Source organism: Phyllostomus hastatus, unplaced genomic scaffold, assembly GCF_019186645.2.
Source record: "Phyllostomus hastatus isolate PE091 unplaced genomic scaffold, TTU_PhHast_1.1 phas_contig_36, whole genome shotgun sequence".
Classification (NCBI taxonomy): domain Eukaryota; kingdom Metazoa; phylum Chordata; class Mammalia; order Chiroptera; family Phyllostomidae; genus Phyllostomus; species Phyllostomus hastatus.
This window is the reverse complement of record NW_025333862.1, coordinates 5,273,865-5,344,329: the sequence shown is the minus strand read 5'-3', so window position 1 is coordinate 5,344,329 and position 70,465 is coordinate 5,273,865. Positions and strand designations below refer to the sequence as shown.

The 70,465-nt window shown below is 49.6% G+C and overlaps 2 protein-coding genes across 2 annotated transcripts; both read left to right on the top strand.

Annotated features, from left to right (window-relative positions):
- The first annotated feature begins 16,784 nt into the window (after window positions 1-16,784).
- BLACAT1 (BLACAT1 overlapping LEMD1 locus) lies at window positions 16,785-20,776 on the top strand. The gene is made up of 2 exons (XM_045841346.1): window positions 16,785-16,874; window positions 20,561-20,776. Exon 2 carries the CDS (start codon window positions 20,596-20,598, stop codon window positions 20,695-20,697), a length of 102 nt encoding a protein of 33 aa, XP_045697302.1. The 5' UTR covers window positions 16,785-16,874; window positions 20,561-20,595; the 3' UTR covers window positions 20,698-20,776.
- A 20,122-nt stretch (window positions 20,777-40,898) lies between these two features.
- LEMD1 (LEM domain containing 1) lies at window positions 40,899-64,000 on the top strand. Its single transcript, XM_045841397.1, has 5 exons — window positions 40,899-40,980; window positions 41,789-41,914; window positions 44,545-44,615; window positions 44,980-45,053; window positions 63,802-64,000. The coding sequence occupies exons 1-5, from the start codon at window positions 40,899-40,901 to the stop codon at window positions 63,998-64,000; spliced, it is 552 nt and encodes a 183-aa protein (XP_045697353.1).
- The last annotated feature ends 6,465 nt before the right edge of the window (window positions 64,001-70,465 follow it).

The following is a 70,465-nucleotide window of genomic DNA, read 5'->3' as shown; positions in this document are numbered from 1 at the left end:
AATCAGTGAAGTATGGGGCAGAGTCATAGGGAGGGGTGGGGCTAGAGTTTTGAAGAGAGAGAAGGCACGAAACAGCCCTTGAGAGGAAGGGAAGATGAATATACCATGGAAATGTAGAAAGTTTGCTGGGTAGATCTGAGTGCTCTTTGGAGATTTAAAGTCATAAGGTTAGAGTAAGACCAGTTAATACACACAATTGTGTGATTTTCTTCAGTAATGTTCAGCTGCTCGGATAGGTGGCTAGCTGTGTTTAAATAGGACTGGAGTTTTGCCAGGTAAGTACAACAAAGGAAAAGAGAGATGAAGCAGATGAGGACGTTTGTAAGAGAGATATCATAGTAATAAAATGTGAACATCAAGCTCGAGAAGGGGAGAAGTGGTCCTATGCAGGATGTGGAGGACAATAAAATGTGTTCAGTGTACTAGGTCCCTGTGAGATCACAGAATAGCTCGAATGGGGGTCCTGTACAAAGTTAATTGGAAAGAGAGAGGTATTGGTGACTGGGATTCTTGAAAGTGAGATTATTGGAGATATAGATATTGATATATCTATGGATAAGAACAAGACTTAGGGTACGATCACATGACTAGGTGGAGAAGATAGCAAAAAGGTAACATGGGTTCTAAAGATGGGTTCTAATCCCACTGATATCAGAGATGCTGCAGTTTTTGCAGAACGAAGGTGACGTGATTTAGAGGCCCTTCCGTAGACTCTAAGATGTGTGGGTCTTCACTCTTCATCCTTGCCCAGTAGGCAGGTCTGCTGGGGAAGCAGTGTCTTCAGGGGACAGCCAGGTGTCACAGAACATGTCAATGAAGGGAATGCTGGGGAAAGGGTTTAAGGATAGAGGGACATTGGCTAGTGGCAGAGTGAGTTCCAAAGGATACAATGCAAAGGTTTGGGATGGCAGGGAGAGGTGGGAGATGAAACTCAATTGGTAGCTGCTTTGGGGATTCCATCTATGGGATTATAGATGATGGGGGTGACTGGGATTTGTAATACAAAGCATGATGGGGCATGCCCTGACATTGTCATTGAGGAAGGTGCATGGCCAGTTAAAGCTACATACAGTCCAGAGTATTTAGCTGGCAAGTGTGAGGATTCTATTGAATAAAAGAATGAATGAAACAAATCCTGCTGTATCCTTGAAGTGTCCAGCGCTGTGCAAGGCACATGGCATAATCATTGGTTAAGACTGCATATATTCGATGCTCTGACAACTGTAATAGGGGCAGGCCATAACCCAGTGCACTTTGTACAACAGGTCTCAGAATGTGTGAGTGGGTGATGATAATCTCTAAGTACCTTTGATTGCTTAATATGGAAATAACTCTAGCTGGTGTGGCTCAGTGGATTGAGCAGTGGCCTGTGAACCAAAAGGCTGCTGGTTTGATTTACAGTCAGGGCAAATGTCTGGGCTGCAGGCCAGGTCCTGACCCTGGTTGAGGGCATGCGAAAGGCAACCAACTGAAGTTTCTCTCACCTGTTGATGCTTCTCTCCCTTTCTTTCTCCCTCCCCTCCTCTCTCTCTGAAACAAAATAAAATCTTAAAAAATATATGAAAACAGATTGTACTTTGTCCCTTCTGATGAAGGTCATTTCTGTGTTCAAGACTAACCAGAGACTGAACTGTAACTGTGTCCTGTCTTAATGAGAAGTAGGTGGACCACAGGCAAATTTGGGAGTCAGAAAGGTGACATGCGTGAGGCTGGAGTTGCTGCAGCCCCTGACCCAGACGAAAACCCCGCACCCTCCTCAGGCCCTTCCCCAGAAACTCAGAACAGAAAAAGCAACAGCCACATTCTTCCCTTGGACTGAAAAGTGGCCATTCCAGCCGTGGTCTTTGCCTTTCCTTCCTTTTCTCCCTCAGCTGTTGCTCCTTTAGAATAAATGATTTCTATTTCTTTTGGTTCCTATTTTTCTAGTGTTTCTGATCATTTTTGCCCTACCCTTTGGTTCATTGAGGCTGGGGCCACTATCTCTTTTTTGTACCCAGAATCTCCCAGAAAAATGCTTCCTTCCTGTCTCCATCCCTCCCCCAATGTTACTGGATGTGAGAGTCCAAAGCTTTTTTTTTTTTAAGAGGCTCTAAATTTCCCACTGATGTTATACCCCAGTGTCTGAGATGACCTGGCCTGGTCTCTTTGTGGCTGAGAGAGTATCTCTTTGTGCTGGCTGATGAATGGCTGCCCTGTCCTTTCTGGGACCTCAATACCTGGAGGGTAACAAGAGAAAGCCCACTCCCCTCCTTAGGCTCTGCACCTGCTGCTCTCAACTTTCCTTAGGGGCCACGGAGTGCCCAGGCAGGCAGCTTGCTTGCTAAACCTTAGAATAGTGACACTGAGGAAGCAGGTCCAGGAGTCCTTTCTGCCCTGTCTCCTCTGGACAGAATGGGGCCTGCTGAGGGGCTGCCCAAGCCCTCGGCCTTTCCTCCCCATCACCTCTGCTCCATCCCCATCCATCTCACGTTACTTCCAGGAGTTTGGTCTCTCAGCAGAGCAATGAGCCTGCTGGGCTGCCATTTCCCTCTGAGACAGAGGTTGGACTGTAGAATTTCTGGGTTGGAAAATATCTCACCTGCTTGGACATCTTCACCTTTGCCTGTAGACAGAGCAGTTGCAAACTTTCAGGCCAGAGTCACAGCTAAAGGAGACTCTATGATTCTCTTTAATAACACATCCTAATGTTTCAAACTGCAAAACTCAATTCAGTTCAACAAATGCATATGGAGTCCCCATTTTCTGGTTGTTGTTATGTTGCTTCACGTATTATCTTAATAAAATATTTCATTATTCATTTTGGGCAGGTAATGTGTGGATATGGTATATCACAACTACTAGAGGGTATAAACCATGAAAAGTGAGTTTCTCCTTTGACTCCAGTGCTCCCTCCATTCATGTCCCCTTCTCAGCAGTAACTGCTGTTACCAATGTCCTGTGTATGTTTCCACAGATATTCCACACTCATCATTTCACTTAATCTCCACGAAGGTCTTAGGTGGGTACTGTGAATCCCACTTGGAAGATGAGGGAACTCCGTCTCAGAAAGTCTGAATAGAGTGCACAGAGTGTATTGGTAACAGCGGCAATTTCAGCTGAGGCGTAACTCGGAAGCTAATGCAGTTTCTGCCTTTGAATCATTCATCTCCTTCCCTTCCACCACAGCCACTCACTCAGCAGGGTTGGCTTGAGAGCCTGGGTGTGCAGGGCCCTGTCCTAGGTGCTGAAGGCTCTCCTACAGGCAGGGGATCACTCGGTACTGGCCCTCATGGGGCTCACCAGTGAGCTGGGGAGGCCGGCACATACCTGAAGTCTAGTGGAGAGAAGGCAGGGGGCCACAAACTCTGCTCGGCCAAGGAATTTGTACGTGGCAGTAGGTAGGCCACTCCTCCCTGACTTTCAGTTTCCCCACCTGTCCAACGGAGATAAAGTTAACTCACAGGGTTGCTGTGTGAAACGTGGGATAATAAATGTGGAGCTGCTTGGAAAGCACAGATCCCAGCATGCGGAAAGGAGTCCAAGCTGGTCCCAGGGACAGCGTCCCTGTGTGAGGGCCAAGTGTCACTTGATGATGAAGTAACCAGAGTGATGCAAGCTGTTGGGAAGTGATAAGATGGAGCAGGAAGTTGAACTGCTCTATCTTATCTCCAAGGGCTCATCATCCGTGTTCTTTATTTTAGGGTTATCTTTAGCGGCACAGAGTTGGTCCAATCATAACAGGCCGTGACTAGACGTAAAGTGGGGTAGGGCGTGAGGTTAGACTAGACTGAGAGATAACGCACAAGTGAGCCTCTTCCAAAACATTAAACTGTAGGACCTCGAAAAGCCTGCCTTGGGTTGCAGGTGAAATATCACTCCGGGCAGTTCTCTTAGTTCCCCCAGGGAGCAAGGGCAGGGGCCTTCCCAGCCCCACCTTCCTCTGCACAGTGGTGTTCACTCGCCTTCTAAAGTCAGTTAGCAGCAGCTCAGATCCTTTCTACAAGTTCCTTCTGCTCAGAACTCTTCCCTTCCCTTCCCCAACCCAGCTATCTCTTACTCACTTTTAGGCCTTCACTTAGATCTCATTTCCTCAAAGAAGCTTTCTGGGCTTCCCAGAGTGGATTAAGAACCCCTGCTATTCACCATCACCTCTCCCCTGTGTCTACTGATTAGCTCATATCACACCAGTCAGGGCTCCTCTGGTCCACCAGACTGTCCACTCCAGGCGGTGGGCACCATGCCCGCCGGTTCATCTACGTATCTGGCACTTAAGACGAGCTGAATCATTTGTTGAATAAATGGCTGTAGTCCCCCCATCTCTGAACTCAAAATTTTCCTGTACCTTGATGTAGCACCTCTCACACAGTTGTAATTTTAATTTTATTTAACTTTAATTTATTTTTTCATGCCTGCTCATCCGAACCATGTCCCTTTGTATTCCTGGTGCCCAGCCCATGCCCTATGGTCCTGCATTTACTTACTTGCTGAATGAATGAATGCATTCTTGGCACGGAGCTGCTTTGAACCAGAAGGTACTTCCTTTGCAGGCAGTTAATGAGCTGTCTTGCAGGTGGGCGATAGAAAGGCCCAGGAAATGGGGAACAAGACTGGGCTGAAGCTGATGGGGCTGGAGAAAGCAAAGAACCTTAGTGCCATTTCCTCTTTGTCATTGCTACAATGTGGGGGGCAGAAGATCGCCTCAAGGGAGGGGCATTTGTAGGGGAATTTGTCTCTAAAGGGATCCTCTCCAATGGCTCTCAAAACCCTGTCTCATTGCGGTGGGCTCGGTGGCCTCGGTGGGCTAGGTGACTGACCCCAGTTGCCCTCGCCTTTTTCCTTGGGGGGGGGGGTGAAACGAGAGGTGGGGAGAGGGAGTCTGAGCTCTACATCCTCTGGGCTTCTTTCTCCCGTCTCTTCGTCCCCAAAACACCAGCCAGAATTGGGAGGGGCGAAGGGTCAGGCCGAGCTGGGCGGCGGGGGAGGGGCGGCGCGGCCAGCCTGCTGGTGTCCTCTGGCGTCTGGAGCCAAGGCCCCGGGCTCTTGGCCCCCGCGAAGCGAGGCAAGCCGGAGCTGTGCGGTGAATGCAAAGAGCCGGGCGGGCTCCCAGCCCGGCGCCGCCGACGGCGGCCACAGGCACAGCCCAATGAGAAGAGAGCAGATAATTTATTCTCTAATCCGGGCTCGGGTGCCTGGCGCGGGCGAGTGGCGGGGCGGGGGGTGGGTCTCCTCTTCTCCTCTCCCCCTCCCGCCCGCGCCCCCTCCCCGCCCCCCAGCTCCCGGCGCGCACACACACATTTCCTGACAATTAGCGTGCACACCTTGGTCGCGCGGCCTCCGGCGGCGCCGCAGCTTTTGTCTCCCGCCCGCCGGGCTGCGAGGCGCGGGCGCCTGGGCGCGAAGTTGCCGCTCCGACGCGCTGCTCCGGAATGCTGGCCGCCCGCCGCCGTCTCGGGGCGCGGAGGGCTGGGGGGTGTGGGCCGGGCACGCCGGCGCGGGGCTGGGGGGCTGCAAAAGAGAGGAGAAGAGAAAGAAAAGTAAGGCAGCGCTGGCCCCTCTTCCTTTGTTACAACCCTGAGTGTGTGCGGGCGCGAGCGCGCGCGGGAGTGTCTGTGTGCACATATGTACGCGCGCGTGTGCAAACGCGTGCATGTGCGCGCCCGTGTGTGCAAAAGCGTGCATGTTGTGAGGGTCGGGACCAGTGGGGGGCAGCGGGACCTCCAGGACCCTTTACCCGCAGGGGAGTCGTGTCCTGGGTCTTGCTCGGCCGGGAACTCTGGCGCGAGGACTGGTTGCCGTCCCGCTCTCTCCAGCTTCTCCAGGCACTGAGCTAGGAGTTTGTTCCCAGACAAGCACCGTGCGTTGGGGGGCGGGGTGGGGGGCACGCGGTGGCCCGGGCCCGGCTTGCGGCTTGTGGGAAGTGGAAGCGCCCGCTGAGGGTCTACCCGGACCGCAGGGGGCGCGCGAGGGGGTCTCGGGGCACAAAGCACTGCATGGAGGCCACCCGCGGCCCCCAACACCCTGTAAGAGCTCGCGATGGTCACTGCGATGCCGTGGAGGTGGCTTGTAGGGCTATGGTGGGAATGGCGGGGGGTGGGGTGGGGGGCGGTGACATGAAGTCTGTCTAAACGCCAAATCCCTGAAGTTCAGCGCATCGGTTGTCATTTCATACCTTAATGCATATTTATGCTGCGCCGAAATAGGCTTCGTAATTAACTCCCGGAGTCATCCGCAGAGGTTAAAGGGACCCCGAAGATTTGTGCATTGATTGGGTACCACCGCGGGGTGTGTGTGTGCGCGCGCGTGTGTGCGTGCGCCCCGTGCGAACCCATTGAGAAGAATAATTATTTTTCTCCACTGGAAGCTACTGCAGAGACTCAGACAAGGAGGGAAGAGAGAGAGGGAGCTTGGAGAGGGGGAGAGGGAGAGAGGGAGAGAGAAAGAGACAAAGGAAGTGAGTGCGAGAGAGGAGCCGGCTCAGCATCCGAACTGTGAGTACTGAGCGAAAACAAATAGGCAGAAAGTGCTACGAGTAAGGGCCCCCGGGCCGGGTTGAGGGCCGGGAGCGGCTGTGGAGGGCTCGCCTCTTCGCGGGGGTTCTGGCTGGGCGCTGAGGGGTTCCTGAGGCAAGGGCGGACTCCAGGATGCGGTTTAGGCGCTCACCTGAAAGCTGGCGCGGACCGCCGCAGGCTGCGTCAACCGTCGCCCCAGGTCGGCCAAAGGGAGCCCCCTACCCGGCCACATTGCCTTTGTTCCTTTTAAAGGTTTTTGCAGCTGGTGGGATTCAGGGGGGAGTGCGAGAAGGAGCAGCGAGGGCCCTGACTCAGGAGGTCGCCCGGTCTCCTGCTCCCGGCAGGAGAGACTAGCTTTGGGCGCCTCCGCCCTTCCCTTCACCCCCTGTTGAGGGTGGGATGGGGGAAGGGGCTGTACAGGAGGCAAGGATCAGGACTTTGTGACACCTGTGCATGTGTTCGGCACTGAGAAGGCAAAAGCAGAGGTGTCCCACCCCTGGGGCAGAGGTCCTCAGGGGACCCCACCATGGGAGGCTGGGAGAAACCGGTTCTCTGGGCAGCACCATCAACTCCTGGCCCTGGGCAGGCCTCCCACCTCAGTCCTCAAACCTAGGGCCCCTGCGCACCTAAGAGGGGCTGGAGCTGGAGGCCAGCCAGGGAGCAGACCCTAGCCAGGGTGGGGCCGGCAGGCAGCTCCCTTCTCCTGAGAAAGGGTCCTTGACCGAGTGACCGCAGAGAACAGGGCTGGCCACCAGCCCCTGCCTCTACCCAGCTGGTCAGGAGGGGGCGCCTGGGGGCCCCAGGGAGAGCCCCTCTCCTGACTACATTCCACAGCCTTCCTTTGGAGGCAAGAGAACCGCCATCCTCCTCTCAACCCTCATTAACAAATTCTTCCTCGGGTTTGATTTTACTTCTTTCTGGTGATTTTTCAATGTACCTTCATCCACCAGTGAACAACTTAGCCCAACTTAAGCCTTGAGAAAGGCTAACTTTGGAGGGAAATGTGCCTCCCTTGGGGGCAGTTCTGGTGCCCCGAAAGCATCCATCCTACAGGGGGACACAGCCGAGCTCAGGGCTGGGAACAGTGTGCATCTCTGCCACTCAATCCCAGCTACCCTTCGCCCCATCGGTCAGGAGAAAGAGGAAGATCTCTCTTGCACACAGCCCCACACCACAGAAAATATCTGGGTGAGGCCTCTTGTCTAAAGGTGTGAACAGGAAGGAGGGACCCTCAAAATAGAGAGGGCCAAGTTCAGCTTAACACCTCCCCCCCCCAAAAAAAAGGCAGTGTGAAGGCCTTGGGGGTGGGGGAGACCCGGGGTCTGGGCGATAGGACCGCTCTGAATGCAGTGGTGCCTGCGGGCCTGTCTTCCCATGGACTGCCTGCTTGGTGGCTGTGCCTGCCTGAGCGCCGTCTCCTGGTGCCCAGCACGGTGCCTGTCCCACTGTACATGCTCAGTGCCTGTCTGCCAAATGAGTGGTTGCTGCTGCAGACCCTCTCCCCACCCCCAACACCCACCTCTTCACCTGCCTCCCCTCTGAGACATATTCCAAGGAGCTTGGGAGAGCCCCCTGTGCCATTCTTTAGGGTTGGCCACCCTCACCCAGTGTAGGCTGAGGGAGGCACGGGGGAAAGGAGAGGGCTGGGGGCGGACACGGGCTGGGCAGGTCGTCGGAACATCTTGATACCCATGAATTGCTCAGGTTGAAACGCATGTAAGTTCGCCAATGACCCGTTATTGTATTTTCCTTTAACAGCTTGACTGCTCTGAGAGGCAAAACTGGCCAGGCCCTGTGCTTGGGGAGGCTGGATTCTGGTGACACAAGCGCTTCCCTGTGTCCTCCTCCCTCCTATAGCCCAGCCCTGGGAGCTCAGGAGAAACCAGATGCAGGGGCTGAAAGTGTCAGGGCTGCAGAGAACCCCCGACCTCCTGCCTTTGCTCTCCCTGTCCCCTGGCCTCTCTGCCTAGGCCGTCAGGGGCTGCCCCAGGTCTCCCTTCTCTTCCCATCCCTGAGAGCCCAGGGATGGGAAGCCAAGCTGGGAGCTCCCTCCATTTGCCTGCAAAGGCTCAGGACTGAGGTGAGACTCCTGAGACAACTAGACAAAGCCCTTGGGAAAAAGGAAATTCACACCTGAACTCTCTGTGCTTTCTTGCTTACTGGAGAGCACCCTCCCTGCTGGGGGCCTCTGAAGCCAGTGACTGAGAAGGAACCTGAGCTGACCATCCTTTGGAGTAGAAATGGAGCTGGGAGGCAGTGGAGGTTTGCACCCTAGGGAAGGCTACCTAGGGGTCCAGAAACAGGCCAGGCATCCTGGTTTTGGTAGCAAGCACACCGCTGGTCTGGTTCAGGTCTAGAGGACAACGCAGAGGAGATTGCCAGGTCCATCTGGAACTAGTCTCCTGGGTCAGTGCCGGGCCTGTTCTGGGCCAGCGACTGCACCCACAGACCTATCCCAATGACAGCTCCAAATCTGGGGGCTTGTCTGGGGCAGAGACAGCAGAATCAAATTCCTGGCACTCCTCTGAAGTTTCTGCAGTGCCCCGCTCCTGCCATGATGGGTGCAATCAGGTGCCAGGGTGTGTTCCCTACCCTCCACCCCTGAGAGTACAGACATGAGGGAGCTCCAGGCACACACCAAGCCTGAAATATGGGAGAACCTAGGTCTTTAGCTCTTGTTTCCAAGCTTCACCATTCATTCATTCATTCATTCATTCATTCAACAAATACATACCTATATCATTCAGCCAACATCCTTAGAATAATGTGGTATGTTAGGGTGCGTGGGGTGGTGAGAGACAATACCTCACCTTCTTAATTTAGTATCTTCCTAATGTCCTGTTTTCTGCCACCATGGGCAGAGAGGCGGGGCTGCTGGGCTCCAAGCCCCTCAAAGGGTATGTAAGTCTATGAAAAGCTTTGAGAGAAGTCAGCTACTATGTAGACTCATGAAATCTTGGAGGCGATGGGACCTTAGATTTGATCTAACTTGTATGTGCAAGAGTCCCTTCTACACCAGCATACCATTTATTGAGCAACTACTGTGTGCCTGGCAGTAGGTCTGAGAAGTAGTTATGCACCCTATGTTTGACTCTGGTGCCTGGGAGCACATTGCTTCAGGAGTGCTTCTAGGTCTTCAGTCCCTTCTCAGGCTGAACCCAGTCTGCTCCTGGCTTCTCCCTTCCACGGCTTTCTCTCCTGTGGAGGGCGAGTTGCCGGCTCGCCAGCCCTTCCCACTGCTCTTGCAAAGGAGTGCTCTCTAATCTGGCCTGTTTTCATCTGGAACCACCTCTAACTCCAGTGCCTAGATATAGGCTGAGGATTCGGGGTGGCTGTGCCCTTGGAGACAATGGTGGGACTGGGGGCTCCCTAACAAGGGGTTTGCTGTGGGCATTAGTGTGCAGGCTGGACCTGGGCTCTCCAGCAGGTGCGGCACGATGGGACTGGTCACTGGAGAGGGGACGGCACTGCAGGGCCCTTGGAGTGTGTGCCCTATAGTCAGACAGCTGGACCCCCAGGGGAATGGCAGGAGGTCAGGGAAACCTCAAGTCCAAGGCTAGTCCTCTGCCTCTTCCTGCTCTGCTTGTTTTCCTCAGCAACCCTCTTTCCTTATTGTCAGCATTCTTTTCAGCTCTCTCCTTTCTCTCTCAGGCGTCCCCTGCCCCCTGCTCTAGGAGCGAAAATGCCCGCCCAGCCTCTGGGAGCCTCAGTTTTCTCATCTGCCAGATACCGATAATCCTAACAGTATTTGTGGTACTGAAGGCCCTAGCGTATGCATGACACATAGTACCCACTTCATAACACCGCAGTCCCTTCCTCCCCTTCCCTTTTCTCCTGTCTAATTTCTCTCACATTTCCATCGACATCACTTGCCTCTTCCTTCACAGTTTCTCCCGCGGTTCCATCTCCTCCCCTCCTCTGTTTTGTCTCCCAGCTCCTTTTACTCCTGATTGTGCCCTGCCTCCCTCCCCCAGCTTCTGCCACAGGCAGGCAGCTGGGCCCAGGCTGTGCTGACAAGAGCCGAGTGGGGCAGGGAGGGCTGGTGGCTGTCTCTCGGCTTCTCATTAGAGGCCCAAGAATGTGTGGAGTCATGAGGGACAATGAGAGCCAGCAGCAGGAAGAATGGGGCCTCTGTCGGGGCAGGAGAAGTTTCCCAAATCCTCAGCTCGGCTGAATGGAGTACCTGGGGGGCAGGGAGGGGCGGAAACTGCGGAGGTGGAGAGGAGCCACAGGTGGTGCGCCGGGGAGCTGGGGCGCTGGCGGGGCTCTCGCAGACTGCCATGGGACCCCAGCAACTGTTGGCATTTCGGGGAAGAGCTCAGACCTCAGAGGTGGCCGGCTGTCTCTCCCCCGCCGTGGTTTTCCCTGAGGACCGGGGCCAGAGAAGCCAGGGAGTACGTGCCGCTCCTCGGGCTGCACCCCAGGTCTCACTCCCAGCAGAGCTGCGGGAGGCTTGGGGGCGGCTGCAGAGGAGACAGGAAAGGTGGGATAGCCCCAGCTTGAGGAGGGTGAATCCTCGGGTTCTCACCGAGTGGCAGCCTTTCACTAGAAAGCAGATTCTCGGGATTGGAGGAAGCAGGGTTTCCTCAGAAAAGGAGGTGAGGCCTGGCTGACCTGCCTCCCCTTCCTTCATTTTCCAAGGAGGTCTCATCAGGTCATTGCCTAAGGCCAGATAGCTGTTCTTCCCCCTCACTCCCGAGTCCTTCTGGACGCAGCAACTCCTTGGAGAGAGGCTGCTGCTTCCGGAGCTTACTGGGGGCTTGTCCGGTGGGCTGGGGCTGGAAGGCAGGCCAAGGGCTGAGCCTTTCATGTGCCCAGGGCAGGGAATCCGTGACCCCAGGGAAGGACTAGCCGAGGGTGAGTGGAGGGGCCAGGCCTGAGCTGGGCTATGGATCTCTGAGCTAGAAGGACAGGCGGGTGCAGGAGCGGAGGCTGCTGGGTGGTGAGAGGAGCTAGGGCTGGGAGGTAGGGAGGGGCACTGGGGCAAGAGAGGGGCCTCTGGGCAGCTGCTTCGGGTCTCCTGCCAAAAAGCAAACCATAAAAAAGCTGGAGGGGAGCAGCAGGGAAAGGAAGGAGAGAAAGGAGATGGGGAGGGAGGGGACGGGGGCAGAAACAGCCCCTCCAACTCCAATAGCCTGGCAGGGGGATGTGAGTAATACATGGCTGGTTCAGAGGGAGTGAGATCAAAAGCGAGCAGATACAAGAGGTTTGTGCTTCACCGACCAGACAGCCAGAGGCTCAATGAGACCTTTGTTACCCAGGCCCAAGTCAGGGTTGAAGGAATACCTGACCTCCCCACCCGCCCGCCTTGCCCGCCCCACACCCACCAGCCCCTGGGCTGGGGGAGGGGCGGGCCCGGTCCTCATAAGTGAGTCAAGTTGAGTTCTGCACGGCTCTGACCAGGCTGTGGGGTGTGGAAGGGGGAGGCCGGCCCCAGTTGCCGCATGGAGCCTGGAGTTTCTGGGGGTAAGTGGAGGACCAAGTGGCTGCCCGGAGGCAGGAGGTGGCTCTGCAGGACTTGTGAAGGAGAGGATGGGCGAGGGCGCCGGGTAAGCAGACCCTTGGACCCTGGTGTCGCTTGGGAGGGAATCGAGGACATTCTGCTTGGAGCCCACAGTTTTTGAAGGTCCTAAGTCTGGGATTTTGGGACCCATGGAAGAGGAAGGGGAAAACCAAAGGCTTCAGCCGGTGGAGGTTGGGGGTGATGACCTAAAGTTCAGGCGGGAAGTTGGAAGGTGTCCAGTTTGGCCCTTAATATACTGGGTAAGACTGGTGTGTGCGCACATGTGCCCACGCTCACTGTTGGGGAGTGTGGGCAGCCAGCCAGGTCCTGCAGAGAGCCCGCGAGCCTACCCTGGAGGCTGCAGTGGGGCTACGGTGGGGCTGCACCTGCGCCCTGGCACAGATGGGTCCTGATCTGTGCCTCAGGCCTCTTCACCACATCCTTGCGGGGCCCTGGGAGGTCAAGGCCAGGCTTGGGGACCTGAATTCCCTGGAGCTTTCCTGAACGTCCCTCCAAGGCTGCTGATGCGTGCCCACACTGACCACAGGAAAGAGGGGGAGAAGGCAGTCCTGTGTTTAGTGCACATGTTTTCCAGGACCCTGAGACCTTGGTTACCCTTTTTCTTTTTTTAATCTTCACCTGAGGATATGGTTTTTTAAATTTATTTTTAGAGAGAGAAGAAGGGAGAGAGACATATTGATCAGGTGTCGTCCTCCCCCCCCACACACACCCTGTACACGCCCTGACTGGGCATCGAACCCACAGCCTTTTGGTGTATAGGGACAAAGCTCCAACCAACTGAGTCACCTGGCCAAGGCAGACCTTGGTTTCCTTGGGCTTAGCTCTTCACCCTAGTCCTGGAGATGCCTGTGCCAGCCACCACATCCTGCCCATGAGGGAGGGAGAGCACCAAGCACCCCTCCCACAACATCACCCAGGGTAGCTCCAAGGCTAGCTGCCCTCAACTGGTGGGGATTTCGAGCACTGGCCCTTTTCCTGTCTCCATCTGGGTCTGAAGACTGAGCTCCTACTCCCCTCTAAGCCACAGGAGAATGGTAACAGTAACGTCCAGAACTAGTCTAGGAGGTGTGGGCCGTCCCCCAGCCTTGGGCGTGCTCCTGAAGCTCGTTCATCCCTCTAAGAAAAGGCAGGCGCTTCTTGTCCCTGCTCTCCCCCACCCAGACCCTCTTGCCCTCTCTGCTTCCTGTGGCTGAACTAGAAAGTGTTAAACTCCGTAAGGACAGAGCCTAATGCCGGCTGGTCCTGGGCTCTAGCAGTAAGTAGCATTGAAAAGATTCTGTAGGGATGGGGGTGAGGAGTAGTTAAGGACCCTGGGCAGGGGGATGGAGGCTAATTAAGGGAATTCAAGGAGATCCTTTATGGCCAGGAAACCACCCCTGATGCCTGGAGTGAGGCCCATTGTGTGGGGGCTTTTGTAGGGCAAGAACTGAAAACTCATTACTAGGATGGCTTTAATGCTTCTGGGGCCAGGTGGTGGGGGATGGTGAGAGAATGTAACCTGGGGGGCCCAGTACCACAGGGGAGGCAGTGTGGGTGGGTGGCGTTGGTGGGAAGGGGCGGGAAGGGGCGTGAGGGCATCCCAAGTACCTTCAGCTCCCCGCGCCCTTTTGCGATTCCTGCTGCTGGATCCCCTCAGCTCTGCTGTGGCCTATGGCTTTTCATTCCTATGTGATTGCTGTTCCAAACTCATGTAGGGCTAAAAGCCATGGGCTACAGTGAGGGGCCTGCTCCTCCTGCGCACCTGCACCTCTGTTCAGGCCCAGGCTGTGGGACAGCCACAAAGGGGCACCAGGTGGGGGGTGGCGGGGCATGCAGGGAGGATGGGGCTAGGCTGTGTGGCCTTGGCCAAGTCACTTCCCCTCTCTGGTCCTGCTCCTTCACTCTGAAATGAAGAGGCTGGACTGGTGATTCTAGGGGCAGATTCCCTGAGTCTGAAAAGAGACACTCCGGTGCTGAGGTCTCGAAGTCAATTCCTTTCCCCCTTGCCAAGTTACCGAGGCCTGGCCTGTGCTCACGGATTTGGGGGCTGCAGTCAGGAATGCTGGGCCACACAGCACTTGGGCCTTTGCTCAGTACCTCCGGGACAACCTGTTTCTCCACCTCACTCACTGCTTCGCTGCGGTCAGCTCAAATCCTCAGCCTTTTTCTGTATGGCTGAAACGGGAGGGCTCAGGCCGGCCACCTGGGGAACAGAGGTTCAGCAGAGTGAAGGGGGGAAGGCAGCCACTCCCCACAGGCTGCCAGTTGGAGTCTAGGGTCCCAGCTCTGGGTCTGCTACCCTGTTCGGGCATTTCCTCTCTCCCTCCTGGGTCTGGGAAAGACCTGCGCTCCCTGTCCCCTCCCGCCTGGCTCGCCATAGCTAGTCCTCTCCCACAATCTGCCTAACTCCATCCCAGCCCCCCTGGAAGACTCCCACAGATGGAACTCAGGCTGGCAGTCTGGTGGGAGCAGCACGTGGAGCCTCCTTGACCCGCCTCCCAGCCCCGAGTCTGTGTAAGACGAACCACTGAAGAATCAGCGTAGGCACTATATTTGGTGCTGAGAATCAGAAGGCAAGTTACTTCTAATGTCTCAGAGCCTTTAATTTCCCCAGCCATCATCTACCTAGTGCCTGCTGTGTACTAGGCACAATTACATGTCACCTGTTAGTACATGTCACCTGTACCAACTCATTTAATCCTGGAAACAACCCTTGAAAAAGGTACTATTATTATCCCACTGTACTTATGGAAAATCTGAGACACAGGGAGCTAAGAAACTGGCCCAAGTTCATATGCCTAGTAAGGGGCAGAGCTGGGGTTTGAGCTTGTGCTCTCACCTGCCGCATTGTGCTGGAGGTTCCCAACACCAGCAAACCAGTGCACGGCAAAGTGCTCTGTGAACTGGGAAGTGCTGTTCCCACCGCAGGGGTCTTTCTCCCCAGAACTCCACTGGATGCACGTCTACAGATTGACCCCCGGGGTCCAACTCTATTCACTCTTTGTCCATCACTGGTTTTCCTTTTGGAGTGGTGAGTGCAGGAATCAAAACAATAGAAGCTAAAAGAAAGCTCAAGCCAGCTGAGTTTTTGCTGGGCCTGAATCAAGCCACTTCCCCTCTTGCCCCAACGTAGATGGTGGATGGTGCATGGAACGAAGAGGATAATTTGCCAGGGTTTTTCTCTCGCTCTCTGGGTTCTCTGGCCCAGAGATCAGAGGTGGCTAGCACCTGCCCCCAACCCCCTCCTCGTTCATCTGCCCTGGCCAGACTTAGCCTGTCCTATTCCCTACCATGCTCTGAGGACACCCCAGCACTCGGTTTCCTCCCTTAGCTCCTGATCTCCTAGATTGGAGCAGTGCCGCATCCTGAAACTAGAATCCTGTTGCACAGTTTGTGGGGAAGGCCCCAGCAGTGGGCTGAACCTGGGAATGGGGACAGACGACTGTTCCAGAGATTAAAGCCCCAACAAGGCAAGGCTCGATAGGGGCTGCTGGGTAAATGTGTGTAGGATGAATTGAAGGAACTGTGAATTGGGAGAAAAGGGGGGTGGGGTAAAAGCAGTAAGTTGCCACAAGCAGGGACAGAGAGCAAGCCCACATTTCAGCAACTCGCCTGGGACAGTCCCACCTTGATGGGCCTGGGCCTGGGGAGCTTCTGGGGTTACTGAGATGCCGTTCTTTCTGTCCTTTGTCTCTTGGCCCCTGCCAGTGGGGCAGGCCCGGAGGAGATGGGCAATTTATTTCACATAATTGTTGGAGTGAATTGAATAGGCAAGCTGGCCTTATGCCCTCTCTCCCCAGACGACTCGCAGATCAGAGGGCTGCGTCTGCCCTGATCCCCGCTCGCAGACAGCTGAAACCTGGAATGTTCTGAGTCTCTTTCGGAGCCCGCAGAGACAGCCCGCAGAAGGCCTCCCTCGGGAGAGCGCATCCGTGTTTAACGGCACCGAGAGTCCAGTGGGTCTCTCGGGTTGCTCTTGTCCCATTTTTGGTGGAAATGCAGCTTGACTGCTGAAACGCCCCCTTCCTATTGAAAAAAACAAACCTGTCTGTTCCATCTTTAGAAGGGGGTGGTGCTAACAGTGGACCTCTGGGTGCCCTCGGGCACCGACAGTTTGGGTCAGGGGTTCTGAGCTGCCTTGCGGGTCATGGTGTCCCAGTCATGCTTGTGATGACTCTTAGGTGGGCCAGCCTCTGCCAAGCCGGCCTGGGGGACCCCGGGGGCTGGGCCATGAGGACATTTCAAGACTGTTGGTGTTCTGACCCCTCCAGCTCCCATGGCACCCAAGGCCCTCAGAGCCGCTGGTCAATGTGTGGCTGCCCTTGTACTGCCGACAGGTGGGGGTGCCTCCTCTCTCCCTGCATAGGTAGGCGAGCAAGAAACAAGGGGGCCGTGACTGGGCACGCCGTGGAAGGCAGAGAGGGCCTCGGCTGCAGATTCCAGTGTGCTCAGTCAGCCAGAGGCAGGAACTCCGTCTCAAGCAGGCCAAGAAACGGTTAATCTCCAAGAACTCCGACTTCTTCCAGACTGGAGGACTGTGCCCAGTTTTATCGCTGCCAACTCCGGGAAGAATTCCTGGGATCTGTAGTCTGTGCCACCTCCCACCCTTGGCCTGCCTGTTCATCCACACAGTTGTGGAGACTACAGTTCCCAGAACCCTTACAGAGGCCAGGCTGGGGGTGGAGGGTGGGGAAGAGGTGGGGTGTGAGGCTGGGTGGCGGAGGGAAGGGGAGGAGGTGGGGAGAGAAAACCCAGTTCACCCCCTTCCTTTCTAATTCTTCCTCCTGGTGTGTCTGCTCCAGCGCCCGAGTTAATCCCCCAAATCCGGTCTCCCGGGCCGCAGCTGCTTCCCTTCGCAGTGATGAATGGCTCGGGGAGGGAAGGTGAATGCACATTTTAATTACTGAGGCCGGTGCTGAGGGGGCTGGGGAGGGGCTGAGGGCTCAGCATTGTTTAGAGGCTGAGGGCGCCCCTTCTCATGGGTCACTTCTCTTTTGGCTTTTTACCTGGGATAGGGGGTGGGGTGGATTGAAGATGGGGGGTTGCCTTTCTGGGAACTACTGCTTTAGGAGGCGAGGGGTTGGGGGGCGGGTGGGACGGACAATATCTCTTTGTCAGAATTCCTAGCATGTCTCAACATTTGTAATTATCTTCCCACCCTTCCAACCCCCAGTGCCGCCTGCTTTGAGAGAGGACATTGCCAAAATTTGAGACACTGGCCAGGAGTTTGGGGTCTGCAAGCCCAAGAGCCCTGGCTCTCTCCTCCTCTTAGTGTCTAACCTGCTCTGAGTCTCCTCTTCCTCTTGCTTCTTCCACGTGTTCGAGCAATCTCTGGCCCACTGCCCCATTTTCACTGGAGGTTTTAGGGCTGGAGGACCCCAGGAGGGTGTCTGGCAAAGAGGGGAGATGTGGGGGTGAGGACCAAGGAAAGGGGTCAGCAGGGGGGCCGGGGAACCTCCTGGAGGTTTGGGATGATCTCTGGGTTGGGAGCTCTTCTGCTTGACTCCCTTCAAGCTGGCTGAACAGAGAGCCCCCCGTGCCCCACACCCGGGCCGTCTCGGACCTGAGCTGGGGAAAGGCCAGAGCGGAGGCTGGGGATGAAGTTAGGAAACAGCGGCCTGTGGTCAGAGGTTGCCAGTGTGGGGCAGCTGGGGTTTTTCCAGCATCCACCTCCCGTTCCTTCCTCCTCTGTTCTTCCATCTCTTACCCTCTGAAAACTGAGGTGCAGGGGAAACGGCAGAGCAGGAGGAAAAGTTTCCGTCGTGAGCACAGATGAGCTGGGAGTGCACCCAGGGCCATTTAACATTCAGACCCCTTTCCCTTCAAGTGAACACAGCCAGAGGAACGTTCATCAAGACCCAATTTCCCCAGGGAGCCCTCCAGCTCGTGCCGGAGCATTTGGCCAAGTGAAGGAACAAAGGTCAGGGGAGCAAAGCAGAGACCACAGCCCGGGCAAAGGGGCTCCCCGTGTACCTGCTGGTGGGGGCCGAGGGATCCTGGGGAGAACTAAAACAGGAAAGCATTCCCTGCTCTGGGTGTGTGCCCTCCCCGGATCCGCCCCCCTTCTGACGCTGGTCAGGGACCTGTGAGCCACAAGCAGCGCAGACCACCTCCAGGGCCTGGTGGAATAAGTGAGAGTCCACCCAGAGCATTTTGTATCAAAGACCTGAGTGGGATAACCAGGATCTTCTGCTCTCTGTCCTTAGAAACAGGCGCCCAGGGTCCCTGTGAGCTGGACGGCTCTGGGAGCCAGACTGCAGCCCCCGGCTGCTTACTGCGCCTCCTGTCCTCTGCGGTGTAGGTCCCGGCTCCTCCTCCCCTCCCCCAGATCTTCCCTGAGTGAGCCCAAACCTCAGCATGGTCTCGCCCTCCGAAAGGAGCCCAGTAGGAACGGTCCCGTCGGGGTGCACATTTTGCTGTTTTTAAGAGGGCTGGCTTTGGAGGGGAGGTGGGGGCAAGAGAGGACTGGGTCTCTGCACCCTGGGACCCGAGCTGCCCTGACCCCGTTCTGGGTGCGGTGGGGCGTGATGGTCTGAGCTACTCACTCGGCTTGTTTTCGTTATAAGTTCCTGCCCCAGATCCACTTTGTTGATTTTACCCCAGATATTTTTCCGGTAATCACGGGAACACTTTGTGGATACTACCCTTGACACACTTCCCCTGGCAGAGGAAGTGCACTAATTACAAGGAAACCCACCTGTTCTCCCTCCCTTCTTCCTGATCAGGCTAGGATTCCCAGTGGTCTGGGATCTAAGTATTAAGCCTTGATTAGCTTCCTGGCACAATAAAATGAAATACAGCCACTTGCCCAGAGTGACACAGCATGCCGGTGTCAGAGCCAAGAATAGAACCCAGGCCACCCAGGCCCCAAACCTGTCTCTCTAGGTTTGTCGCGGGAGGTAGCTGCAATAGGTAGATCTAGAAATATAGTAGTTGCATCTTGGTTCTATCTCTATATATGTATATATCCTACAGATTGCTTCTGCTCTCTATATATACTCCAGGAGAGTGGGTGTGTGCATGGCGCTGGAAAGCAAGTGATTAAACCAGTCTACCCACCCATGCTGACTCAAGCCAGGCCTCCTGCCCACCCTGCTGGCCATTGGAAATGCATTGCACCTATAAATTACAGTCAACAGCTGCATTACCAGGGCACTGAGAGGGGAGGGAGAAGAATCCTGACAGAGCTGGCCCCACTGCAGGCACTGTGGGCACTATGCTTGGTGAGGCCCTGCTGCTGGGCCCTCTGCTCTACCTGAAAAAGCAGGAAGTTTGTCCACAGGAGCAAGGTGGGCCAGACCTGTGGACAGTCCGGCGAGCCACCACCCAGGCCACGCCAGCTTCCTCAGACACGGTGGAAACACTTTGCAGGTGTGCCTAGCATTTGGGGGCAGGGACATGCCTCATGCTTCCTTATTCCACAGCCCCCTTCCTCTTGGTGTGTGGGCTGCCCCCTGTGTTCTTCCTAGAGAGAGAAATGAGCCAACCCAGGCCCAGGATGGACGCAGGCCCCAGGAGCGTGCAAGGGGCTCTCCTGTGGGCCCAGCTGCTCTGCAGGCGCTGATGTGAATGCGCTTCTGCTCCCTCCGGGCAGGCAGAAAGGCAGGGAAGTAAACTGGAGGAATCTGCAGGTGGCCAAGGCTGGGGAGACCTCCATGAGTGTCTGGAGAAAGGGATCCTCTCATAGACTGAGAGCGTATCTCCTGAAGCCCCTCCCACTCCCAGGCTGAGGGCCATGTCAGCAAGAGGTCAGGGACAGTGTCTCCAGCTGGGGCAAATCAGCCTCAGCCTCTACCCACCTCGGACTTAACTTTGTACCAGAGAAAAAACGGTTGCACTTGCACCCTATGTCTGTACCTCCCAACCCCTGTGCCCAGCACAGGTACTCAATGAAGCAGCCTGTTGGCTAAAAGAACTCGCTGCCATCTGTCCTCTGCGTGAGGATGGGATGTTGCCCTGAGCAGGCAAAGACAGTGCCTTATGTTCCCTAGAGACTTCCCTGAGGGTATCAGACACATGGGCACTGTCAGGGAAGGGGGAGGCCCTGCCTCAGTTCCAGGTGTCACATTGGAGGCTGGGCTGGATGAGGGACTTTCTTCAAGGTCCACAAAATCCTGCATTTGGATCATCAGACCTGTGACCTAAAAGGGTGAATGGAACGCCCCCTCCCAACCCCGGCACAGTGGCACAAGCCAGAGTTTATTTTGAGTCAGCTGCTTCCCCAGTCCCCAACCCCAGCTGTGTGTCAATGAGGTGAGGCAGAGGGGGCAGGGGGTAGGAGGGGAGCAAAGGTGGGGTCTGCTGGGAGTTTCTGTTCCCCGCCCTGGGCTCACCCAGGCTCCAACTTGAGGCATGACATCAGCTCCACACAGATCAGGAAAACAGGTTTCAAAGCTGCTGTTGGGGGCATGACCCCTCCCCCAGTGGGTGTGAGAGGACTAGCGGGCCCGGGAAGCTCAGGGAGCAGCCGTGACTCTGGCAAGACCTGGCGGGCTCTGGGATGATAATCCAGCTTGCTTCTCTCTCCTGCCTTTCTCCTGCCCCCTCTCCCTCTGCCCTCTCCCTGCAGATCTCTGGTGAGCAGCCCCCAGCCTGGCCCAGGGCATGCCCCAGTTCACTTTTGCCTGCTTCTGTGGCCTCCACGGCTTCTGCAAGATGAAGAGGAAGAAGGAGGACGTTCACAGAGAGCGGGAAACAGCCGTGTGAGCAGGACCAGGGCCCCTTCTGCAGCCCGCCCCAGGCTGCGGGTCTTGGGCACGCTCCTGGTCAAGGCTTGGGCCAGGATCTGCCCGCTACTCTTCTCGGCTGGGCCTGACCGGATCTAAACTGAGGGCAGCAGCCTCCTGTGCCTGGGTCTCCTCCTGCCCAGACCCTGGTGCTTCCACCCCCCGGAGACCTCCCCGGAGAGAGTCCCCTGTCATCCAGGGGAAGGCCAGGACCAGACAAGAAGTCCCAGGGAGGCCCCAGGAGTGAAACTTCTTTCCTGGCCCGGGGGCTCCAGAACTTTGCAAAGGGTGACTTCTCTCCTGAGAGACTGCAGAGTAGGAAACTGGTGGCTCTGCCCAGGAATTGCCCAGCAGCCCTGACCCTGGGGGAGGCCTCAGCTGGGCTGGGCCCACTGGAAGTGGAGACGAGCCCCCTCCAAGCTCGGGGTGGAGTCTCTCCTGGGTCCTCAGGACCCCAGGCAGGTTGTGGGAGATGAGTCCTTTCCCAGCGTTCCCCTGGGCCAGGCAGAGCCAGGCCTGAGGGGGTGGGCTGGCCATGCGTAGGATGGTGGAGTGCGGACAGTGAGAGGTGGGTGGCCAGCTGGGTCTCCCTGTACCCCGCTCTCCCCACACTGTGGAGCAACCTCCCCTCCAGCCCCTGCCTCTCTGGTCACTCACTTCATGCCTCCTTGGCTGCAGCGCACACGGCAGGGCTGTTCCACAGGCTCTGACCCTCCTCCTCAGGGACTACCTCCAAGGCCAGGCTGAAGGGCCCTTTCCCGGACTGAGCTGTGCCCTCCCTTAACTCTCCTGTCTCCTCGTCTCACCCGCCTTCTCAGAAACCACAGAGGGAGAAATGCTTGCATGTGGTGCCTTTAAGGGAAATTCTCGGGGGAGGAGGCCTCTAGGACTTGCCTTGACTTTCCCCCTAGTCTCCCCTGGCCTCCACCTTCAGGGTCAGTCTCCACCCCGACTCCCAGCCTATTTCCAGGAGATAGGAAGCAAACAAAAAACATTTCCTTCCTTCTTTCCTTCCTCCTCTCCTCCCCCAATTTTGATACAACTGAGTCCGTCACTGTGCCTGGACTTTCAGGTGCTAGAGGGCTGTGCAGACAGCAGAGCCGGCCGCAGAGACACTCTCCGGCTCTGTAGCTTTAGCAGGTCCGCCCTCTGCTTTATCACAGGAACAACTCGGCCCAGGAACAGTCAGGCCCCTCTACTCAGGGACAGAATAACCTTTCTGACAGATGACCTGGGTAGGGGAGATCAGGGCCCCGGGACAGAAAGAGGGGGCTGTGTGCCCCCTGTCTTAGAATGTGGGCCTCTCCGGGTGGTCGGGGGGCGGGAGACCTCTTCTGCTGGTTCGCCTCTCCAGAGCCCGGGGGAAGCAAGGGCACATTCCGTCCTGGCAGCTCTCGCCTGTCTAGCTCACGCTCAGGGCATTTCCTGGGCTCCTGGCAGATTTGATAGGATCCAGGTCATCTTTGTGTCGCCAGAGCACAATTTAAGATTTCTTTCCTCCTATCCTTCGCCCTACCCCCTAGCCCCAGCCTTCTAAAATCTGTTATTTCCTTTTGCATCCAAAGAATTGTAAACAGAAGTCCTTGCAAGGAAAAAGCAATAAAGGCCAATGGGGTCACAAAGGACAGAAGAAAAACTCCCTGGTTCTTCAGCCTCCCGGGCAGCGGAGGCCTCGGATGAGGCCAAGAGATGGGCGGCACAGCCTCGGAGGGTGCCCTGATGCAGATTCAGGGGGCCCAGCTCGAGGACATGAGTGTCCCAAGCGGTTGCCCGTGAGGCTGAAGCCTCAGAGAAGTCACTCCTGTGGTGGAGGATGAAATTGTATCCTTGAGACTCAGAGGTGTTGGGTGTTGTGTCCTGACCACACAGCTCACCCGGAGGAAAGGTCAGAAGAGTAGAGAACCTGCGGGAGGGGTGGGGAACGAGAGCTTCCCCCTGCGGCCTCTCCGACTTGGGCTTCTGCAGGGCTGTCGGCTGCAGGGGTTGATGCTGAGCTTGTTCAGGGAGCTTCTTCCCCGAGAAGAACTCCCTTGGCTCTGGAGAGATACTGGATATCTTGAGGGCCTGCTAAGGGGACATGGGAGAGGTCCCAAGGTCAAGGCATTTCTGAGTGGAAGCCCAGCTGTGCCTGCAGATAACTGTCCTCGGCCTCCAAGCTGGTGGTCTGGTCTTCATTCAAAGCTAAGTTAGGGGCTAACACTGCAGCTGAAATGGCCTCAGAGGAGGCAGTAGCCCCTTCTAGCTGGACACCCCATACTCTATCATCCCCGTTTCCTTCGCAGCATCTCGGGAGGCAGTCTGGAGACCAGTTCTCACCTCTCTGCTCCTGGGTTTGCCCAGGGGAAAGGTTGGTTTCATCCAGAAGGGTAGATGTGGCCCAGCCTGCAGACCATGTGCTCCAGGGCCTCTGAGTCCAGTCCAGGTTTTTCTCCCTTCTGTTCTTTTGAGGAAGGGGGCGGGGCCTGGTCTCCAGGTTTCATGTCCTGCGCTGGGTCTCACTCCCTCCCAGAGGTCAGGTTGGATTGTCTTGGCCTCTGTTTCCAATTCCCTTCATTCCTCCAATCCCTCCCAGACTCCACCTTGAGGTGGGGACTAGGAGCTCCTGGGGTGAGGCAGGGCTGCAGGAGTAGAGGGCTCTGAGGAAGGGGTCTGGCCTTTCCTGTTGCAGCATGGCACTGAGTCCTGCAGAAAGCTGGGAGCCTTAGCCCCCCAGGGCCTCACTCTGCTCATCTATAAAAGGGAGAACGTGCCATGCCCGTTTCCCCCTTGTGCTGTGGGCTGCTGAATGGGGCATAAAGAGATGTGAAGGGTACTGAAGGCTCTTGGGCCTTGAATGTGGTCAGGGACCCTAGCCCAAGGGACCTGGAGGAGCTTCTTGTCTCAGGTTGAAGTCTTTTTTTCTTTTCTTTTTGTATTAGAATGTCATTTCCTTCTTCATTTGGGGCATGGGGGGTGACTTGAATGTAGCATATGGGTCAATAGAAATATATAGGGGGATTATTTTGGAGGAAAAAAGCAATAATTTAATTATCTGAAATATGCATGAGGTAGCACAGCGGGATGCAAAGAGCCTTGAGCTGGGAACCAGGTTCCTGGATTCTAGCCCCACCTGGACGGTGATGACAGTGTGACCTTAGGCTGATCGTGTCCTATTTCTGGGACTCAGTTTCCTCAACTATAAAGAGAGGATTGCATTCATGTTCTGCAGGTTCCCTCTGAAAAGCTGGGCCTCACTGGGGCTGGGGGCTGTGGGGCCGGGGAACTGCAGGTTTCCAGAGCCCTGTCCGGTGTGCTCTGTGCGTGCAACAAAGGGAAGTGATGTGTGTGGTAGATCTGAGAAATGGGGCTAGTGAGGGAGAGCACCAAAGCACCCGGAGCTGCTGCCAGCACCCCCCCTCTGCTCTCCCTGCATTTCTGCCTCTCCTCCTTCCTGCAGCCTGGCCACCGGGGAGAAAGTGTCAAGTGTCAGCCTCTACTCAACTCCAGGCCCTGTCTAGACCATCACAAGTGCCACTTTTGTCCTCTATCTTGCTCTCTGTCATACACACACACCACCCCTTGCAGATGGGATCTCAAAGACGGGCTTTCTGCCCCAGTTATATAACCCATGGGCTTCCCTTTGCATAGCTGCTGGTGAGCCCATCTCCAAGCCGACTAACCCACCCACCTCATTCATTACTTTCTGCAATCAAAAGTGCCTCAGGCTGCAGCCTGCCCTGCCTGCGGACCGAATGTGCATGTTGCCTGGTGGTTTGGGACAAGCTGGTGGTGGGGTGGGTTCATGACTGTCTTTGGATAAAGGGCTGCAGCCCCCCATTTCCCAGAGCTCCTCCATGGCTGACTCCTGACCTCTGAGAATTGCTTCCTCTCTCCCAGCCTCTATAAAAGGATGACAACAAGACCCACCCCATCCCTACCTCCTAGCAAGGCATGCATTGCAGGGGCACAAGGTATCAGATGTGCCAGATGTGGTTTGAATTTTTGGAGACAGACACTTGGTTCTAACCACGAAGACGGGCTTTCACCAGAGAAGGAAATCTCTGGCTCCTGCATTCACTGGACTCCTGGGGGCTGGTCCAGAGAACCTGGTTCACCCTGGGCTGACAACCCCACCAGAACCAACAACCAGAATCTGCTTCCAAAGAAGAAACACCCCATCCCTCTCACTCAAGAACAAGAGAGAGCCTCCACCACCATCACCCTATTTCCAGTACAGAGAGCTCCCTACGGCCATGTTGCTAACCCGCCTGGGAGCAGAGGATGTGGCTTGTCAGAGTGAACCCACGCCCAGGCCATACCCTCAGGTCACTGCCTACTCTAGCAGGCTTCTGGCCAGCCCTGCCTGGGCTCCCTTCTCTAAATTCCCATGGGAGCAGAACCACGGACCATGAAGAGGAAACAGAAATGTTGACTGTTTACAGGGGAGCCCGGGGGGTCAGGACCACTCACAAGGAGGGTGAGGTGTGGGGCTCAAGCATCCCTGGAGAAACGTATTATGCCGAGGAAGAAATTCCAAAATCCAGGAGCCCCCAAAACGGCAGCCAAGGCTCTGGAGTTCCAGGGTTTCCTGGTAGGCACCCCTCCCTCCTCTCAGCTCATCCCTGTGTTCCGTCAGAGAAGCCAGAAGCAGAGGAAAACTGGAGGGGGAGATGGCAGGACCCAGACCAGATCCTCAGGACTCTCCCAGCCTTCGTTGCCATGGCAATGTTGCTATTTTTATCTCCTTGTTCATGATGCTCAAAGCTCTCACTTTCTCTGTTCTAGAGAGGCCAGGCTGGCTTCTGCCCTCACCCTCCAATCCGGTACCTTCTCCCGGAGGCCTGAGGAGGAAAGGAGTGATGGCGGAAAGGGGAGCCCACCGCCAGGTCACCCCTCAACCCGGGCAACTGTTTGACAGTGGCCTGGCTCTGCACTTTTGAGCCTTTTGGTTTCCAGCTGGCTTACGAGCTGGGTTTTATATTTTCAAGGAGATCGCAGCTCCCCATGGTCTCACTTAGAGGCTGCTCGAGATGAGTATTGCCATGCAGCTGTGACACCGGGCTGCTGCCCATGGGAAAACCAGACCCAGCTCTGAAGAATGTCCTGTTAGTACAACTAACTGGCCCCTCTATAGGTAGCTAAGTTTGCATTAACAATCAAATACACTTAACATCCCCAGGAATCTAAACCAGGGCTTCCTGACCTCTGTCCCTCTGCCAAAGAGCTGAGGCAACTGGGCTTTCATGTCATCGCCCAGTCATTATGTCCAAAGCCAGTCAGCATACACTATCCAGGCTGGATGGCAGAGTCCTGGGTTCCTTTCCTTCCCAACCCCGCATGCAGCCATGTTTCTCTTCAGGGGCTTGAGGTGAAGCCAGAGTTTAATGAAAGGATTTCTTAGAGCTGGTCAATTTCTGTCCCAGCCTCTGGTCCTCTCCCTATGCCCCCACTCTTACCCCAGCAACAAGGAACCCCCGAGAGTCAATGGTACTAACGTTGCCCACCTATAAGCTCAGTGAAACGAACCCAGCAGAGCTGGGGTGGTTGAGGTGTAGGAGTGTGGGGTGGAGCGGGGAGCATTGCATGCCTGTCCTCAAGACCGTGACCCTGGAGACAGGTCCAGGCTTCAGCCCAGTAAAGTAGCAAGCATTGCATTGGACTCCTGCTTTGAGGTTCTACCGCAGCTGAACTGAATCCTGGAGGGCTAACTTCTCTAGGGTGGCCGGGGCCCATTTACCCAGCCTCTACTTGGTTTCATTTTGGCTCGAGTTGCACGGTTTCCCGAATCTATGCACCTGGAGTAAGCACTTTTCTGGTTGACTCTGAAAAGCATGCCAGCAAACGCTGCTCTGTTAATTGCTGTAATAAACAGACTTTATTACACCCCTTTGCAGTAAATGAATTATGTTGTCAGGGTAGATGGGGCGTCCGTGTTGATTCCGCACTGGGACTCACTGCAGTGGCAGAAGCTGAGCATCTCCACCAGCTCTGCTGAGGCGAGGAGGGAGATGGAGCGGGGGGGAGCAGGAGCGTGAACAGAAAGGGAAGTGGTGGGGCCTCGGAGGAGGCTTGGGGAGCCACACAGCCCCTGGAACAGACAGACGAGGGTCCCTGTGCCGCCCACAGTCGAGGGAAGGCAGGCCTGTCCCCCAGCATCACAGAGAGTAGTGGGGGGAAAGTGGCTGGCGGGGGGGGCAAACAGGGAAGGTGGTTTAGGACTACAGTATGATCACATAGACCGAATGGTGCCTTCATTTTTTTCCAGGAACAATAGTAAAGACCTTTGGTTGGGCTTCTCAGGACTATTGACAGAACAAATGGGAATTTTCAGACTTACAGGGAGAGAAAGTTGCTATCCGATGGCATAATGTTAAGAACAAGAATTGTTCTATAATGCTCTGTGAATTGCCAATACAACTCTTTTAAAAAAGAATCATATAACTCCACTTTAACTGGGGGACAGAAATTCCTAACTGCCACTGAGAGGGACCAGAGACCTAGGGCCATTGGGGCCAGCCCCAGAGCCAGCTGCTCCCGAGAGGGCTGGCTGCCTCTTCTCCCCGTTCAGCCCCCGTGGAGCCTGGCACACAAGCGCCCGTGAGGCTTCGCTGAGCAGTCTGCCTCTCAGTCTTCACAAGGCAGCCGGAGGGCTGCCCCTCGCCCTTTTGCTGCCAGTACCCCAGTCCTTACCTTCTTGTAGGGGGAAATGTGTGCTGCGGCCTATCGTCAACTCAACCCATTCGATCAGTATTGAGTCCTGACTGTGGAAAGCCCCGTGGGAGCAGCTGCAAGAGAAAGGAAAATCAAACATTGATGTCCCCCTGAGGAACTCACAACTTAATTAAAAGCAACATAGCCCTGGCTGGTGTAGCTCAGTGGATTGAGTGCGGGCTGCGAACCAAAGTGTCGCAGGTTCAATTCCCAGTCAGGGCACATGCCTGGGTTGCAGGCCACACGGCCCCCAGCAACCGCACATAGATTAAAAAAAAAAAAAAAGCAATGTGCCAAGGCTCCAAGGATGCAAGATGCCTTACAGAACAAGCAAAGCTTTGAGTCTTTTGGCCTGAGAACAACAACTGTTTAGAAAGTGGGGAGGTATCAGGGAAGGCTTCACGGAGGAGGTGGAATTTGAGCTGAGCCTTAACGGATGGAGAAGTGTGTTCAAAGCACCAATCCCAGAGACTTCTTTTCTCTTTGCTGATATCTACAAATGCCAGACACAGCCAGCAGGGACCTTGCAAGCAGGTGCTGTGTACAGCCTCTTCTGTCACAGGTGGGCCCGCTGGCTCCCAAATTTCTCTCCTCTCCAGGAGTCTGGCACCTGAAATTTCATTAGTGCTTTCTCTCTTTTATTTTAGGCTTCGGTCCCCTGAGGCTTATAATATGGGGAGAGGAGCAAACATTGGGTAGCTCTCGGGCATTTGTCCCGCAGCGTCAGTGACGGCCTCAGATTCCCTCCCTGGAGCAGGTTTCATTAGGATAGAGGGGAAAAGGCGTGCGGGCACCAGGGGATACCCGGCTGGGGCGGGTGGGGAAGGGGACACAGAAGGGTGTAGCTGGGCGGTCTGACAACGGGCTTCCCCAGTCTCGCAGCTCCGCCTGGCCAGGACTGTGCACGCTTGTGCTCCTTCTCCCTCCAGACCTCCTCCCTCCTTTCTCCTCCTCTTCCTTTCTCCAGCTACCTTTTCTTCTCCCCTCCTTCCAAAGAGACAGTCAGGACCCTCAAAGACATCATATGGTGTCCTGTCGTGAAGACTGGGGACAGAGGCATGGGCTGGTGATCCTAAGGCTGCTGTGTTTTGATCTCGGCTCTGCACCAGCTGATTCTTGCTGGTGGCCAGATAGACACCGCGACTTTGTCTGGACCTCAGTTTCCCTCCTTGCACAATGGGTGGATCTCCGCCTCCATCTCCCTTTCTCTCCATTGACTCTGGGGGGAGGGGCACAAGACCCAGGTTCTGGTCTCCATGCTCTTCACTAGCTGTGGCGGCCTGGAGAACCCACTTATCTCCCCAAACCCCTGTCTTCTATCTATACAGTGCAGATGATCATACCCACCCCACAAGTTTTTGCGAAGATCAAAGAGTATGTGCGGAAGTGCTTACTTTGCTCATGCCTGGCATAAGCAAGAGTTTGATACCAGTTCATTGAAAGGGTTAGTTGACAGAATTAAAAACAGCAGGAGATTCTGCGTATCTCCATGCTGCACCTCGCTAGCATTGTTGGGCGCTGGATAGAGATTCAGAAAACAAGTTGAACTGAAGTTAGGTATGATTTGAAAACAGGTGTGGAGGTGTCAGGAGTTATTAAATTAGCTCACCTGTGTCCTAGGTAACTTCTCCTTTCTCAGGTAACAGGCAAGAAGTAGTGCATAGACAGGATTGCCCGGATGCAGTGTTGTGTGGTGAGGTGACAATGAGGTGACAGGGTTCTTCTAACTTCTGATTCCTTTTGCCCTCTTCCCCACACCCCGCCAGGCACCTGGATGACCACTCTAGACAGGTCACTTTCCTCTGCTGCATTTTGGGGAGCATCCTGCAGGCGGCGCTCTCCCATCACCTCAGCCTCAGAAGAGTTGGGGCTGGGGTAGGGAGCCAGGGGAAGAGAGGAAGTGTGAAGGAAAAACAGGCCCACGCATCGCTCACATATTTACATCAGAACTGTCAAAATAGTTATTTTTAAGTCGAGTTCCGTCTGCTGCGGGTTTACAATCGGCGTAGCGGGGGCGGGACGCCCTGCTGCAGGGTGCACGCTGGGCGGGGGTTCTGGGTGCAGTGGGAGTACCTGTGTTGCACACGCGTGCATGGGCTACTGACTCTTTCTATTGCCACTTTACACCTAGCTTTGAGAGCTGCCGAGACCACTGACGCTAGCCTGCCTGCCATTCCTGGCTCTCCTTGTCTCCAGGGCAACGTGCATCCGGTCCCAGCTAAGATGGATAGCTGTCCTGTGCTCACCGCCCACTGGAAGGGAGATTCCGAAGCTTTGGTTGTCCACCTGGCTGGGTCCCTGATCACACCGTCAGTCTGGAAGCCCCCCATAGCCTATCCCCATACCCCCTAGCTTTAGCGTGGGCCCATTCCATCTCTAAAGCAAGATTTCACGAGCTCTAGATCCCGGTCTGATTCTGAGGACCAGCTTCCCACCCCCACACAGCCATCCGCGACATCGGCCCTTTCTGGGAGCGCAGGAGCTGGCGTTCTCCAGGAGCGGCCGTCGTTCCGTGGTCCGGAAGATGCAGACCCCTGGGTCTGCAAGGGGTGGAGAGGACGACTTAGTTCTAAATATCAGGAACGTCAAGAATTAACTTTTCCCTACAAAGTGAGGAGCCACAGGGTTTGACACTCACGACGCTTCTTTCTGGCCCTCTCGCTGGCTCTCTCAGGGGCAGTGGGATTTGAGACAGACGCTGGCTGGCCCTGCTGCCATCAATATGTGTCCCGGCTCTGTCCAATGTCTGCTCTGTAATGAGCAGTGTTTCGGAATGTCACCTCTGTTAATGGGGAAGTGGCACCTGTGCACAGCCGGAACCACCTCTCTGTCTTCATTAGGCAGTCCGCAGGCTGGCTGCCGGCCGCCCTTGCTGGGTGACAGATGACAGGGATGAGGGGCGAGAGCAGCAGCCTCCTGCTGTCCAGGATTCAAGCCCAGACAATGACCCTGGATGCCCGTCCCTGACCACCCCCACCCCCCACTGCAAATGAACTGCTGGAAAAAAAACCCTTTTGTAAAGCAAGGTGCTGCAAAGACAGATACTAGCTAAAAATCAGGTGAAGGAGAGCAGAGGAGAAATTTCTAGAAACAGACAGCTGCCCTAGCCACTATGGTCCGCTGTCCAGATTACATTCTGGGGCACCTTCCTCCTCCCCTACCTTCACAGGCCACCTTTTATGTCCCTTCTAATAAATCTGTGCACCATGCAGCAGTCACAGGATGAGGGTGTAATGGTGTTTTCATCCCAGACTTCCCCCTAGCCAGGCCTGCAAATTATCTCTCAGCAAAACCCTGCTCCTTTTGAATCTCGGCCCTCACACCCACCTGTGACAGGGGGGCGCTGAGATGCGCTAAGCCCCGAAGTGGCATGAGACACTGACTCGGCCTCAGAAGAGCCCGCTATCAGGATGAAAACATCGCTATGGATACCGTGTTCCTCCGATTCAGCTCGATGATTCCAGCCTAGCCCCCAGCGCTGTTTTAAATAGTGTGGCATTTCCTTTATCTTTTCCGCTGCCCCAGCTGGACCCACAAGTGGCCTTCTGTACTATTACATGACCGGAGATGGCTGCGGTGCCAGCTTGGAGAGTTAGGGGCAGTGGTGAGGATCACTCCTAGTGGCCCCAGGCAACTCTCTGATCAGGAAACTGCGTAGGAAGCCAGTTTCTGGACTGGGGCTGGCTGTCGAAGTGGCTTCACTTTGCCAGGCCCTCCCTTTGAAAGGTGGGGAGGCAGACCCCTGGGGTTTGGGCTTGTCTCATCACCCCTCTCTCCTGTCTCAGTGAAGGGCTCTCTTGTCCATCTAGATAATAATCCTTTGATGGAAGCCAGGGAGTCGTCCCGGACACACCCCACTCTCTACCGCACATCGGATCTGTCACTAAATTCTGTCACTAAATTCTGTTGGTTCTCCCTCCTAACTTTCCCTCAGACCTGCTGGCCTTCGTCTCCACTGCCACCACCTTAGTCCGGGCTGTCCTCTGCCTCTCCGGTGTCCTCGCACCACACTCTCGCTCGTGGCGCTCCAGCCTCCGCGCCTTTCCTGTTGTTCCAGGGGCACAGCACGACCCTCCCTGAGCACCCAATACGAATCGGATCCTGGCCCCCTCGGTCTTCCCTGTCACGTTAGTGCTCTCTGAAATGTCCTCATTCACTTCATTCACTTGCTTGTCTGCTTTCCCGTCCAAGGCTGTAAGCTCCAGGAGGACAACTGCCGCCTGCGTTACTTATCCTAAAGCCACAGCTCGAAGAACAGTGCCAGGTATGTGATGGGACTCGGGAAACATTTGCTGAACGAATGAATGGTTGGCTGCAACCTAATGACAGCCTCGTCCCCAGCCCTGCGCCAGTCCCATCGTTCTTTCATTCTTTCCATAGCAACTGTCATCACATGACATGAGCCGCCTCCCCACTCAACGCCCTTCGGTGACAGGCAAATGTTGGCCGTTGTTGAAGCAGAGTGCAGGGCATGTGTGGGTTTTATTACACTTCCACCTCACTTGATAACTTACTTCAGCTTGAAACTGTTTAAAATGAATTAAGTTTTAAAATTATGGAAGCAAAGACACAGTACAACCTTCAGTGGCTCCCACTGTCCTCAGGATAAAGCCTGAGAGCTCCTCTCCTGCTTCCTGGTCCTTCCCCGACAGGCCCTGCCCTCACCCATTACCCTATTGTGCCCTCAGAGGATCCCCAGGAAACACCCGTGCTTCAAGCGCCAGGAACAGCTGCATTCTGGGAAGAGCTGCTTTGTCTTCACTTGACGGGTGTGGAATGGCACGTTTTTTGTGTGGCTGTTAGAAAGCATTGGAGACCCTCCTGCATGTGCGGTGCAACAAAGGTCTGTACGGGCCACTCAGGCTTCCGCTTCTTGTAGCTCCCTTCTTGGCTCCATATGATGCTCCCACTTTGCCTGTTTTCTTTGGCTTCCTCGTTGGTTATCCTTGCGGGCGCCCCATCTCCTTTAAGCCGTGGGGATTCCGCAATGCTGGTTTAAGGACAGGAATGGACGTCCCACTACACCCTCTCCGCCTTGGTCTGTCTCATCCCTCGTTAAGTTTAGCTGCTCCTTATACTGAACAACACTCCTTTTGCTGTGAGTAAAAGCCCACTCCCGCCAGTACGTTCTGTCTCCCTCTTCCACACCTGTCTTAGGGGAAAAGCAGACCCCTGACCGGTCTGTATAGAAGGACTCACTACTCTTAGCCTCCCTGAGCTCACAGGAAAAGGCGGGCTTGATGCTGAGTAAGGTGGAGAGATGCCCCTATCACACCTGTGCCCCTCCCCACCTGTGTTGGGATCCTACGGGCACAGCATGGAAACGGGGCTTTCTCACAATTCACACTTGTGAGCACTTACCATGGGCACTTACTGAAAATAGTGTTCTGAACATCTGAGATGCATTACTTCAGTGGGAATAATGGACTATTACTATTACATTCTTCTTCTAGAGATGTGAGAGCCAGGGCCCAGGGTGACAGAGCTTGTAGTAAGCGACAGGACCGGGGTACAAATGGAGACAGTTTGGCCCCAGAGTCCGTGCCCCTAACCACTCTGCACTTGCCTCTCAGGGCTCCCTGGTGGGTCCTGAGCTCCTGGTTGAGACACTCACCACCCAGAGCCTCCCTGCACACCCCTCAGCACTGTTCCTTAGCACCTCACAGGGCCATGCCTCCCTCCCTGCCTCCCTGCTGGTGTCTCTCCTCCACCCCTCACAACGCCCCTTGCCCTGCAGGTCAGATCAGTCTTCCCGACAGCTTTGCTGTCATCCCTCGGCACCCCAGTCAGAAGCCTGGGGCGGGGAGAACCCATCACTGGCATCAGAGGGTCCCAGAGTGGGAGGCTTCTGGAGGCCTCCACCCATGAGAGGAAATCCTAGGGCTCCTGGCCCGACCATGTCCATCCTCTTCTCTAAAGTAAATCCTTCGCAGAAGCCTGGTCTCAGCCCGCTACTCCCTCTCCAAACCTGCGTTAATCACATGCCCTTGCCTAGACTGCCAGCCTCCTGCTTTCTGCCTACCCAGACCTTCCCGCTCTTCACATTCCATTCTGACTTCCACCTCCTCCCGGAAGCTTTCCTGGAACACCTCCCGCCCCCCAGTCAGTGGTGATTTTTTTCTCTGCCTCTGAACTTCAGCACCACTCATGGGTACACAGTGTTGGCACTTGACTGTGAACTCTGGCTTCTTGTCTTTTCCCTTGTCTGTTTTGGTTTGTTTCTCCACCTAGAATGAAATCCCTCTGAGAACAGAAGCCACATTTTTGATGTCTTTCTATCATCCATGGATTATCCCAGTGTTCCTGCTTGTGGTTTATACACCACAAATCTCCTCGTGCAGGCCCTACAGGGGATCAGGATGGGACCCCCAGAGAATCATTTGTTAGCATCTAAGGTTCGGCTTGTCTGTGTAATGGGACCGGAGGCTAGACCCATTTTGGTTGTAAGAAGCAGCACAAAAGACAGCATAAATGGGTAGCTTCCTAACCCTGTACAGAAGTGAAATTCTCCCTTCATGGGAGCACAGTAGGTGAAAGCAGGCAGGGTGAAGCTGTTCTGGCCCCCTGAATCAGGGCCGCCCCATGCCCTCCACCTCTCCACAGCAGTTCCCAGAAAACCCTGGGCCTGGAGTACCATAATTTGAAAATCACTAGGGAAGACCTCATCTTACTTCGCATAAGAAAAACTTACAACTTAGTGGGTTCCTGAAAGTAGAAATAATATGCACTTAATTTTATTAAAAGCATATTTGCTATTGCATTTATAAAATGACAATTAAGTGACTTTTCCCCTTTGTTTCCTACAAATGTTTTTGTTTTCCCCCATTACCCTTGTTCCTTCCTTATTGTCTTGAGGAGAAGCTTCTGCCAGAGCCCTCACTGCATTTGACTAAATGACCCATTCGCTCATCCGTTGTCCCCATTATACAGGTAGGCCCTTGAGAGCAGACACTCTGCTTTATCCATCTTCTGTTCAGTCTAAGCAGGGTGCTTGGTATGGAGGAGGTGCTCCGTAGCTGAACTCCCGAGGGGTCTGAGTTTCTGGTTATTCAGCCACCTCTTGGTGAGCCAGCCCCACCCACAGCCTCTGTGGGTGATCCACCCTGAATTGCAGTGTGGAGTGGCTTCTCCTCGTCCTCCCTTCCCCTGCTCCCTCCTTCCCCTGCCCAGCTGCCATGGGCTCGGAGAATATTAGTTAATTTTAATATTAGCCTAAGAAAGATTAATTAAGAAGGCAAATTTGCTCTAAAAGGTGTAATTAATTCCAGAACCAAATAGAAGAGCGTTATGGATTATCTGCATTGCTGCTGCCTTCAAACAGCGTGCATAATCAAGGGCCGACTAGACGAGGACAGAATAATTGTTTAAGTGCCAGTGCTGTGTAGACCGAACTCCATCTGGTTCCTTATGTAAGTGGGCTTGTAACCGGAAAAAAACACCGGTGTTCGGGCTGCCTGTCACTACCAAATCCAATAAGAAATGACAGTGATTGAGTCTTTTATGGGCGCTTTATTCAGATGGCTGGTGATCCGAGAAGATGGCGGGTTCATACCCTAACAAACCATCTTCCCTTCTCCTTCCTGGCCAGATCTTTTATAAGGGGGTTGAGGAGGACAAACAAAGTACGGTGAGGGCTTTGAGATTCAGAAGCTGTAACATTTCTGTCCTGGGCAGTTAGCTGATCCCAAGGGTGAGGGGTGGTTGTCTGCTCTCCCTGGAACAAAGGTTCAGATGTCCCCAAGCATCCCCAGGCAGTAATCTTCTATCAGTGCTCCAGGAGGTCGGCTGTTTTTCCCAGGAGCCAGGATGGGCCTTATCTGTAATTTCGGAAACAAAAGCTTTAACATACACATTATTTGCTAGGCTCATAACTTTTTACCTTAAGCTAAAATTTTCCAAGTCGAGTCCCTTATTATGTTCACGGCTGATACAAAAGATTTAGACCAAGGTGGGGCCTATGCAAGTAAAGTAAAGAGGAACCATCCAATCAGAGGCCCTGGCCTGGCTATTCCAGCTCCTAAATCACCCGTGAATCTCTCTCTCTCTCCTGGCCCTCTCCAAACTGGCCCAGTGCGAGTCTGAATCAACTCTCCTCTGGACTGTGGAATAACGCCCCCAAGTAGCCTCCAGACCCTGCCTTACCAACTCATTCTCCGTTCAGAATCAAACCTAAGTTGTACCTGGCATGTCCCACTTACAAACTTTCAAATGTGCCCCCAAAAACTTTCAAGAGGTAAAGGGTTAACTCCTTAGCATGGCCCACAAGTTCCTTCCCAAAGTGCCTACAACCTACTCACCTGGTACAGGTGAGTAGAATGGTTGTCCCCAGGCCCCTGTTTTGGGGCAAACTATTGCCCATTCTGGAAGTCTCAGCCTAAATGAAACTTTCAAACCTTAGGAGCTTCCAATTCTGGGCTCCAGTTAACAGCTTATTTTCTTGTAATTGCTTTCTTTTCTCGTTAAGGAAACAATGAGCTCCTTGAAAGGGCTGTGAGTTTTGCATCTTTGTATTCTCTCCTACCTCTTCCTAACTTGCGCCAAGTATAATGTCTGCTCTACAGGAGATGATCAATCAATATTTGTTGGAAGAAATTGGTCGGTTAATGATTTCAACAACGGTGCCAATGAGATTCGCTCTTTGAAACCCAAACTTTCTCTTTTCTCCCCAAGTCAATAGTCAGTGCACCTTGAAATGTCTGGGGAACTGCCTCAGCTCTCCACTTCCTTCTGCCTGCCTAGCCCCGGCTCCTAGTCAGGTGGCTTCAGGAGGAAAGTCGCAGGAGAATGCCAAGTGAGGCCGACTTCAGCCTGACAGCTGCTGATCTTTGCTTTAGCTGATTTCCCCCTATGCAAACGGTTCATTGGCAATTGAAAACTGCAAATCTACTATCTGCTCTCCTATGTAAATTGCATTTACATTTAAATTGTGCATTCTTCCAAAGGATGGGGTTAGTAAATAACCGCAGATTAAACTTGAGGAGAGGAAATTGTGCCCCACGTCAAACCTGAGACTGAAGTGACATCTGGCTTGTACTATTTCTGTTATTTCAGTTTAATAACAGCATGTGGCATTAAGGGAAAAGAAATTGGATCTACATTTTAATGAAAGGAGGAAGCTCTCAGGGTTTAGACACCTTATCATGTTGAATACCTAGTCAATTGGCAATTAAAACTTACTTCCCTCAAGAACTGGAATAAAATATCTTTGCAGCCATGGAAGAAATAAAAAACTGAAAACAAGCTAATGCCCAAGACTTCACAGATAAAACCAAGGGAAATGGATGCTGTAAACATCAAAACCAAATATTTCAGGATACTGCAGAGTGCCAGAATTCTTAAACAGAATAATGCTGTGTGTAGAATCATGGATATATGCTGGTGGAATCTTCAAGAGAATAACCTCAGACAGAGTAGTCTGCACAAAATATGGGGCTCGACCCAACCAGACCTAGCCTGTTTCAATCCCCAGAGGCTCACCAAAAAAAAAAAAAATCTTTTAGAAATGCCTGTTTCATGCCAATAGTTTAAATGCTTAAATGGAAGTGGTTCCACCTGCTGTCTGCTTTTTTGTGTAAAGCAATTCTGGGAAATGTAAACAAAATGCTTGTGCATCTTAATAACCCAACCCTATCATTTATTTACTTTGATTGAAACAAATGTGTAAATTTTCAGTCTTTGTCTGGCGCATCCAATGTTTGGATGTTGGCGAACGTGTGTATTACATGTTTGTTTGGAAACTGAGCCACAGCTCTTGGAACTGTTGGTGGTGACGGGGCACCAGGTGCCAGAGGGATGGGATCAGACCAGCCTCGGTTCAGCAACCTCAGTCCTTGAGTTCTGGCTAAGAAAGAATTCGGAGCCAAGGCCCAAACTCTAACAGAAATTTTTTTTTTAGAAAGTCACAGAGGTAGAAGTGAGTCGCAGAAGAAATGGGCTCGGAAACGAGTTACAGCGGTGAGAGAGGGACCCTGGGAGCTGAGGAGAGAAAATGGTAAAGATGACGCACCTGGGAGAAAGAAGCGGGGTGCCGGCAGGGTGCAGGCAGCTCCCAAAAGGGAGAATGAGCTGGGCTTTCTATCTTGAGGGTGTTTATCTGGAGGTCTCTGTGGAGGATCCCAGTAGAATAGTCATCAGCTTTCCAGGTGTGTCCTTTCAGGGTCGTGGTGTCCACTGACTGGCGGGCACCAGGGCAAGGGGTCATTAGTCAGTCAGCTGGTCCTGACATCGGCCATGCCATGGGTGTCAAATTCATTTTCACCAGGGGCCACATCAGCCTCGAGGTTGCCTTCAAAGGGACAAAATAATTTTAGGACTGTATGAATGTCACTATTCCTTAACTGGTAAGGAGTTGAAATTATATTCATATTCGGCCCCTCAAAGACAACCACGAGGCTGACGTGGCCCCCAGTGAAGATGAATTTGACACCCCTCAGTCCCTGCGTTGTTGCTTGTCTGGTTTTGCAGTTTTTCTGGGCCTGGGGCTGAAATGCAAATGAGGCCCAGATGTTATCCCTGAGACTTAATGCTTCAGGCAGTGTAAAGGCAGGGCCCTCCAGGGGGCCAAATGAGGCCACTCCTCAGCCCTTTGTTCCTCCTTCAAGGGGGTCTAAGGCATGAGAAACAACCTGTCAGGGGAGGAAAGGTCAGGGAAGGGTCTGAACTGCATGCTCAGTGATACGAAAGGCCGAGGGGCTAAACCACACGACCAGCCACCAGCGTATGCTAGGGAAGGAGAGGGTATCTTGGGGGCGAGGTGCTGATTTTCCCAGTTTTGCCCATTGCTTAGGCACCTGGGGCTTTTCACCCTGGTGACCTATCCCTGGTCCATCATCCTTGCTCTGCTCATGTCTTCTAACTCCCTACCACGGAGCCACAGCTTGGGGTCACTTAATGAACCTCTCTGACCATGCACCCAAAGGTGCTCAGTCTGTTCCCAGCACCGGGAAAGTGTTGAAAGGGCCGTGTGGGTGAGTGTAAACAGAATGGAGCCTCCTGGGGAAGAGACGGGGTGTGGACACTCTCTGAGGATAGGGCACATGGATAATCAGAGTAATGGGAAACATTCATATAGTGCTTACTGTGTGTTATAGCGTGTAAAATGCTCAGAACAGCCCTGTGAGGTAGGCACTATTGTCATCCCCATTACAGAGGGAGAAAAGATAGGGAGACTTTAGTAACTTCCCCCACCTGACATCACCCAGCTGGAAAGGGACAGGCTGGGGGCTGATGACAGTGAGGCTGGCTCCACTGTCCCTTTAATCCCTTTCAGGTGATTCCTTCATATCCCTGGTATTTATTTACAACACATCTTTCCCAAAGTTACATTTTTGTCTTGCATAATTGCTTCAGCATAATTTGTCTTGCCTGGTTGTCTCAGCGGACTCAAGCTAACAGTCTAAGGGATCTTTCCTTAAACAAAATTAAGCAACCACAAAAGCTGGCCTTCTGCATCACAGAGGATATCTGGCCCAGAGTTCTTACGGAGTGCAGAAGATGAAATGAGATACGAAAGTGCTTTGAAAAGGCTGAAACCATCAAAATTCTGCAACTTATGTGTACTCTTGCCTGATTCTTACTTTTAAATGAGCAATTACTTAGCAAGTTAATATCGGTTGCTTTCACTTCCTCATTTTCCATGGAAGCTGTGGCCAGACCACCCACCCCTCTGCTACTGTGGGTTTCATCATGATGGCCCAGGCGCTGGACGTTTGGTTCCCCCTTCATCTTCCCAGTCTCTGGGCTCCATCTGGTCTGGTAGCAGCTCCTTCTCCTCACTCCTGTGTATGATGATAACTTCTCTGCCTCCCTCGACATTTTACCACGGCCGTCAGCCTATGAAGTCAACCAGTGCCTCCTTCTCCTTGACTGAGGTTAAATTAATCACCTGACTTTCACATCAGCCTGTTGCTAGGGGGGTTACTGATGTCACACTGTCAGTATTATGATTATCATAATATCTAACAGGCAAAAAGGGGTTGGTTGCTAGCGGGAACCCTTGGGGAAAACTCACTCGCCTTTAGTAACCAGCCCAACTGCATAGACTTTAGACAACCATGTAAAGGGGTAAGTGGATTAATCATCCAGTTGGATTTCATTTGACTATTTTTCTTCCATATGCGCGCTCCCTCCAGGCAATTGTCTAGTGTCATCTGAAATTGATGAGGGCTCTTTCGGAGGTTATTCTTGGGAAGGCGGTGAAACAGTGGACAGCTGTTCTCTGGAAGAAATGCCACGGGGTCTGCCTAAGCTGGCTTCCAGTTTAAAAACAAAAGGAACTGCGTTGTCCTTTCCCTTTCTAATGTTAGTTCGTTTCAGGTACCTGAAAGTGTTAATTCAGATTCTCAAATATGGAGAAAAGAGGAAAACACATTTATTAAGCACCTGCCATATGTCAAAATGTGACCCTGGCCAAAGAATAGCTTTAAAAGTGGAGATCATTAAGCTAGGAGTTCTCAAACAACCTTGGTATACACGACAATTCACAGCTTCTTCTAGCTTGTGTACAGTGTTCTTCCTAATTGGACATTGACTGATCACCCATAAAGGCAAAGTCATTACTTAAAATTGGTCCAGATCCTCCAATGCTGAGTAATTGTCTTGCAGTCATTTTCACTGTGATATTAAAAAGCCTGGAAACATGATAGAAATAAGGTTCAATAAATAAACCCCTAAATTAAAAATCTCTGTTAAAAGGTTTGAAAATGGGTCTGTCTTTCAACGGATTTTGTTAAGCAGGTGGAGGGGTCAGTTTCGGGGTATAGAGGGACCAACTGAGTGAGACCCACCCAATGTGAGGCCGCGCCGGTTTGGAAAGCCAGGTTGAGACGTGCGTGAATCTGTGTACGTCACTTTGTGCGCCAGAGAAGGAACAGCTGACTTTTTTTCAAGGGCCAATTCAACAATTACAAAGTCTTCTGGTGGTTAATTAAAAACTGCCATCGTGTTACACTCAGAGTTAAATTGCAAGTGTGAAAACTACTCCTGTTTGCATGTCTGAATGCTCTTTACTCTCTGTGCTCTCATCAAAAGGAGGGCAGGGATAAATAACTTATTTAACTCACTAAAGCATCTCTCCCAGCTCTTATATATTTAATTAACTTTTTATCTCCTCAGAGCTTGAGCCTTACTCAGAGCTCCTAAGCAGTAATAGAAATATGTGTTCATTTGTTCCTTTTGTGAAGAAGACTTTTCTTACATTTGTTGAATAGAAAAGTTAGAAATAATTGAACCCCAACATGGGGGAAAGTGACATCCATCCAAAGCCTTGTGTGAAGGCAGCTAAACCTGGAATAGACTGTGGCAGAAAGCAGCAAAAAGTGGTGATTCTTTCCTTTATTGTCTTTGCACTTCCAAGACTGGGGAGGTCGGCTTGTACACACTTCCTCGGACTGGTAACGTTTCAATTCTCATTTTTAAGCCTGTCTTGATGAATTCGATGTTTTACTATTTCAAAGTTTCCATTATCAGAAACGAGACCAAACTTCTAGCACCATGGTGGACGTGAAGTGTCTGAGTGACGATGAATTACAGCATGAACTTGATAAGCTTGGATTTTCACCTGGTCCGGTACTATGTATGTATGCAGCAACTGTTAGAGCCAAGACACTTAATAGTTATAGACCACCTCCAAAGACTTAAAATTATTTATAGTGGAAGAAACATATGTAATAGAAATCATCAAAATACTGTAGAAATAGGAAAACCAGAAAAACCGTAAAGAAGGGAAGGGGCGTCTTACAGATTAGTAAGGATGCAGCCAGACAGAAGCAGCATCTTCTTCTTCCTCACAGTGAAACCCAGTCACTCTTGATTAAATCACCCTGGGTTGTTTTTCTTTGTTAAAAGATTCATTTATTTGTAGAGAGAGGGAAGGGGGAGAGAGAGAGAGGGAGAGAGAAACATCGATGTGATGTGAGAAACAACGATCGGCCGCCCCTCACAGGCGCACCTGCAACCACGCCCACAGCCCAGGCACTGCCCTGACCTGGGATCGAACCAGCACCTTTTGCTTTGCGGCAGGATGCCTAACCAACTGAGCCCCCTGGTCAGGGCACCCTCGGTCGTTTTCCATTTCTAGTATGTGCAGTGTGTTAACTGTTTATGGATTTATTGTCCGTATTCCCCAGAGATAGGACTACAACTTTGTCAGTCTTGTCCTCAGATGCATCCAGCGCCTGACTCCATGGCTAGCTTGTGGAGGACTCACCTTAAGTGCCAGGGGAAGAGGCAGAGTGGGTTGAGTAGCTGTGGGGCCACCTCATTGTAAAAACCATCATAGTGTAAGCTACAAGAAGAAAGGTCCGAATTGTGAAATACCTTGAACCCGTTAAGATCTCATACTCCAACAGAAGAGCTAATCTAGTCTCTACCTTCTTCCTCAGCCTCCACCAGAAAGCTGTATGAAAACAAGCTAATACAGTTGTTGGTCTCACCTCCCTGTGCATCATCACCTGTGAAGAATGAACCTGGAGAGCAGGACGGGGCTCAGGGCTGTGATGACAATAAAGGTACCGTCAGAGGCTGTGCTGCTCGGTAGCAACTTTGCACTTATTAGCACTCATCCACCACGACTCATGCTGCTTTAAACGGCGTGCAGGGCATCTTGCGAGATAGCCACATGTCCTGTTTGCATGCAAGGCCTGGAAATAGGCCCTTGGGTTACAAAAGGAATGCTTAACACCACGTGTATATTCACACCAGTGACCCAACTGGGTGGCAAGTCAGGGAAAGGACTGGTCAGTTTGCATTTCTTCTTACTAACCAGAGCCAGGTCTGTGTTTGATTTCTAAAGCCAGGAGTTCCTGCAGGTAATTTCTGGATGTCCTTTGAGGTCTCACCCTCTACTTTGCCTCGATCAGTAAATTTGGTATTCTCTTTGGATTAAATGATTTCACATCCATTAAAAAAGGTGAACCAGACTGTACCTCCCTGTGTCTAGTGCCCTCCTGAGTTAAGGGCAGCTGACTACAGCTGCTGTCTCCCAGCCCCCAGGTGGGTGGGGAGCCATGGCTTCTGGGGTCCAAGGGCTTCCCCTTACAGTGGCGTCTAGTTCAGGCTCTTAGGGGGTGGGCTTCAGGAGTCCCACAGTACATTCCAAGCCTCCTCCATTCAGTAAATATTTATTAAGAGTTCTCTATGAGCCGCAGGAAAATTACAGAAAGTACCATTTATTGAAGGCCACCAGTGTATTTCCAGCCTAACTTGCATGATCTCATTTAAGCCTGACAACGCTCAGCTGCAGTTCAGAGAGGCCAAGTGACAGGCCAACATCACAGAGCCAGGAAGTGGCCCCAGAAGCTCAGCACCCATTAGAACATGCCCTGAGAGCAAGGCCCGTCTGTCCTCGTCACCACCGCATGTCCGGCTGCTGGGGGAGGAGCAGGCCCGCAGCAGGAATTCAGTGCATGTCTCTGGATGAAAGTGATGCAGAACTAAGATTTGAACCCAGATCTGGTTCTCATAATTGTGCTCTTTCCGCCACGTACCTTTTTACCTTCCTCACAATCTCTATTGTGAGGATAAATACATTATATTTTTTACCATGTTTGATCTACAAAAAAATGGCAGTTTCATATGTTCCAGATTAATAGTTCACCTGACAGTATCAGTGCCCCGTAAAGTCCCCGCAACGCCTGGCCTGAACGGTAGCGCAGGTGCTGAGAGCTTCCCCCAGAGTCTGGAGTGGCTTGCCTCATAGAGGGAGGGCAGAAAGGTTTGGGGGTGGATCCCACCGCCCCTGAGCAGGACAGTTAGCATGGGGGTGCCTGCGGGCAAGGGGCCACCCCAGACCATTTCTGGGTGTGGGATGTGTTCACAGTCCTGTCCCAGACTCGGGGGGCCTCTGTCCCCTGCTCTGGAAAGGAGCTGAAGGGGCTAGACCAGCCCTCTGATGAAATGCTGTGCCAGGCTGGAAGAGCCCAGAGAGAGATGCTGGTGCACTCACTGCTCAGGTCTGCTGAAGACTGCAGGTCAAAGCTGCAAAGTCAAGCCCATGGTCTCAGTCCAAGCTGCCCAGGTTCCCAGCACACAGCCCTCCACACAGCCCCCCACAACAGTGCATTTACACTAGGGCAAAGAAGAAAATCCTTTGGTTTGTAAGCTTTGCCATTGCTTTACACCGTGTCCACATGATGCTAGCCAACCGTGGGCAGTCCAGTCGGAGGTTCAGGCTCTGGTTCAGCCCTCCCCTTGTAATGCAGCTCGGCGATGTCAGGGGCCAGTGGTGGATACAAGTAGGAAACCTGCTTCTCCAGGTCAGGTCTGAACCAGGCATTTGAATTTGCTCATTGGAAGAGCCTCATAGGCCCTGGTGCCATTAGAATGGACCAGTGGACGTGGAACTAACAGGCTCCTGTGGAGACTCAGCCTAGAGCATTTCACAGAAATACCTAGTCCTGGGGTTGGGTGGTTGTGGGAGGGGCCAGTTCCAGACCTGAGGCTGGGCATTAGGGCATCCAAACAATGGGTGGGTTCGATTTTTCTCATTTTTGCTCATTGCTTTGGCAGTGGGTGGACATTGCTTTAGTGATCTACCTTCTTTTCAACCTTCCCAAATATTTTTGACTCAGGGGGCTCCTTTAAAATTCCCTCCATTAAAAGCTCACTGATGTGCAAGAGCACATGGTTGCTCAAGGTTCATGAAAATCTTCTCCACAGCCTAAAGGCGAGGGCTGAGCAACAACCTTTTTTGCCCTGGCGGTTCTCCTGATTTTAAAGCCTTTTAGCACAGGTCTGGCCTTCCCTCCCTTGGGTGCCTCTTTGGATACAGAAGGAGAAATTCTCTTGCCCTACCCTGACATTCAGAGACACGCATGGCTCGAAGGGGCAACGACTAGACTGCAAACGGCCGCCTCGCGGAGCAGCCAGCTCAGGCTCAGCAGCGGATGGTCTCAGACACAGGCAAACGTGACAGCCTCCCTGTCGGGACCCCTCCCCGTGCTCCCAGGGGAGGCCTAAGCATGTTCCACAAAGGCCTCCACGGAAATGCTCTTTTCCCTCAGACGGGCAAAGTGAGTTGTCTGCCTCTCCCAAAATCTGCCCTGCTGTGGATAGAATTCTCCCCAATGCGTGGTGCTGGTTTCCGTGGCTAGCTCCTGTGTGCTCATGGCCTGTTTTCTTTTTGTTTCCCACAATCCAGAGCTTAATGCCATTGTCATTGTGAAAGGAAATATCACACTCGCATCAGAAAAAAACAAGGGACCCAAAAAAGTATGTACAATTCTACTGCATGAATACTTTTACACATATTAACTGTAGGAAATAGCGCTTTTCACATGTGTTAAGTAAGGAACTAGCAAGACACTACGTTCTGTGGTGGTGGGAAACCCCCAGTTTAAAGAAGCTCACTTTAATGCAGGCTCTGCTTTGTGAGGTGGGTGCTGTGTCCCAGCCCAGGGCCCAGGGCCACGGCCCCTCCCTGAGGCAGAAGCCGTCCTGTTCTTCTCTCTAGCTGTCCTGCCCTCTCTGGCCTCTCACCACCTGTCGCGTGCATCCACACAAAGCGTTGAGCACAGTTCTAGACCCTCAAGGAGCACAGAATAAGTGTGAGTTCCTGTCCCCTACGCTTTCCCAGACGCTGAGATCTGGCCTCTGCCCCACCACCATCGTGGAGCCCTTGGCCAAGTGTGTGAGACTAGCAGGTGTGGGGTGATGCCCCACTGATTTAGTGTCCCTGCCCTTCCACTTGCCAGTTGACTCTGGGGAAGTCCCTTAACAGATCTGTACCCCCTCTCACAGCTGAGTTAGCAGTAGCTGCCTCTGAGGGTGGGTGTGAAGTGAAAAGTAGGCGAAGCTCCTAGCATAGAACACGGCACATGATTCGTTCACGTAATACTCTCCAAGGTATCAATGCTAGCGACTTTTTCTTGGTCCCTCTTGATTTAGAGTTATCTGCCCCCTTAGATTTTGGCAGCTCTGCTCTCTAGGTTCTGGACTCTGCTCCCCAACTGTTTCCATTCTGACTGTCTCTTTTGGGCCCTAAGTGCGTGCGATGCCTGAGCTCCCTCTCTTCAGCCCTCCTCTTGTCCCGCTCTGCAGCACTGCCCTTGGTCGGCGCATCCACTTACCGCTTCTATGCCGTGACCTGCCTATAACCCTCCACACAACCTCCCTCCTGAGCCACAAGCCTACTTCTCGGAAAGCTCCTTCCCTCCTTTCTGCACTCATCCAGCAAACGGTTATTTATAATTATGAGCATTTCACAGGTTGTATAAATGTATTTATACTTCTCCTGTGGTTATCCTTGGCACCTCACTCAGGATATCCAGGACAACCTGCATCTGTGGCCTCTGTTTATCTTTATGGTTCCACCACCTTCCCACTCTCCAGACTCAAAATCACAGAGCTACCTGGGAACGCCCACTCCCCACAGCTCCTTACATATAAACAGTTGTCAGGTCCTATGGATTTGAACTATAATTAAAAAAAAATCTGTCCCTCCTTTATCTTCCCACTGCTCCTATCCCAGCTTGCACTCACATTAATTTTGTTGTTGTTTATTTGAACAATTGCAATGCCCTCCTGACTGGTCTCCGCCTCCAACCTTTACCAACCCCAGTTCAGATCTACAAGCAGAGATTGACTTATGTCATTTATTTGCCTGGAAACTTTCAAAACAGGATGCAGACTTACTGCCCACCATGAAGAGACACCAGTATCTCCTCCAAATCTGTCTCCCTCACGACCGAACCCAGTGAACACTTTCCTTGTTTCTCCACCTCTCACACCTCTTCCTATGCACCTTTGCCTCAGTTAAGGCAAATTCTTTATGCCTGGAATTCTTTATGCCTAGAATTCTTTTTATTTTTTAAAGAAATCCCAAGGATTTTCCTTTTTATTGAATTTATTGGGGTGACACTGGTTAACAAAGTCATTGTACAGGTTTCTAGAATGCTTTTTATTCTTTCCACCCGCTCCCATTTATCTTCCTGTTAAAGTTCTGTGATCACTTAAGGAATGCCTCAAAGGCCACTTCTGTGCATCCCTTTAAACTTGCATCTGATCTCATTCAGTAGCTTTCACAGGGTTTCGCACAAGTGGGAGCCCAAAGAACACTTTGAAAGTCTACCAAACACTTCTAGTGACACATAGGTTAGTTTGCAATACGGTCTAGTATTTAAAATACTTGCTGAATTTAAATAAATGAAAGAAAACCCCAGGCAAACATTCCTGCAGTAAGCTGTAACTTTAGCTTTTCATCTAAACATAATTCAAATTTGATGAAGTAATTCTGATATCAAACTTTCTAAAAGAATTCTAAAAATCTTTTAAGTGACACCTCATTTCTACATAAAACTCTTCTGTATAATCCCTGCAAAGACATTTAAAGGAGAAAAAGCATCCCGAGTATTTAAAATGCATCAGGTGGGGCCAATGCCCTTCAGGATCTGCTTTACGTAGACCTGAAATAAAACCGCATCAATATTTTGAATTGGCAATAGAATTAAATAGAAAGTTTGCGATGGCATAAAATGTTTTGATCTGAAGGATTTATATGAGCCATTTGAGTCTCAGAAGAGCCTCAAGACATCTGTTCAATTTTAAATCCGAAAGTAAATGTAAATAAGCATTTAAATTTCCATGTAAAAGGTAGTAGAAAGTGTGTTTATTGAGACACTCATCTAACACCATAGACTTTAATTACGTAAGAGCGGTGGTCCGCACCTAACAGCTCTCTAAGCACCAAAAGGCAGCACTCGCATTTCTCTGCAGCACCAAGGAGTGTGTACTTTCCTCTCATTTTAGGAGGTGTTTAGTGCAATACACACCACCTGGAGATTGTGTCCATTTCTGGACACTTTTTAACACTGTCTATGTGGGTGTTATTAAATTATATAGGCAGCCCATTTGATTTGGTGATTAAGACCACTTAGAAAACCAGGTCAGTATTTTTTTTAATTGGGGATTTTTCTCATCAGACAGACTCTAGACACAGCTTAAGCCCTCGCTGATGGGGCAGGGAGCGAAGCTGATGTGTGTGAGCCAGACCAAATCCTCTGAAGAGGAGAGACGGGATTCAGGGATGGCAGGGGCAGAATAACAATGTCGGGCTGCGTAAAGTGGGGTTTCATGGGACGGCCATGTAATTTATCACCACAAACACAATGCTTTTGAGAATGAAAGGAGACACTAACCAGAAGGGATGCTGGGAAAACAGGAATAAAGCAGGGCTGTCCTTGCAAACCAGGGCATGTGGTCATCCTGGGTTTGGGAGTGGTTCACCTGGCACATGGGTCCGAGGAGGGCTGCTGCACTCACCTAACACCCAGAGGTGTGCCCCGGAGCCCCTGGTGTTCCTGTGCTCTTCCCCAGGTGTGACACGCTCTTTCTTGCCAGAATCAACATTCATTCTGTCCTCCCAGGCTGGAACGACCTCTCCTCATCTGGCCACCTAGCCTACATACTCTCCTAGGAGTTTCTCCAAATGTGTTCTGTGCGTCTGGCCCTAGGAATCTGCCTTTTCCATCCATCTTACTCCCACCCTCTGTCAGAGAGCTTTTGCTCTAGGTTTTAAAATTTTGATGGTAAGCCTATGTCTTTGAACCCTCTTCACTGAATTCAACGCCAGGCAGGTGGGGGGAGGAGAGTTACTCAGTCCCTGCTGGCTGAACCGAAAGGAGCTTTTGTCCTGTATTGATGGTGATGCTCTCTCTTTTTCTCATTTCCTATTCTGTACCATCTCCTTTGTCTCTTGGGCATACCTTAATGGAGCCTCTTGAGAGACAATGCTTAGGTCACAGAGAATTGATGGCCATCCAGGGAAGGTTTGCATCGGAGCTTCACCCCTGGGTCTCCCTCAGCCTGGGAGTTAACAACCCTCTGTCCGATGCAGGGCATTGTGGTAGAGCTGCTTGTTCCTGTCCCGAAGAAACAGGGACAGTAAAAATGAGCTCAGGAAACACAGAATATGTGTATCAAAAATGCAGACTCTAGAGCCAGACTGCCTGAGTTCAAGTCCAGCTCTGCCACTAACTTGGGCAAGACACCCGACCTCTGTTTCTTAGCTCCTCATCTATAAATAGGGACAATAATAGTCTCAGCTGCATAGATGTTGTGAAGATTAAGTTAAAGTATGTAAAACAGAGTAGTGATGGTGCATAATAGGAGCTGTCTAAGTACAAATAAGAATTATTACTATCATTAGTATTACTATTCTATAAAAAGCATGATCTTTAATTATCTGCAATACAAAGCAACATGCTTAAGTGAAAAATAATTTAATGGAAGCTGAGTTTTTAGTTTTGAACTCCTAAGTGCTACAGAATGCAGTTGATCAGAGTGCCTACAGGTATCCTTATACGATTAAGTATACAGATGCAATTGAAGATTATTCTCTGTGTGTGCCTTGCTTCCACGGAGCAGGGCAAGCATTAAAGAAGTCTCTGTGCCCTCCTAGTATATAGGATTCCTTCTTTCTCAATCCAATACTTAAATCCTTCCTCCCCTGCATCTTTAAACATTTTTAAAAATAACTTCACACTTAGAAAAAGTTGCAAGAAATAGTACAAAGAATTCCCATATTCCTTTTACTCAGATTATTTAATTGTTGCCTTTCACCACATTTGCTGTGTGTGTGGGTGGGTGTACTGTGTCTTTCTAAGTGACTCGGGAGCCCACTGTAGACATGAAGCCCTCACTTCTCGGGCATGCATTCTTCCCACCTGCAGAAGACGCTTTCCTGCACGTCCACCGAATAACACTCCAAACAAGGAAAGTCATGTCGATTCAACCCAATATTCAGACCCTTTCAGACCTCACCAACTGCCCTGCTAATGTCTCTGCTTTCGGGCCCATGACCAGTCCCACAATACATGCTGCCTTGGCTGTCAGGGCTCTCCAGTCTCCTTCAGGCCCGAACAGCTGTGCCTCAGCCTCTCCCTGACACCCGTGCCCTCGGCCATTTTAAAGAGTACATGCTTTTCATTCTGGAGGGTGATTTTTCTGTCTGATTTTTCCTTTTCTTTTTTTAAAGATTTTATGTATGTATGTACGTATGTATTTATGTATTTAGGGAGAGAGGAAGGGACAGAGAAAGAGAAGGAGAGAAACACCAATGTGCTAGAGAGACATCAGTTGGTTGCCTCTCCCGTGCCCCGATATGGGGGCCTGGCCTGCAATCCAGGCACGTGCCCTGACCAGGAATTGAACCGGTAACCTTTTGGGTTGCAGGCGGGTGCTGCATCCACTGAGCCACACCAGCCAGGGCTGATTTTTCCTTTTGACTACTCATAGAGGCCATGCCTCTGGGCAGGAAACCCTCAGAAACCGTGCCATGCTCTTCTCAGTGGACCACACAGGGGAACCGTGTCATCCTGTTCCAGCACTGGTGATGCTGACCTTGATCACCTGGGCGAGTCGGTGTTTGTCAGGCTTCTCCACGAGACCATCGTTTTCCCGTTTGTAATCAAACAGTGTTTTGTGGGGAAATATTCTGAAATGACACCAGTATAGCATTCCTATCCAAGCCTCATCCACTAGCCCTAGCTCCCGTAGATGACCGCCTGAACAGACCTCCATTACGATGGCCCGCTGAGATATTCCTGTTTCTGTTGTTCCCTCTGCATTTGTTGGTCAGCAGTCTACTGTGAGGAAGACCTTCCCTTCTACCCATTTCATTCATTCATTCATTCATTTGTTCTTTGTTTTGTTTGTTCTTTCATTCCTTCAGATTAGTACAGACTCACTGATTTTTAAAAATTGAATGAGCTGTATTTGTTGTTTTCATCATTTATTTTAATACTCAAATTGTCCCAGATTTTGTCAGTGTGAGCCCCTTCAATATGAATACTATGTCCTTTTGATACTTCCTCATCATTCCTTGAGCATTTCCTGAATTTCTGGCCCCAAAAGATGTTTCAGACCCATCCTGTGCTTTTTCTGCCCCAGGAGGCTTCGCTCCTTTTAGTGCAGGATGGTGTTTAGAAACCAAGACCTAGCTCTGCCTGGTGTGGCTCAGTGGATTGAGTGCTGGCCTGCAAGTGCAAAGGTTGCTGGTTTGATTCCCTGTCAGGGCACGTGCCTGGGTTGCGGGCCAGGTCCTCCGTTGGGGGTGTTTGAGAGGCAACCAACTGATGTATCTCTTGCACATGAATGTTTCTCTCCCTCTCACTCTCACTCCCTTCCCCTTTCTCTACAAAGAAATAAATAAAAACTTAAAAAAAAACAACCCAAGATCTTGGCCTTCAGTGAGCTCGTTGCTACTGAGAGTCATTGCTTCTAGGGCCTCTTGGGGAACAGAGCTGGAAAACACACGTGTGTGTTTATGAACATACACACACACGCATTTATAACTATTTATATATATGTAAATTTTAAAAACATGAGTTCATTTTGATCTTCAATTACAACCCAACATTTCAGTGTTCTTCCTAACCTTTTCCCTTTCTATGTTTGTATGTCACCTTTTTTTTTTTTTCAGAGAAAAAGGGAAAGAGGAAGGGAGGGAGAAAGAGGGGGAAAGAAAGAAACATCAATGTAAGAGAAAAACATTGATTGGTTGCTTCTTGTGTGTGCCCTGACTGGGACCAAACCCACAACACAGGCATTTGCCCTGACTGGGAATCAAACCGGTGACTTTTGGCTTTTCAGAATGATGCCCAACCAAGTGAGCCACACCAGTCAGGGCTGTAAGTCACTTTTGTGACAGTACCTGGCTTCCATTATCCTCAATATATTTACATGTTGCTCAACTTTCTAACTTTCTCAGTGTAATGATCTCCCAATCATAACAGCCACCTCCTGCTCTGCATAGCCCTCATCCCCACCTCCTCCACCACTGGGCATGGCAACACCTTCCTGTGGCCCTGCCATCACGGTCTCTCGTCACAGGGCACACTGAAGCCTCCACGTAGTCCCCTCCCCTGCCACTGCCACTCTTCAGCCACCAGAACTCCAAAATACACAGCCCCTCCCACTCCATTTCTTTGGCCTCCAGGCACTCTGACCCCTCACTCATGTCCCCTCTGCCCCACTTCTTGGGCAGACACAGTGACATCCCAGGGAAGGACAAGGAAGGAAACAAAAGCTTCATGTCTCTATTTACTTCCAATTCTGAGGTTGTTTCAATGTCTTTGTGCCAAAAATTTAATAGGATTTTTACTCTTATGTCTCAATTGCTGTTGCTGCTAAGATACCTTGTAGGCCTGTAATTAGCATGTGCAGGGTCTGCCCCAAACGCTGCAGGCAGAAGACCCAATGTGCCACAGGAATATATATTAATGGACTACCTCAAGTGTGGCTTGAGATCCATGCAGAGGTTTTAGGACACCTTGTGTTAAACATCTCTGTAATAGTTTCTTAATTAATCAAAAACATCCATACTCCCAATAGTAGTATATTCCAGTTGGGTCAAGGTGAAGAGTAAATTCCGTATTCTATAACTACGTAATAAACCCTTAGTTCTTACCTTTGACACATGAGAATGGGAGCTAAGTACCATACTTACAAAAAGTGCAATGCATCATTCTTCCTGCAAAAATACTGACCTCCTGGTAGATATGCTTAAATATGCTAATAACCAATGTGTCTGTGTCTTACTGACTACATGCTGATTCATTCTGTGTAATAGAACCCCATCTTTGAAATACAAGAGCATCAGGAAGAGTTAGTGAAACCAAACTCTGATTAAATGATTCTAAGATGATACTAAAGGTATACATTTATTTTCATAAAACTGAATTATGAGCAATGGTGTTCTCTTTCAGTAAGAAAAATATGCATTTGTTTAGAAAACTCAGCTTTCCTTTTCTTTTCATCTTAGAATATAGCCAAATTGACTTTAGTTATCTTATAATTTGCATTATGGGTATAGATATATGTATCCATTTTAAGGAGAAGAGTTTCCCGTTTACCTTACCTATGAGACCCTGAGTTATTTTAGTCTGTTGGGATTTATCGGGGCTTCATTAGTACCAGCACTATTTATCACAATGCATGAGTCCAGGCATGATTTATTACAATTATTGATCACAGAATTTCCTATCTAAAAGGCTTCTTGGAGGAGGCTCTCCGGTGCATCTTACAGATGGAGAAATAGGCAGAGAGGGGATGTGACTTGCCTAAGACCCTGCAGTTAGAAGAAAAATTAGTCATGGGATTCCAATCTCCTAGTTGCCATTCTATCGCCCTTGCTGTTACATCAAGCTGCCAAAGGAGGAAAACAACCAGGCACCTGAGTGGTGAAATAGCTCCCCCCGGTGTCTCTTTGCATGGCATCCCAGGCCAGCAGGACATCTCTCCACCTTTGGAAGCAAAGGCTTATTCCGGGGAATGCTTTGCAATGGCAGTCCATCTGAGGCCTTTTCCGATGGCTCTTCCGTCCGCGTGCGGAAGCCCTGGTACAGAAATCAGCACAGTTAAAATGGGCTGACAGAGTGGCGTACGGGTGTCTTGAATTTGCCCCTATTAGAGAAAAATTCGCACCTGAAAACCTTTTTTTGATAGTTTATTATGACATATGCATCTACAAAGGTATAAGGAATTATGTAATAAGCAGTTGGATTCTCACCCTAGAAATTGAAACTTGAATCATCACTAGTTCAGCTGAAGACCCCAGAGTGTTCCTCCTGCTCCCATCTCCCTTCCTTCACTTCCCCCGCGGAAACCGCTGTCCTGAATTTTCCACTGATTATTCTTTTTCTTTTCTTTACAGTATCCACAAACTTTAGTTTCTCATGTTTTGGATTATGTTTAAATGATATCATAGTGTAAGTATTTCTCCGTAACTTCCCTTTAGCATTCCCCGTTATGCTATGAGCTCCACCCAGTATGTGTAGCTCTCCTTCATTCGCTTTCACTGCTGTATAATTACTGTCAAAGGGCCTTCATCCACTCCTTATTTGTCGGACATTTGGATTGTGGCCGAGTGTTCCTAACACAAGCAATGCTGCTACAAACACTGTGGCATGTAGCCCAGTGTGTATAATTTGTGCCACACTTTTTTATGGTCCAGTGAATACACCTAGAAGTGGAACCGCTGACTTGAAGGATGTGTATGTACCTCTTCAGCTTAAGTCCTAGAGATCACACTAAACTGCTCTGCTGAGCAGCTGCACCATTTTCCATCCCTACCAGCAATATAGTTGCTGCACAGTTCCAGACCTTCTTCAAAACTTAGTATTCCCAGATTTCATTTTTGTTAGTGTAGTAGTTGTAGGGTGGTATTTCATTATGACTGTAATCTGTATTACTCTTATGCTAAAACGGCTGGCCATCTTCTCACATGTTTGTTGGTTATTTATATTTTACTGTCTGTGAAACGTCCATGTTTTTTGCTCATTTTTCTATTAGGTTGTTTATCTTTTTCTTGTTAATTTATAGGAGCCCTTTATGTATTTTGGATACTAATCCTTTGTCAACCATAAGTGTACTACAGATCTCCTAGTAGCTGGACTTGTCTGTTTTTCCCCCAGAATTCACAGCACAATGAGAGTAAGATACAGAGATTTCCATGTAACACCTGCCCCTCAGCACCACGTGCACAGCCTCCCCCATTAAAACAGCTCCCGCCAATGGGCTTGTCTTTCCACATTTTTCTATGTGTCTTTTTTATTAAGATTTTATTTATTTATTTTTGGAGAGAGGGGAAGGGAAGGAGAAAGAGAGGGAGAGACACATCAGTGTGTGGTTGCCTCTCGCATACCTCCTACTGGGGACCTGGCCTGCAACCCAGGTGTGTGCCCTGACTGGGAATCAAACCCACAACCCTTTGGTTCACAGGCCCGTGCTCAATCCACTGAGCTACACCAGCAGGGCTCTATTTGTCTCTTAAAAATGTAATTTTAAAACTCTTTTGAATGTATAGCAAGTTTCCAACAAAGAATTCCTATATGGTCTCTACTCAGATTTACCAATTGTTAACATTTTACCACATTTGTTTTATAATTTTATCTATTTATTCATTTTTCTTAACTAAATTATGACATAATGATCTTTTACTCTCTCCCAAAACTTCAGAATATAGTTCTTTAGTCTAAAGACATAAGGATATTCATGCTACAATGATAAGAATCAAAGTTTTTTAAGGTTAAATTCACATAACAAAATGTACTATTTTCAAGTGCACTATTCAATGGCATATAGGACATTCATAATGGTACCACTATCTAGTTTCAAACGTTCTCATCACGCCCAAAATAAAACTCAGTACCCATTAAGCAGTTACTCCACAACCCCCCACCCCCTGGCAACCACTAATCTGTTTTGTTTCAATGGATTTTTTCTTCTGTATCATTCAATATGTGATGTTTTGTGGCTTTTTAAAAATGTGGCATAAGATTTTCATTTTTAAAAAGATTTTATTTATTTATTTTTAGAGAGAGGGGAAAGGAGGGAGAGAAACATTGATCACTTGCCTCTCATACCAACCCCAATCGGGAACTAAACCTGAAACCCAGGCATGTGCTCTGACTTGGAATCAAACCAGTGACCTTCCGATTTGTGGGATGATGCCCAACCAACTGAGCCACACCGATCAGGGCATAGCATAAGGTTTTCGAGTTTCATCCATGCCATAGTGTGTATGTGTATCAGCACATCACCTCTTCTTATGACTGAGTAATATCCCATTATATGGATATTGCATAATTTACATATGCATTAATCCTCCATGAACACTTGGATTATTTCCACCTCTTGGCTCCTGCGAACAGTAGTGCCACGGACACTCATGCATGTGTAAGTATTTGAGCGCCTGTTTCCAGTTATTTTGGGTGTATACCTAAGGGTGGAATTTGGGGCCAAGTGGTAACTCTATGTTTAACTTTTTTGGTAATAGAAAAACTGTTTTGCACAGTGACTGCTCCCTGTCACACCCCCACCACTGATGTATGGAGATGCCAGGGTGCGTGAGACAAAAAGGAAGCCCAGGACACTCACAGTGTGCCCTCTCCTCGGGTCCCGAGGTCCCTAGCCCACCTGCTTTGCTCCACCTTTCAGAGTCTTCTTATGCTTGCTTTACACATAGCGCCCCGGATTTGGGGCCATGTTCAGCAGGAGAAATTTGGAGGCGTGTATGTGTCTCATCTTGTTTCAGACACCATTTTGAGTGGTCTCTCCTTTCTCTTCTGATCCGCAGTGTTAGCGCTTGTCATTCACCAAATTTCTGTGGGAATTTAACAGTGTAGGCAGGATTTGTTTTATTCAGGCATGGTAATGTTGCCAGTGGGAGTGCGGTTCTCCCAGTGTCACAAGGAAAGCATTTCAGAAGACCCGTGTGTAAGCTACTGTGGCGTGGTAAGATTTATTTGGGGCACCAGATGCGAAATCAGAGGAGGTCCCCTAGATTTCCAAGGTCTCATCTCTGTCTGGCCCACCAAGGAAAAAGTCTAATCTTGTCTTCAGCAAGGCCAAAACAGAAGCCAGTGTCCAGAGTTTCTGCATCATATTAAGCGTAGTCCTTCGGAGCCTGCGCGTGGGCCCAGGGGGCTGTTAGACCTGCAGGGTTGCTACAGAGAGCATGGGTGATTGGGGCAAGTGCACGTTATTGGCAGAGAAAGGGAGGACGTCGTTAGTTGGGATTTTATTATCTTCGGTTTGAGAGGGACCAGGAGCTTTTTCACAATAACCACTCAATTTCCCATGTTTTCGAGGGCTTGTGCTGGGTTCACCTAACCAATCCATTTCTCCCCAGGTTAGACTGACGCGCCTCTGTGGTCGCCGCCTTGGCTCCTATTGCGCGTGTGCTTGCCTCCTCTTTAGCGGTTATCCTTCTGTCAGCGATCTGCTGGGGCAGGCTGGTGCTTCCCTGGGGAGTGTGTGAAGCTGCAGCTTCCTGGTGAAGCGGGCAGGCTCGTGCTCCCCAGCTGGTTATGCTTAATAATGTCTGATCCCTTTGCTCCCTTCCTTTATTAAAACCTAGCTACCTACTCTACAGTAAGGTGATAGACACAGAGACAAGGGCCTTTCAAAAAGTTTATTACCTGCAGTTTCCAAGAAGATGGGGCACATCACGCCCTGCAGGGCCCCATGGGGAAGTCGCAGGGCCAGTCAGGAGGCAAGAGTGAGGGGGGAGCATGGGCACAAGGCTTCCTTGTGGTTTTTGCAGGAAGGAATGGGTGAGGCGAAGTAAGCATTTCAGCATTGGCTGGTTTGACTGATTTCAGCAGCGTCTGGGCTATTGGAATGGACTCCAGTTGTTCAATATCTGGCCTTGGGCTGATGCAGGGCAAGGAAAATATCGGCTTGGTGAGAGTTAGATAAAAGAAGGCTGGAGGGGTTGTTTGGCTTGCCTATGAAAGGCTCGGTCACAGGCAAGTCTTTCCTGTCTCCAGGAGTTGCCTAACCTTCAGAGAGGCGGTCTCTCCATGGTTAGCAAGGCCCCAAGGTGTCAGAGCATCATAAAATACAGAAAATGGAAACCGCAATTGATATGATGGGTCTCTGTCCTGATCAACTCGTCCAGCTGTGCTCACAGGAGAATGTCTCCGTTACCATAGCAACACCTCTCACCTTGCTGTTTTAAGATAGTGTCTTTATTTTTTACTTATCTCTTTATTCTTCCAAATAAATTTTAGAATAAGCTTATCAAATTCCATGAAAAATTCAGATTATAATTGAGCTTGCAATTCTGTTGACTTAACAAGTTAATTTTGTAAAAGCTGAATCTTTGTTGAGTCTTCCTGCTCATGAACATGCTACATCTTTGTGTTTATTGAAATTTTCTTTGAAGTCTTTCAGGAAGATTTTATTATTTTTTCAATAAAGGTCATGCTCATCTTTTGTTAGCTTTATTACTAGGTAGGTTTTTAATTTTTGTTGCAAAACTGTTTGGAGATAGTATCTTTTAATAATATGTTTTAAATGGTTTATTGCCGATATATAGAAATGCAGTTGACTTGTGCCAATAACTTTTGTCTTACAGGAATGAAGTCTTCACAATTATAATAATTTTTCTGCAGATTCTTTTTAGTGTAATTTGTATGACTTTAATTTCTTTTTGTTTAGCTATGCTGGATAACACCTTTTTATTACAGTATTAAAAGAGTGATTATAGCAGGAATATTTCCCTTGGTTCTGACTTTAAAGAAAATGCTTTGAACATTTTACCTTCGAGTGCATTTGGTGCAGGTGCTGGAAGACACCTGCTATCAAGTGAAGGAAGTTTGTGTTCTATTTGGTTTGCTAGATTTTTTTAAGCAGAAATGGAGATGATCATAAAGTTTTTAATCTTTTTTTGTTAATGTTGTGCAGATTATTTTAAAAGGCTTTTAATTCAAAATCATTATTTAGATTAAAAGAACACAATGTTTCTGAAGTTATTGTAAGATCTTTTATTGACTTAATCGGTTGTAGTTGATAAAGGGACTTTTGTTTGCTTTTGCCTATATGGAGGTAATAGCTGCCAGTTTGTCAGGCCAGTTGTAAAAATGTCTGCTTCCTTGTATAGGTCTTTTTTAAACTAAAATTGCATTAGTGCAGTAGAGTGATTGAACAAGGTGACACATTTCAGTCCGGAGAGAATTTCAACCCCAGCCCCAGAGTGTCAGGGCCCCTGACTCTCCGAACTCCAACAGTTAGAAGTCCCGGAAGAATGAGAGGAAGGAGAGGTGGGGGCCTGTGCACTCAGCACCCCTTCTTGGATTGCCCGTGAGTGTAGGTGCTAGCCTACGACATTTCAGGCCTGGTTTGGGTCTCCATTGTAAAAGACACATCTTGTGGAAATGCAAACAAACTTGTGTTCTTTATGGGCAAATACTAATTATTTTAGTCAAAGTAGATCATTTTTCAAAAACCAAATACATTTTTTGATGAGTAATGATTTAATGAGAGTACAAAATTAGCATCGTTCTTTCTGGCTCTGAATATTAGTCCAATGTCTTATAGTCAACTATAACACAGCGTGACACCGTCTCCTGCACCACCCACTCTCAGATTCAGCATGGTGTATGTAAACCTAGGCAGGCAGTAAGAATTAGCACAAAATAGTCTACTTGGGAAAATCTTCTTTAAAAAAAACCCACTTTATTTATCTCTAGACAGAGAGGAAGGGTGGAGAAAGAGAGGGAGAGAAACATAAATGTGTGGTTGCTTCTCACACATCCCACACCAGAGACCTGGCCTACAGCCCAGGCACGCATTGCAACTAGGGATTGAACTTGCAGCCCTTTGATTTGCAAGCCAGTGTTCAGTCCATTGAGCTACACTTAGCCAGGGCTGGAAAAATCTTAAAAAACCAATTCATCTGAAATATCCAAGAAGAGAATTGATAGCTATAAGTGTAACACATTTGTAACATGATTTGATAATTTATGAATTAATAAAAACATTTTTAGAAATAGTTGACATATTTTCAGTGATGAGTTCTCCCAGTAGAAATATTACAAAACACAAAAACATAGGCATTGGAGCCAGGATGTCCAGGCTTAAATTATAGTTATACCTTGCCCTGCCAGGTGGCTTAGTTGGTTAGAGCATCACCTTGATGTGCCAAAGTTTCAGGTTTGATCCCTGGTCAGGGCACATACAAGAATCAGCCAGTGAGTGCATAAATAAGTGGATCAACAAATTGACACTTTTTTTTTCTATCTCGCTCTCCTTTCATCTCTCTCTCTAAAATCAACTTAGAAAATTATAGCTATGCCTTTCACTGATTATGTATCTGGAGCAAATACTTTAGCTCTGTGAGCCTCGGTTTCCTCATTTGTAAAATGGTGACTGTAATGGTCAGCTCTTAGCGTTGTCACAAATATTAAATGAACTGAGGTGTGCTGAATGCCCAAGATAATAGACATTCACACCGTGGTATTGCTAGTTCCTTTCTTGTAAAGCAGCGCTATCATTCCGCGGTACAGCGTGGTGATTACGAGCAGAGACTCTGAGGCTTCACAGCCTGGGTTGACTCCTGGCTCCACTATCTTAAAAACTGTGTGATCATGGGCAAGCTACTTAAACTCTCCATGTCTCAGTTTTCTCATCTATAAATGGGCCATATTTCTCATAAAATGGACATAATAAAAGCTCCTTACAGGGTGGTATTGAGGCTTAAATGGCTTTACTCATGTAAAAGGCTTAAAACAGTGCCTGATACACGGGAAATCCATATATACATGTGAGCTAGTATTGTAACGAGCCCCATTGCTTACTATATTGGCATATCTCAGAATTATTACATTAATAACTGCAGCTCTAATCAATACTGTGTGGATGGGTGTGCTTTTCTGACTTGAATGCAGCGAGGTGTGTGGAGAAGCAGAGGAGGCCATACATTACCCACTCTCGGCTGTGAATGCTTTGCCCCAACCGCCGTCTTTGCAGAGTCCAGCTCTGGGCGCAGGGAGAAAGGAGGAAAGATACAATTACACTTCCCCTCGGCCCCACCTACCATCCTGAAGTCACAGCTTTACCAAGCACTAACGTTCTCACGTTCCATTGCAAGTGGTGTTGATAGTGAAAACAATATTATCACAGCGTTAAAGGAATGTTCTAAAAATGAAAAAAATAAATCACCTCCAAACATGCCACCTGACACAAGAGCTGATTTTATTTTTTACTTCCCTCCAGTTTTTGTTTATGTGCATATACTGTGTAGATTCCCACTGCTGCCACCGCTGCGTGCACACAGCCCTATACCCCCTGAGTTTATCATTCCCCAATGTCCCTGTCCCTGTCACATAGTCTTATAATTATCATATTTATTGATGTCTGCACAGTCAAGTTGATAGGCCAGAATTACTCTTTTTTTGACAATTAAATTGCTCACCTTTTACATATTGTAGAACTCTGCATTTGAGTGATAGTAAAGGAAGTAAATTATAAAAGAAAAGAAAATGGAAAATCTAAACCTCCCTATGACAGAAGAAGAGAGAGAGGAGGGTGTATTGGATTGTCTAAGAGCTGTGAAATCCTATTATTTGATTTTGCAATAGGCTTCTACCCCAAATGCTTTATTTAACGTATCTATTTTAAGATTTTATTTATTTTTTAGAGAGAGAGAAAGGGAGGGAGAAAGAGAGGGAGAGAAACATCTATGTGTGGTTACCTCTCAAGTGCCCCCAACTGGGTAACCTGGGCCACAGCCCAAGCATGTGCCCTAACTGGGAATCGAACCTGTGACCTTTTGGTTGTCAGGCCAGTGCTCAATCCACTGAGCCACACCAGCCAGGGTGAGCATATCTATTTTAATTTTAAGAGAATTAAAAAGAAGTTGCATGTGATGGGTATGTGGAGGTTCATTACACTATTGTCTACTTTTGTATGTTTGAATTTTTTGTAGTTAAAAAAAGAAAAGAAAAAATGTGCTTATAAAAATTTTTCCAACACCTTTGGAAATAGTCTGACGTGTCTCTTGGTGAGCAGACCACCACTAGCCCCCGTGGCACCTTGGTGAGAGCTTTTAAAGTCCCTCTTCCTCAAGAGCCTTTGCTTTGTTGTGGGTTTTGCACAGCTTCACACCATCTCCAGAGGTACCACTACTGAGAACATCTTCTTTAAGAGGGTGGAGCAGGGAGTAGAGGGGTAGCGGTGGAGACCACAGCTGCTTCATTGTCTGGTGGCTTTACTGGGAAGCGGTGACCAACAGTAAACGATAGCACAGCGGGCTGTGTCCCCCCACCCACCTTAGGCTAAGACTGTTGGACCTGGCAACACAACGCGCCCTGGGGGTGATGTTCCAGACTCACTAGGGCTCTGTGCTCTGTGGGAGTGTCTTGACAACACACTGGCTGAGGCCAAGGCTGTCCTTTCTCCCGGTAACTCTGTGACTCACACGAGTGTCCAAGTGTCCCCGTCCCACCTCCCATCATGCCCTAGTCTGTCTATCTCAGCATTGCTTCAGAACAGCTCCTTCTGACTGTCCCCCTGGTTCTGTTCTGTCCTGGTGTCAGTCAGTCCCGTCTTGTGCAAGTCCCCAGTTCCCAATTCCCCGGTCTGTAGTCTCCAGAATTGTGAGGCCTCTGGCAGCATGGTCGGTGTCATAGGCTCCTCTCGTGCTCAGGGGTTCTGGGTCTCTGGGGAGGGCTATAGGCACCAACTTACCAACCCTACGTGGTTGATATTGTGGCTTGATTAAAGAGAAATAAAGTAAAGAACGTTTTGGTTAGGGCTGAAGAATTGTAGACCAGACAACTGACCTGAGTGGATGAGAGGAATGCAGAAGTCTTCTTGCAGGAGGGAAGTGATATTTAGAGACCGAAGAGTGGGGAGGAGTCTGGTGTGGTGGCTCCAGGACAGAGCTCCACTGACAATGCTGTGTGACCTTAGGCTGGCTACTGACGCTTTCTGTGCCCCCAGACTCAGCATATCCAAACCGGAGCGGTGACAGTGCCTCCCAGAGGAGGCTAGGGGGGTCTAGAAGGCCTCGGGGAGTGAATGGGTTAATGGGCCAGGCTCTCAGTAAATGGTGGTCACAGCACCATCTGACACCGCATCTGCACATCCCTGGCCACTGCAGACACGTGAGGGTGTGAGGGCCTGAATATTAAGTATGAATAGACGATAAAGGAAAATCAGACAAGTGAGGAAAAATGGCAACATGAAATTAATAGTAATTATTATTATCACAATCATTATTACTAAGTGCTTTCATTAAGTGTTTACTATATATCAGCAAGTGTTTTAATAATTTTGCATAGATTAAGCCATTTAATCTTTATGACTTTGTTTCATAGAGAGGAAACAAAGGCAAAGGGAGCTATGTGTTTGTACTTTACTGGAAAAAAACAACAGATACATTTTGGGAAAAAGAAAAGATGACTGACAGTCCCTGGTTCTGTTCCTCGTACAGAACATTTTCATTCTCCTAAATTATTTTCTAGTCCTTGTTCATAGCCAACTTGGTTTTTAAAATAACTTCAGTCTTTGTATAAAAATGACGCATGCTCACAAAAAAAGTTCCAAGTAATAAAAGTACAAATAAGACAGCAAAATAGAAAGATGATATTTAAAAACAAAATGCTGCTCCTGTCACGTGGCCCCTGTCACTGGTGTGTCTTTTGTTCACGTGTGAGTCACCCAAGTAAAATGTTACTCCACGGAAACGGGAGAATGGGAGGTTTTTGCTCATACTGACTAAAGGCAAACTCGAAGTTCATATTATCAAGTACTAAACCATTTGAGGTGCCAAAAACTTTCTTAGTCCTCAGATCATACAATTTTTTTCTAGAACAAAAAATAAGGTCCTTTGTACAAGACATTAGAAACTGTACTGTGAGACCTCTTTTTGATAATTTGATAGTATTGTTTTCTTGGTAAATAAATTCTTCTTGATATTTTGTTTGTTCATTAGAGATCCAAGGCTTCCACCGCTAAAGCAAAAGCCCAAGATACTGACGGTCTGAGTCCTAAGTGTTCTGAGAAAGTCAGGTAATACTTTTCTTAGCATCTGAGGAGAACAGATGGACTTATGTAACTTCTAAAAGAATTGTTATTCAGATTTTTGTGAAAGGTTTGAGTCTAAAAAACAATCTGTTGAAAAGATTCATAATATCTCATTTTACTTTAATTTTTTAAAGAATTTATGTATTTATTTTTTAGAGAGAAGAAAAGAGAAGGAGAGAGAAGGAGAGAAACATATATTGGTTGCCTCCCGCGTGCCCTCAGCTGGGGATGCTGCCCACAACCCAGGCATGTGCCCTGACCGGGAATCAAACCAGCGACCCCTTGGTTTGCAGGAGGATGCCCGCCCCACTGAGCCACACCAGTCAGGGCAATATCTCATTTTAAAAGTAAAGGGGCCTTACAAAAATCTCTAGTTGACCACATAGGTTTAGAGGCTGGAGAGGTCGAGGGGAATCCAAAAGTCACAATGAACTGAGACCAGAACCCAAGTTTCTTGATTTGTAGACATGTATTCTTTGTGTCTTGGAAAATGGGGAAAGAAGGGGGAAAACAGAGTAGGTCGTTGAAATAAGAGCTCAAGACTGGCCATTTTATTAGTCAGAAAGTAAAGCTTTCTGGAAAGTTCCCTAACTTCTGCATAAACTTCAGCCCATTTCCAGGATTAAACTAGTGGGAAAATGAGACTCTCTCTAAAAGATTTCAGAGAGTATCCTCTTTCTCTTTTAAATACAAGATAAGCACTTTTTGAAAGCACCTCCCGTCTTCACCCTGCAGGTCTGTGTGTAGACCTGTGAGGAAAGGAAGGACAGGGCCTGTGTGCTGGTGTCCCCCAGCCGGTTCTCTCAGACCCCAGGAGAGACCGGGGTGTGTAAGTCCCTGAGTCAGGCCTTGGGCCGCCACTGAAAGACACTACACATGTGTCTTTCACATGTGATGGTGATGGTGATAAAGAAATGCTTGGTGGGACTGTTGGAGACCTCACATCCTCATGATACCCTGTCAACATCATTGTTAAAATTAGCCTGGGTTTCCTGTGATAGAGCCCGGGGAGGGCCGCTCCCTTGAGCCCAGAGGCCACACAGTTTCAGGGGGTGCTTAGGTCCACACACTCATGTTTTCACAGGGGGGCCTCCAGAGCCCCATACTCCAGACTCAAAGGACGGAGTGACGCTGAAGAGAAAGACTGCCGCGCAATAAACTGTAGTGTTGACGGCAGGGACGTAGAAAGGTTTCCAGTGGGCGTGAAGCTGGCCGCGTTTGTCATCTTCGTCATTGTGGTATTTGTCTACATAACTGTGGAAAAGAAGCCCCTCTTGGGTTAAGCGCTTTGGGAGCAGAGCAATGATTGCTCCGAGCCCTCCTGCTTTGAGAAGAACGAGAAGAACAGGACTGCGCTGGAGGGGGAGGGCCAGCCCCACCGCCGAGCAGTCTCCGGTGCACCCGTGGCTCTCGCGGACCCAGGCTCAGCCAGGTGCAAGGGACCACCACGGGGAGAGCCGGGCGCTCGTGTCAAAGAGCTGGGTTACAGGGAATTCTGTGAGGCATGCCGACCATTAAAGGTGCTTCTGCATGGGAGCGAGCTTCGGAAAAGGAAACTGTGCCAGCTTCCTCCTTTTTAGTGATGGTAACAAGGCAGCAATCACATGTTATTCATTCTTCAAATTGTATAGTCATCTATGGGAAAGGCCGCAACACGTAATTAACAACAAAATAAGTATGTCTGACTTGGCAAACAAAAGAAAAGATCCAAAATCATCCAAAAACAATTTAGAAAATGATAGCCTTTTCCCCATTGAAACTACCAAGGTCTGACACAGTCGGGTCCCGTTGAGGGAAGTCCCCACAGCCGCTGGGATTAGAGCTGCGCAGGCGCCTGGCTCCTCTGCAGGTGGGCTCCTTGACCTTGGATGAGTTAGTTGTTTTCCGAGCTTCGGTTTCAAGTTCTGAAAACAGAGACAGACTAGACAGTCCTCTTAGGCTGATGAAGGTTTGAAGAAATAATGCATACACAGTCAGTGCGGCCCACACCGGACTGGCAGAGAGCCGCCAGTACAAGCTCAATACGTGCTTAAGTGATGTGCGCTTTGGCACAGTCTTTTTATCTCTGGGAGGAACTACTTCTAGATAAAGAGAATGTTTAAGTGCAAAGAATTTGTAGCAGAGTCAAAATATGGAACCAGCCCAATTATCGAACAATAGAAGAGTAGTTTACTGAATTGAAGTAAAGCCTATGGATAGACGATTATGCAATAATTAACATGTTAACAGTGGATTTATCGTAACAGGAAGTGCTCATCTAAAGTTTGTACACGAGCTTCACTGAGATGTAATTTCCGTGCCACACCGTTCACTTCAGGTGCACAATTCAATGGTTTTTAGTGTGGTCATAGAGCTGTACAATCCTCACCAAATCAATGTTAGAATATTTTTTATCACCCCCAAATGCATCTTTAAAATGACAAGCAAAAAAAAGGACACAGATTTGTTACTGCTGTGTTAATGCAACTATTCAAACAACACCAGAAGAAAATATGTCAAAACGTTACCGGTGCTTCAGTGATGGGATTCTGATTCTCTCTTCCTTTTTCCTACTATTTTGTATTAAGATTTCCACAAGCAGTGTGTTAATTTGCTGATGAGAGAGAAGATAAATTTTATTTTTTAGAAATTATACATAGTATTACAGTTTGGCTACAAGGGATATAAACTCCAATAAGCCCAACTTAAACAAATAAGGGTTTATTTTTATCTCATAAAGATAAATTTGGAGCTTAAGGCACATACTATTGTTAAAAATAACCAAATGGGATATGATTCTGCTTCGAACAAACCAGTTGTGGAAAAAAAGTGATCAAGAAAACATGAAACTCACTGGATAATTGGTGATACTAAGAGATGCTTGAATTTACTGAGCAGCAGCAGCTATTCTGTGACCATGAGGTAAAAAGCATGAGAGAAAGGCTGAGAGGATCATAGACACATTGGCTTGCTATCTTTGAATAGCTGAAATTAATTCTGCAGCTCAGGCCACTATATTAACATTTAAGTCAGAACCCAGGACCAACCTTATCCCATTGCCAGTTCTGTGTTATGTATTTCACGCAGAACAGAACAGTAAGAGATACTGGGAGAGTGAGCATTTGAACTTTAGCAGCCTCTCTATCAGAGAGAAAAGAGAAAAGGGGATCAGGTATAAGGGAAAGAAACTGGGACTCAAACCAATGGAGTGGACCAGAAGGAAGAAAGAAACAACCAAACAGAAAAGAAGGAAGAAACAAGAATTCAAAAAAAATGAGGAGAGGCTTAGGAACCTCCAGGACATCTTTAAACAATCCAACATCTGAATTATAGGGGTACCAGAAGGGGAAGAGGAAGAGCAACAAGTGGAAAAGATATTTGAACAAATAATAAAAGAGAATTTCCCCATTCTGGCAAAAGAAATAGATTTCCAGGAAGTCCAGGAAGCTCAGAGAGTCCCAAAGAAGTTGGACCCAAGGAGGAACACACCAAGGCACATCATAATTACATTAGCCAAGATTAAAATGGAGGAGAGAATCCTAGAAGCAGCAGGAGATAAGGAGACAGTCACCTACAAAGGAGTTCCCATCAGACTGTCAGCTGATTTCTCAAAAGAGACCTTACAGGCAAGAAGGAGCTAAAAAGAAGTATTCTAAGTCATGAAAGGCAAGGACCTACATCCAAGATTGGTCTATCCAGCAAAGCTTTCATTTAGAATGGAAGGGCAGATAAAGTGCTTCCCAGATAAGGTCAAGTTAAAAGAGTTCACTACCACCAAGCCCTTATTATATGAAACGTTAAAGGGATTTATCTAAGAAAAAGAAGATAAAAAACATGTATAATAAAATGACAGCAAACTCACAATTATTAACAACCACACCTAAAACAAAAACAAAAGCAAACTAAGCAAACAACTAGAACAGGAACAGAACCACAGAAATGGAGATCACATGGAGGGTTATCAAAAGGGGAGTGGGAGGGGAAGAGAGGGAGAAAAGGTACAGAGAATAAGTAGCATAGACGGTAGGTAGAAAATAGAAAGAGGGAGGGTAAAAATAGTATGGGAAATGTAGAAGCCAAGAACTCACAAATATGACCCATGGACATGAACTAAAGGGGGGAAATGTGGGTGGGAGAGGGTGTGCAGGGTGGAGGGGAGTGAAGGGGGAAAATGGGACAACTGTAATAGCATAATCAATAAACTATATTAAAAAAAATAGAAGGAAACAACCTACAATGATGGTCACATGTTTTTTTAAAAGGACACTCCTGCAACTGTAATTGAAAAATAAAAAGTGATTGGGAAATTTTAAAGAACATTTTGTTCTTAATAAGATCAGGCATTATAAAAAAGTAAGTAAACCACACCTATAAAAACTTCTTTTGTACTTTGAATTTTGGGCAATTATTCTTTTTTGCATTATTTTCATTTAAAAATTTTTTAAATTACAGTTGATATACATTATTATATTAGTTTCAGGGGTACACCCAGTGATTAGACATTACATAACTTACTAAGTGACTATCCTGATAAACCTGGTACCCGTCTGACCCCACACACAGTTACTGACTGTATTTCCTATGCTGTATTTCCCACCCCCATGACTGTCCTCTAATAACCAGTCTGCACTTCTTTTTTTTTTTAGATTTTATTTTTTTTAATTTATTTTTAGAGAGGGAAGGGAGGGAGAAAGAGAAAGAGAGAGAAACATCAATATGCGGTTGCTGGGGGCCGTGGCCTGCAACCCAGGCATGTGCCCTGACTGGAAATCGAACCTGCAACACTTTGGTTCACAGCCCTCACTCAATCCACTGAGCTACGCCGGCCAGGTAGTCTGCACTTCTTAATCCCTCCATCTTTTTCACCCAGCCCCCAGCCTCCTTCCCCTCTGGCAACCATCCAAATGTTCTCTGTATCTATGAGTCAATTTCTGTTCTGCTTATTCATTTATTTTTTAGATTCAATTTTTGATATATATTTATTGCTATTTTAGTGTTCATATTTTTTATTTTTTTCTTCTTAAAGAAGACCCTGTAATAGTTCATGTAATACTGGTTTTGTGGCAATGAATTCCTTTAACATTTTTTCTTGTCTGGAAAGCTCTTTATCTTTTCTTCGATTCTAAATGACAGTTTTGCTGGGTACAGTAGTTTTGGTTGTATGTCCTCTGTTCTTCATCACTTTGAATATTTCTTGCCAGTCTCTTCAGGTCTGCAAAGCTTCTGATGAGAAATCAGCTGGTGGTCTTATGGGAACTCCCTTGTAGATAACTAACTGCTTTTCTGTTGCTTCTTTTAAGATTCTCTCTTTGTATTTAGTCTCTTGCATTTTAATCATGATGTGTCTTGGTGTGAGCCTCTTTGGGTTCATCTTGTTTGGGACTCTGTGCTTCCTGGACCTTGCCAAGTTACAGAAGTTTTCTGTCATTATTTTTTCAAATAGGTTTCCAATTTCTTGCTCATTCTTCTCTCTTTCCAGTACCCCCATTGTGCAAATGATGGTGCATCTGAAGTTGTCCCAGAGGATCCTTACAATATCCTCATTTTTTAAGGGGGATTCCTTTTTTCTTCTTGCTGTTTTGATTGGGTATTTTTGCTTTCTTATATGTCATATTGCTGATTTGAGTCTTAGCTTCATCTACTCTACTGTTCATTCCCTGTAAACTATTCTTCATTGAACTTAGTGTACCCTTCATTCCTGACTGATTTTTTTATGCTGTTGAGGTTCTCAATAACTTAATTGAGCATCTTTATGACCTAATGTAGTAGGTGTTCTGCAGGGTCCAGTGGCATAGCCTCCCTAATCACCTAAGCTGAGCACTCACAGTGCGCCTCCATGTGGACTGTGTACACCCACCTGTTGTAGTTGAGCCTTGATTGCTGTTGGCGATCAAGGGATTTGGCCCCAAGCCAATCAGCCCTAAACTGGCTATGACCATCGACCACCACTGCAGAGGATCAGCTGTATAGGGGCTCACCCCACAGAGCAGGACCAACTTCAGTGGGGCTCTGGCGCCCACTGAGTCCACTCATTGAGTGTGTCACTTGTGGTGGTGTTTGGATAGTGGTGCTTTGACATGGTCTGAAGCTGTGCACTGGGTACACTGGCTCTAGGGCCTGCTGGGAGGTGAAGGCCAAGGTCAGCCACCACATGTGTTCTGTCCAAGGCCACCCAGCATGAGCTACAAAGTGATCTGCAGATGGCTGCTACTTGTGTTGAGCTTGGAAGTGCCCAGATGAGGCCAAGCTGCAAATCAGGCTGCTGCTAGTGCCAGACCCGGGGCCACTTAGTGAGAGGCATAGGGCTTGCTGAGGCCAGATGCTGCTTGTTTGAGATTTTTAGGGAAGTATGAAGCATGAGCTGAGACAGGCTATTCATATGGAAAGGCCACAGGAAACAATTTGGTGGGCCTGAAATTCGGATGGACTGGGGCTTCAGGGAATCACCAGCGCAGGGTAAACAGTGTGAGCTAGGTTGATGGGGTCTCAGACATGGCACCTGCCTGCCAGTTCCGTGGCCTCTCCAGTACCTCTGTCTGGGAGAAAACTGCCCCCACCCCTGATGCCAGACAATTCAGTTTCTCCCTATAGGTCCTGGGTGCCTTTCAAGCTGCTTCCCCAGTGCTGGAGCTCGGAAGGAGTGAGTCCAAGTAAGTCCACATGCAGATCCTTTAAGAGGAACTTCCTGGGGCCCTAGAAGCCCTCCATGTCCCTCAGCCTTGATTCCTGCTGATTTTTACAGCCAGGAGTTATGGGGACTTCTCTTCCTGGCACTGGAACCCTGGGCCAGGGGTCCTGGTGTGGAGCGGGGACCCCTTCTTCCTCAGGGAGAATCTCTGCAGTGAGATGTCCCTCCCAATGCTTATCTGACACACGTGGGTGTGGGTCCAGCCTCATCTGCAAACCGCCCCTCCTACCAGAGTCAATGTGGCTGCTTCTTTAATTCTCTGTTGTAGGACTTCCATTCTGCCAGATTTCAGGCAGTTCTGAATGATGGTCATTCTGTAGTTTAGTTGTAATTTTGATGTGGTTGCGGAAGGAAGTGAGTACCATGTTTACCTACACTGCCATCTTGACCAGAAGTCATCAGTTAGTTCTTATAAATCAGAATCAGTTCTTATAAACATGTAATCAGTCTAAAGAGACTACACAAGACATCTAATTAGTACCTTACTACTCAAGGTATGGGTCCCCAACCAGCTGTATTAGCATCTCAGACCCCACCCCAACTGGAATCTGCATTTTAACTGGGTCCCCGGATCCCTGTGCATATTAAAGTTTGAGAAGCCCTCTGGTGGTTCATCCCCCTCAGATGTTTATGTAGGAGGAGTCCTAGCTCAAGCCTATGCCAGGCTGACCCTAAGAGTCCGGCCAGAGGAGCAGTGGGGTAGGTCCATCAGAAGTGTATGCACAGTGGGGACTGGTTCCCCCTTCGGGAAAAACTTGTCTTAAAGGAGGAGACTTTGGAACTGTTTCACTTTTCATTTATCCAGTAATTTATTTAGCGCCTCCTGTGCACTCTCAATAGAATGACAAAGTTGATATAAGATACAGTCCCTGCTCTCAAGGACCACACAGTGTGGCAGGGGAGATGGAGAAGTCAGCAGAGATTACAGTGTTAATGACTGATGGTAGGACAGGGTGCCCTTTTAAGGGCAGCATCCTCAGACATTGGGAGGGGACGTGGGTAGCTTCCTAGAGAAAGTAGAGCCATAGCTGAATCCAGCAGGATGAGTAAGATTCAGAAAAGTGGGTGAAGCTAAAGGCAT

Coding starts and splice junctions, on each gene's coding strand:
- BLACAT1 (XM_045841346.1), top strand. CDS start 20,596: ATGCCCCAGTTCACTTTTGCCTGCTTCTGTGGCCTCCACGGCTTCTGC.
- LEMD1 (XM_045841397.1), top strand. CDS start 40,899: ATGGTGGACGTGAAGTGTCTGAGTGACGATGAATTACAGCATGAACTT. Junction 40,981..41,788: donor TTCACCTGGTCCGGTACTAT/GTATGTATGCAG, acceptor CTTCTTCCTCAG/CCTCCACCAGAAAGCTGTAT. Junction 45,054..63,801: donor GTGAGACTAGCAGGTGTGGG/GTGATGCCCCAC, acceptor ATGTTTTCACAG/GGGGGCCTCCAGAGCCCCAT.